The sequence below is a fragment of the Meriones unguiculatus genome, chromosome 2 (assembly GCF_030254825.1).
Source record: "Meriones unguiculatus strain TT.TT164.6M chromosome 2, Bangor_MerUng_6.1, whole genome shotgun sequence".
In the NCBI taxonomy this organism is placed as follows: domain Eukaryota; kingdom Metazoa; phylum Chordata; class Mammalia; order Rodentia; family Muridae; genus Meriones; species Meriones unguiculatus.
Window position 1 is genome coordinate 79,889,107 of NC_083350.1, and position 72,089 is coordinate 79,961,195.

Consider the following 72,089-nt stretch of genomic DNA (forward strand, 5'->3'; position numbering starts at 1 on the left):
TTATCCTTTGCTATCTATGGCAGGCAGGAAAGCAGGCCCTAGGTTCATGAGAGTGGGCAAACTGGCCATGTCTTTCATCAGTTACAATACTTGGGTGAGGGGGCTCTGTACCTCCCCTGGGAAGCAGGGTAGAGTTGGCCATGGTGGTGGGTATTGCTGATGATCTGCGCCTGAGGGCAGGAGAGCAGAAAAGCCAGTGGGCTGACCAGCTCGGATAACCCTCAGGACCAGATCCAGGGCTTTGAATTGACATACCACAACATCTATCCCATAGATAAACTGTAAGTGTGTATGAAGGAGCAAGTCCTACAGATCCAAATCTATAGAATCTTCATGACACAGGGCAACAACAGGATATCCAAGAAGAGCCCAGTGAGGTTTCAAAATTGATAGACAAGCAGAAACCAGAGGCTTCATACTAGATGAACTAGTCATTGTAATGAACATTTGCAAGCAGAGATATGTGGACAAAAAATGTACACTGTGAGACACACTGTGCCACACTACAGTTTCTATAACAATATTTTTTTCTCTGTTGTGGACAGTTTGCAGTGGAGGATGGGTATGAGGGGAGGGGAAGATGAGTAGGATTTTCATACATGATGTGAAATCCATAAAGATACAAGAAAAAAGTGAAAAAAAATTACAAAAGAAGTACTAAAAATTTTATTTTCAGGATCTTAAAACTTAGCACATGGGAATATGAATTAAAAATCTAGTAACAAATGCTAAATTTGACACATAAATGACTAACACACAAGAACATATTTAGAATTGTTGGCCACTGAAAAGCACCATGTCATACTCATATTCCCAGTGATAATATGACTATCATGCTTGGTTCCTTGAGATATATTTTTAAAATAACCTAGCTTACTATTCATTGTGAAGAAGGTCTGTAATTATATATTCATGGTAAAGTTTGTTCTTGTTAAATTATTAATTTTCCCTTCAATATGCATTGAGGCTAAACTTTATAATTATATCATTTCATAGCAAAGCTTCTAAATACTTGTGAAAATGTCTTTCTTCTAAGAATTCTGGTTAGAATAATAGTTATGCTTACTGCTACCAAATTTTATTTTGCTGTTTCATTTTGTATCTTTTTTTGAGATAATGACGTGCTTTCATCATTTTCCTTTTTTCTTTCCTCACTCCAAATCATCCTATATACAGACCTGCTTACTCTCTTTTAAATTCATGGCTTTTAAAAAATAATTATACCTTCCAACAGTATGCTCAGTCAACGCAGTATTACGTGTATGTATATATCTTTAAGGCTGACCTTATTCATATTGGTTAATGAATTAGTGTGTTCTTACCTGATGAAGACTGTATTTCCTTCTGTCATCCTTATTTAGTTGGCTGTATGTTACTTCTGAAGGACTGAGTCCTGCCAGACTTCCTTTTCCCCATCCATTTTAGTGAATCTATTGTTTTGCTGTTGTTGTTATTTGGATTCAAGTTTTTAAAGGCTTATATGTATGACAGTCCTCCTGTTTCAGTTGCCTGAGTGCTGAAATTCCAGACATGAAGCACTATACATGGCATTCTAATTATACTTCTTCCTTAAGTGCTACCATAGTCTCCCTAGAGAAAAATCCCTGTTTGTAAATCAGTGTTATAAAACCTACCCATGGCATATTAAGTACACAAAAGGAGTATGTTGTCTGCAAAGGCAGATGATAGACTGAGTATGGCATTATTGTGTTTCATCTACTTTGTTCTTTGAGGCTTTTCATTTGAAAGGGTGAACATGAAACTCTTGTCATATTCCATTTCATATTAATAGAAGAAAAGATTGATTTTTGGTCTATTATTTCTTGTATTTAAAATTCCTCATTATCCCAGTTTCTTTTTAAAAATACAATGTATGTCATGTGCCTTCTAGGGACTTCATACTCTCTTTGTGTAGAAAATACAGTTTTGATAGATTCGGGTTATAGCTGGCTTGTATGTTATTGGATTTGTTCACTGTAAGCCTTTATAAACTTGAAATTTGCACTTAAGAGTGCTGTATAAGTGTTACTTTTAATCTCCCATAATCTGGAACAAAAAGATTGACACTGCAAATTACCAGGGTTTGAAATGAATCATGTGATTCATTTTTGCTTTTTTTTTTTTCCTTCTGGAATAATCACAGCTGGGAATAAAATGCAGAAATATAACAGCAGCATGCTGGGCTTATGCTCCATTTCAGGGAGATACCTACCTTTACCAACCCTTGGAAAACAGCAAATGTACTCCTTGGGCTTCAAAACTGACTAAATTTGAAAGGTATAAAATGATAATGGTTACCCAGACAAAACCACCATTGTTGTTGTTGCTGTTTGTTTATTTGTTTGTTTTGTTTTGTGTTTAACTTTATTTTTCTGGAAGATTTCTGTCTTGTTTGTTCAACTGTTGGTTTAGTGATAAAGTCAGACCAAGTGTTAGTAGAAACATTCTGGAAACTTGCTTTTCTGATCATTGTACAGATAGTTTCCTGGTGTCACAAGCGTGTAAAAACAGGGCTGTTAATAGAAATAGCTCAGGAAATAGTAACAAAAATTGAGTAGTGTAATGGCACAAAAGTAAAAACTTCTGGACAGAAAGAACGCAACAGAATGAAAACACTGGAAAGAACTACAGAAAAATCTTTGACAGCTACACATATGAAAGAGCTATATATCTAGAAATTAAAATCTAAACAGCATAACAAAAATAAGTTCCATACTAAGACCTGCCATTTACTCAGACATCAACTTTTGGCTAGGTTTTATATATATATATATAACCTGGGAACAGGGTTGGCCAGGTTTAAAATGGCAGTTAAGAACTAGAGAAGGCCTCATATTCTATCAGAAAGTGAGTCACTGTATCCATAATATATAATATATATTATATATGTATATATATATTATATACACACACACATATATATATATATATATTTATATCCATGCTCCATCCCTATTGTAGCCTCCCCTCTCCTCTCTTACCAGTCTCACTCTCCCTTCCTCTTCTCCCTGTTCCACTCTCCCATTCCTCAGATAAGGGATTTCCTCCAGTTACCAACCAACACTAGCATATCACGTCATATCAGGACTAATGGCATCTTCTTTCCCTGTGGCCTGGCTAGGCTGCCCTGCCAGAGGAAAATGATCAAAAAGCAGGCAACAGAGCCCATGAAATAGACTGCCCTCTCTCACCTTTATAAGAGACTGATATAAAGATCACCCGAACATTTACTATGTATGTGTAGGGGTCCTAGGTTGAGTCTATACATGGCCCTTTTAGGTGCATTAAACTGAGCATGCCTCTCCCCCCGGGCCTAGGATAGTTGATTTTGTTGTTCTTCTTGTGAAGCTCCTGTCACCTCCTGGTTCTTTTATTCTTTCTCCCACTCTTCCACAAAACTTCCTGCACTCTGCCCAATGTTTAGCTGTGAGTCTCAGCATCTGTTTCAATCTGCTGCTGGGTGGAACCACTTAGAGGTCAGCTATGCTAGTCTCCTACATGAAAGCATAGCAAAATATTATTAATAGCATTGGCTATCTAATGCAGTGTTTGTCTCAGGTTGGCCCAGGTATTGGTTATACATTCCCTTAATCTCTGCTCTATCTTTATCCCTTATATCTTGTAGACAGGGTACATTTTGGGTACAAGGTTTTGTGGGTCAGTTGGTGTTGCCCTTCTTTCACTAATAGTTAGAGAGTGGCCTCTTCAGTCTCTGTGAACCCTGCTACTAGGAGTCTCAGCTAGAACCACCCCTATAGCCTCCCAAGAGCCTACCCTGTGGTAGGTCTCCAGCTTTTCACAGAGATGCCCCTACCCACAGTTTCTCTTCTCCGCAAGACCTCTGTCCTGTAGCCTCCACTCTCCTGCATCTGATCTCTATCCTCATTTCCCTCTGAGCTCCCTCTCCTGTATGTACTCAAGTATAAGCTGATATGAGCCATATACTATAGAATAACCATACTACAATTCATAGACCCAAAGAAGATAAGTCACAAGGAGATCCAAAGGGAGGATGCTTAAATCTCACCTAAAAGGGGAAATAGAATAGACAGCAGAAAGGATTGGAAGAGGGAACAGGGTTGGCCAGGTTTAAAATGGCAGTTAAGAACTAGAGAAGGCCTCATATTCTATCAGAAAGTGAGTCACTGTCTCCATAACTGTCCTGACACTATTGTGCCATTTAGCATTGCAGCATGGATGGCACAAGGCTCAGTAAGACCATCAGTGTCTCCCCCCCCCACACACACACTTTCTGGCAATACATAAACATGGAGGGAAAGTTTTCTGATCAACTGAGGTGGATTTCTGTAATCCACCTGTAATCAAAGTGGTGTCTTTAGCACTAGAAACTTTCCATTTTAGTCATACTGTCAAGCATCTTTCTAAATGTTTATGTTTATACCCATAGATTTGAGTTGCTTCAGCTTTTGTCAGAGAAGTGCTATTACAAGAAGATGACTATTAATGATGAGATTCATAAATGGCAGCATAGCCATCATGAATAATCATGAGTTCTTAACTGCATGACTGCTATGGCTTGAATGAGAAATGTTCCATTAAGCTTATAGATTTGAATGCTTGGTTCAGTCACCTGTTGGTGGTGCAGGTTGAAGTTAAATTACACTACTTCAATTTCTAGCTTGCTATGATTCTTGTTTGTAAGTAATAAGTGTCCAGTTTGATTTCTGATCATGGCTGCCATATTTTCCCTATCCTTATTGTTATCTAGCCTTCTGGAACTTTAAGCCAAAATAATCTTTATCTTAACTTGCTCAATTTCATTTCACAGCAACATAAAAGTAGGAAATGCAATGATACAATTATGTTAACGTTTTGTTTACCTAAGGATATATTGCAGAAGACTAAACAAAAAAGAATGCAAAGCTGGTGGATGAAACAAGTTGTGATGTAGACTACTGGAAATGGCATAGCTTCTGCACATATGAGCTCACACATAGCTACCTGCACAGTATCAATCTAGCCAAAACTCTAGTATGAGTGGGAGAAAGGACTACAAAGCCCCATCCCTAGTTAAGTACCAATTGACAGAGGATAGTTGCTGAGAAGGGAAAGATATTCTCTTATTTGGACATGGATGCTGGTAGTTTGTTCATAACTCAGTAAATGACCCCACACATATGCTTATAGAAACAGCACTGATTAGAATCAGAATCTTGTCCCTAACAAGAGGAGAATGGAGTCCATGAAGTTGTGATGAAGAAAGGGTAAGAAACATTGGTGGAAATTGTACAGAGGCAAAAAGAAAAAAAGTATGATTTAAATTCATTATAAAATGTATAAAATTTGCAAATACATAAAAATAAAGTGCCAAAGGTTCATCTTTGAAGACATACATTCAATTTACAATATACAGACTGAGTAGATTGCATTTATATACTTAGAAATATATATATTAATGAAAACAGAGGTCATAGATTTGAAGGAGGAAAAAAAAGGTGTATATTGAAGGATTTGAAGGTAGGCAAGGGGACAATAAAATGATGCAATTGTATTATAGTCTCAAAAAAATTAAAAATAGTAAGTAATAGAATCAACAAATTCGGAAGTTGTATTACAAATGATCAAGTGATCAAATGCAAATGTCCAGTAAGTACATAAAAAAGTTTCTTTCTTCAGCTTTCAGAAAAATTCAAATCAAAACTAAATTGTTACCCCATCTTACCCTAGTCAAAATGATTACTAACGGCAATATCAATGGACATGCTAATGTAAAATGGGGAATTTTTTCCAATTTTTAAAGAAATTATTATTATTATTTATTACAATTTATTCACTTTGGATCCTTGCTGTGGCCCCCTCCCTCATCTCCTCCCCAGCCCACGCTCTGTCCCCCTTTCTTCCCTATGCCCCTTTTCTAGTCCACTTATATCGGAGGTCTTGCATATTCAAAAGCCCTCATCCCCTACTATCTGACCCTAGCCTATCAGGTCTAATCAGGACTTTCTCTTTCTCTGTGGACTTACTAGGCCACTCTGCCAGGGGAGGTGATCAAAGGGCAGGCAGCTGAGCTCATGCCAAAGACTGCTCCTGCTCCACTTAAAAAGGGGGAAATTTTAAAAGGTATCATTGCTAGTCAAAGAGTTACAGGCTACTAATGACTTAAGGGCTGAGGCAACAAATTGGTTACATAATAATAAGTGGTCAGCATTGAAACCAGATGTACACAAACAACAAAAATAGACTTGGCAAAGGACCTCTGAAAGACTCTACCTCCTAGGATATCGGAGGAGATACTGAGACTCATAGCCAAACTTTGGGCAGAATGCTGGGATCCTTATGGAAGAAGATGTAGATAGAATGACCTGGAGGGGCAGGAACTCCAAAAGGAGAACAACAGAGCCCAATACCTGGGCCCAAGGGGACCAACAGAGACCGATACTCCGACTAAGGACCATGCCTGGAAAGAACCTATACCTCCTCTTCAAAGGAAGCCCATTGGCTGTTCATTTTCCAAGTGGGTGACCTAGTAAGGCTGTCTGTCTCTGGCATGAACTCATTGGCCAGCTCTTTCATCACCTCCCCCTGGGGGATACAGCCTTGACAGGCCACAGAGGAAGATGATACAGCCAGCCTTGATGAGACCTGATAAGCTAGGATCAGATAGATGGGGTGGAGGTCTTCCCTATCAGCGGACTAGGGAAAGGGCAGAGGGGGAGAAGAGGAAGGGTGGGTGGACCTAGGAGGAGACAAGGGAGGGGGCTGCAGCAGGGTTACAAAGTGAATAAATTATGATAAATAAATATATAAATAAAATTAAAAATTAGACCCACCAGGTTATATTTGTACATTTGTGCCTTATATTTTTGTCTCTGTCTGTTTCAGTCTTTGTCTCTCCCTGTCATTCTCTCTGTATTTTTCTCTGTCTTTCGCTCTCTCTCTAACACACCCACCCACCCACCCACACCCACACTCACACCAAAAATAATCAAAGAAGAAGAAAAAAGAGGTTACCAATTGGGGAGATGTGCATGAAAGGTGATGTTGGAATGAGAATGGAACTCATGGGCTCATATGTTTAAATGCTTGGTCCCTAGTGATGAATCTCTTTGGAAAGAATTAGGAGATACGGCCTTGTTGCAGTAGGTATGACCTTGTTGGAAGAGGTAAGTTACCAAGTGTAGGTCTTGCATATTCAAAAGCCCAAACCATTTTATTTGGCTTTCTTTTTATTTTTGCCTCCAAATGGTAAATAAGTTATAAGATGTCACTTACTGTTTCAATATCATGCCTGCCTCTCTACTGCTCTGTTCTCTGCTTTGATGGTCACGGACTCACTCTCTGAAACTGTATGCAAGCTCCTTATTAAATACTCCTTTTATTTATTCATTTTTGAGAATAAAATTAAAATATTATTATTATTCCCTCAGGTTCTTTTAGATTCTCTCCCCTTCCTTACCCACCCAACTTTATGTTTTCCTCTCAAACAAACAAACAAACAAAACCTCCAATACAGCAATAAAAACCCTGAAAAACCAAGGAAACAAAATAAAACCACACCCAAAAACAACCAAACAAAAACGACAAACTATAATCAGATAAAAGTACATACATATGCATGTGTGCACACACATGCACACACACACACACACACACATTCACATACACACACAAATAATAAAGAAAGGAAGAAAGATGGAAAGAAAGAAAGAAAGAAAGAAAGAAAGAAAGAAAGAAAGAAAGAAAGAAAGAGAAAGACAGAGGGAAAGCAAGCACGCTGTGGAGTTCAGTTATATGTTGTTCGACTGCTCCTAAAAGCAGGACTGTCTGCAGTCCAGTGGTTTATATATCCACTGTCACTCTATTGGAGACTATTGGAGGGAACTGATTTTTTCCCCCTCCTTGCAAGAAAAAATGACAATTCAGTTATTAACCTTTACACTAGTGTCTAGGTTTTCATTCATTCATTTCTTAGAAATATAACAAAATAAAATATAATAAGATAAAACAAACACTATCACAGCAAAGTTGGACAAACAAAAGAAAAGAGCAGAAGAGAAGGCAAATGAATCAGAGGCCTACTCATTTAGCTACTCAGGACCCTGCACGTGCTGCTATTGTCATTGTGATTTCAAAGGAGCTTTGCTTATGTTAATTTTAAGGATCTTCTTGTCCTTCCTCTCTTCTGGATCTTACCTGCTTTCTACCTCATCTTCTTGTAGGGGTTTTCCACAGTCGAGGTTGAGATATTTGATGCAGACATTCTGTGTAAGGCTGAGTATTTACTGGTCTCTCACTTAGGGCATAATGCCTGGCTATAGGTCTCTATATTTGCTTCAGGGTAGTTTCACTGATGATAGCTGAACTCACTGATGTGAGTGTAGTAGAATATCATTAAGGGGTCATTTTATCAATACTTTTTATCCTATTTTTAGACCAGTTTTATTTGGTTTTTATATTTTGTGCCTAACTTATTATGTAATCTCTGGATCTAGCACTTTAACAATGCTTGGTATAGGTTCCATCTTGTTGAGTGGGCCTTAAGTCAAATAAGTTATTGGTTGTTTACTCCTACAAGCTTTGTGACACTATTGCCCTAGCATATTTTTAAGGTAGTACACCACTGTCCATAAATGGTTTGTGTCTGGCTTGGTGTCTGTTTCTTTTTTGAGAGCTTGCAAAGTACATTCCTATACCAAAAACACTTTAATGTAGGGTGTGTTGGTCAAGGTGTCTCTTGATAGCAAAAAATAATGTAAGATAGTAGAGGCAGGAGGGAGGGGACAAGAGAAGGGTTAAAGGGAAGAAAGGGAAGGAGGAAGTGAAATAATCATATTTTGATTAAAATTAAATATACTATAATAATTACAAAAATAATTAAAATAAAAAAGCAGTAAAGGCTTGTGAACATGAAAAGAAAAGAAACTCTTACACAATAGTGGTGCAAATGAGTCCAAACACTATACAAAGCAGCATGACAGTTCTTTATATATTTAAAAGTAAAACTACATGATGGGGCAGAGGTGGTTAAATGACTATAATGACACTATTTTCCAGACACAGTAAAACAAATGAATGTGTGAACTCACAGTGACTATGACAGCATGCACAAAACCTGCCAATTATAGCCAAAAAAAAAAAAAAAAAATCCCTGTGTGGAGAGGAAAAATGGTGTCCCTGGTTGAGAAGTTATTGACACTTGGCTTCTCCTTGAAGATGATGAGTAAATGTTCTTCAGGGACATCCCCACTGAGAGATACCATCCAGTAAATTACTCTTTACTCATGTGTATATTGTCAGCTTTAAGTGGTGTCTGTGTGTTGAAAACTTAAAAATGAAATTTGAAGCGGATATGGTATTAGGGAACAAGAAATGTTAGAGGAAAAATGTTTGAAAATGGGAATAATTGGATGGGAGAATGGATATAACATAGTCAAAACAGAGTAGACACATTTGTGAAATTCTCAGTTAATAATGGAAGTAGGAAAACAGAGCATTGAACATCTAGTAAAGCTATCTTCCTCTTTCATATACAACCAAAGAAATAAAGTACATTAATAAAGAGAAACCCATATAACTATCATCACTGAATTACCTACCATTCAGAATAGTTTAGGCAAGGTATCAGACTAGTATAGATTTACAGATGAACATAGGCATCAAATAACGTGTAAGGTTAATTCTCAGTTAAAATTAGGCTAACGTCTTGTTAGTTGGTGTGTAATGGATGGTACCAGATGTCCTCTTGATAAGTAAAATGAGTCAGACAGAGGAAGCCAAGTACTGTATGTTCATCTCCCTCTCTTTGTCTCACACATACACACACACACGTCACATGTATACATCACATGTACACACACTCACAAACACATATACACATTCTCACACATACATGTGCACACACACAACATGAAAAAAAATTGTGTATGAAAGAACAAGAAAAAGAGTGACAACTAGAGACTAAAAAGGATGTTGGAAGTAGGAAGGTTCAATATGATCAAATCACCTTTTTGTCATAAATATGTACATAATATGAATTAATGAAAATTAAAATATAGTTAAATATAAAATCTCATATCAAAATTGAAGAGCAATATTTTTTAATTTTTTATTATTTACACTTTATTTATTTTGTATCCCCCCTGAAGCTCCCTCCCTCCTCCTCTCTATATCTCTCTCTTCCTCCCCCTTCTCCATGCATGCCCCTCCCCAAGTCCACTGATAGGGGAGGTCTTCTTTTCCTTCCTTCTGATCCTAGTCTATTAATATTATTTAAACAACAGATATACACATCCATACACACACACGTAGGTAAATAATAACTTGGTAGATCAAACATATGCACATACATACACCTACTTGTAGTTATAGAATAGTGTGGTAACACACTACACACACAAACACACAAACTCACATATACACCTACAGGGAGACATAAAATAACATAGCAGATGAAATACACAAACATATATACACATATAGGTAAGTATATACTAACTTGATACCACACACACACCTACACATACATGTATGTATAATGTGTAAACAGTGGCTATACTTAGCTCCTCTAAATAAAAAAACAATATACCTGAATAGCTAAATGACTTTTCAATGAAATTTTTATCGTCATGTATTTAAAATTTACCTTTGATAGAAACAATATACATAACAGAAAAAATATCTTACCAAGCCTAGAATTTGCAGAATATAGCAAACTCATTAATTTCTTAGATTCCTTCACTCTCATTTATAATATTTACATGTGCTATTATTTACATAATTATTTATATTTTCTTATATGTTTCATACAATAACAATAACAGAAATATAAGAAGTATGATGAAATACACAAGTAGATATTGATAAAATCTTACTGAAATATTTCCTAAGGGTTTGAAGTTAGGTAAGATGTTGTGCCATGATACAAGGGATCAAATTAAAACATTGTTCTTCAGTCATCAAGGAATAAACTATAGTATGTCCTGTATGCATGACAAACTATTCTGTTAGTGTCAGTTTGTGAAATTCAGGAGATGTGAACTTGAATATTTCTTTCTTTAAGTTAATGAAACATGGATGTAAATGTTGTTTTCAGTTCCTTTGATGAGTAGATGAGATAAGAGCCATATCCAAGGTTTACTACTATATGGCTTGGGTTTGAGTCCAGTACATTCCTCCAACTATCTCTAGGCCTACACCTGGAAGCTTCTAGCCTTCATTCAAGCTAATCTTCTGCATTGTCAACAAAAGCTTCATCTTCCAGCATCCCTCTACTAACCTAGGCCTAGAATATTTTCAGCCTCCAAGACCCACTGCTGAATAAGCATACCCTTCCCAGTTCTTTCTAAACTCTGGCTGGCTGGCTCAAACTCTTCTTCAAGCTGACTGATTCAAAGTCTTCTCTCAGCTTCTCACTGAATTGCTCTGGTTTGTAAATCTGCAGTGGGGATACAAAGTGAATAAACAGTGATAGATAAATATATAAAAATTATTAAATTTTTAAAAAGTGAAAAAAAAAAAACCCTGCCTCTCTGAGCTTTAGGAACTACACCTAACTTCATGCATTGAACTCCACTGAACTGCACCCGAATGTACTGCACTGCCTACAAAAACTCTACTGTATTCTTGTACTGTACTCTCCTCCACTCTCTGTATGATCTGTCCCTTTACTTCCTCTCTGCACTGTTTTTCTTTCCTACCTGTTTTTATGAGAGCTGGGCGTATCCTACCAACTTTCTCTTATTGGTCACTTTGCCTACCCCTCAATTAGATCATTGTTTGGGATTAAAGCTGTGTACTAAATTCCAGCCAGAGGGATTAAAGCTGTGTACTGAGAGTGTGTCTTTATATCAGCAGGATCACACAGATCTAAGTCTTGGATGTAATCCCTTTCTAGAGTAGCCAATTTGCTGATTAATATTTTCTTACACAAGGATTTTTTTTTTTTTTAAAGAACACATTTATACCCCAGTATTTGTAATTCGCCTACATAGATGCTGGTTGTTAGAGACTTGATCATATTAGCCAGAGGTTTTGGTAACAGTGCAATGTCCAAAGTTAGATAAACATGTGTCTCATGTCCACTGTCTTTGTTTTGTTCTTCATGATATGACCTATTACAGAAACACCGATTTCATCTGCTGAACTGGTAACTCACTGACGTCTTGCTCTGTCTTGTTCATTAGTGGCTTATAGAGTCCCTTTGCAAATATCTCAGTAGTAAGCTATTAGCACCAGGATGTGGTCTGCTGTTGTGTTCCCTATTATGTACTAAATCTGTCTGATCATAATATTTTTCTTTGGCCTTTTCTTTATCCTCTCCATCAATACTATATTTTTTTAAACATAGCTATCCTCCTTCCTTTTTATTCTTTATTTTCTTATTTTGACTGTTTTGTGTTTTTCTGTCCATTTTATTTTAATGTTCTATTTTTTTATGTATCTTCCTTAAACTTGACACATTTTCAATTGTACTTTTGTCATTATGTTGAAAAATGACCTCTCTATCACCTGGAAACATTATTGCCATAATAAGTAGGAAAGGTTGCATATTAAAAAAAAAGATTTTTGTACATCTTTAGTACAACCAAACATTCCAAAATTGAATAAATAGGCAGTAACTATCAGAATCTTGTTTTATATTTCAAAATGGTATGTAGCAACTTAGAGAAAAATACACATGTTGCTAAGGGATTTCTATTGCTTTTTGTTGCTAAGGGATTTCTATTGCTTTATTTTCTATTATCTTTAAGATTTTCTGAAAGCTGCATATTTTTTTTACAGAGACATTGAATTAAAAGAATTCCAGTACTGACTTCAAATAAAACGCAAGTTATCATTTTAGCTTAGAATATGATTAATTTTATTAACATATATTTAAATATAATCCAATATTTTTTTCCAATTCAAATATTATATTAAGAATCACAACAGTAAAAAGTGTGGACTCTTGTTTTTTGTTTTCTTTGTTTTGTTTTGGAGAAACCTGAGCACTTATTTTACTAAATGATTCAATTTATGTTACTTAATTTCATTGATTAAAAGAAGTTAGCATAGTCCAGTTTGAATGAGAAGTTAATATCAAAAATATGTTTGTTTTAATTGAAAAATATACAGTACTAGCTAGGTCATTTGAATTCCTAATCCCTAGATTATAATGTTATATGTGAGAGTGTGGAATGATTTGGATTCATGGACTAGCTGGAAGAAGTGGATCTTTAAGATACAGTCCTTGAAGATTTTAACATAACCCTGTGCCTGATTATCTCTCTGTATAATAGTTTATATGTATGTATGTCACTTTCTGCTTCTATAACTATGGTGATGCCAGCCACCATTCATACTCTACTATGACTTAATTTATATTACTTGAAGCTTTGAGACCAAGCAAATCTTTCTTAAGTTATTTCTCTTTAGGCATTTTTATAACAACAATGAGAAAAGTAAAAACAGAACAATAGTACCCAGAAGTGGAGTAATTTCCATCATAAAATGGAACTTGGTGCTTATAGACTTCTGGAATTTGTTTGGGGTTGGAAAGTAAATAATTTGAAACCATAGTGTTAAATAAAAACAGTCCTAGAGTATTGTAAGTAGAGTTTATCAGGTAATTCTCCTGTGAGTTTGGGAAACTAAACTGGTGATATATTTTGGACAGTAGAGTTATTAACTACCAGAAATCAGAGTCCTAATGTTCTTAGGGATTGGACTACAGGAAATTTATATTAGCATGAGACAATCTGTGACATTATGCTCAGTGAGTGTCCAAAAATTTAATGCAAGTGTTTAATAGAAGTAATCAACTGATGTGTTTGGCAGGAAATTTCAACACAACATTGATTCTAGGCTGTATGTGATTATTTTTCAATGTGTTAAGTCAAATTACAGGAATAGAAAAAAAAGAGTAGGAAAGAAATTTATGAATAATGTTTGATTTGAAAGAGAAAGAAGGAACTCAGAGTTGCAGAAAAATGAGGCTGATTTGGGTATAGATAAAACAGCTATAAGTGTTCAAATTAACAGTCACTTAAAAGAAACTAAGCCTCACACTGTAGCTAAAGGAACGCAACAGAAATCGGTGCTGCATCAATGTTTAGATTTCACTAAAGCCTATATGTCATAAATCTGAAACCATTTTTTAAATAATCATTCTTAGAGAGAGGCATGGGAGGAGATGAGGAAGAGAGGGTAGGATTGGGAGGGAAAGAGGGAAGGGGCTACAGCTGAGATACAAAGTGAATAAAAAAAATAATTTGACAGAATAGAAACTCAGCAAAAGTGTACAAGGATAGTGTTACTCTACTCTAATAGCGCTATTTAGAAGATGTTTTCCCAAAAGTCACTGGCTAAGAATTATGCAAATTTAGCTACAGCAAAAGAAAACAAGGCTAACATATATTTTATCTTCCAGATGAAGTAAAAAAAAAAAAAGTCAATAAATTTCTGTTTCCTTGAAAAGGTAGCTAACACACGCATATTTTAACAGTATATTTATTTGTGATCTTAGTTTCAATACTTAATAGAGTACTTGGACATATCTTCTACATTTTCCCATCAGACATTGCATACTACTAACCAAAATCATGTTACAATGTCAAGAAAAAGTTTTTCTGTGTTAAATCCTTATTAATTATTTAGAAATGACCTTGTAGTAAAATCCTCATCTTCACTCGTAATCATCAATATAACCTGGAATAATATAATATTATTATAATATATATATGTAATCTAGAATAATCAATTCTACTTTTATATAAACAACATAGACCAAATATTTTTAATAAGATGATACTCTTTGGATTAAATAAGTTAATTAATTTTGTCCACTAGGATTCTGAAGGGATATAATATTTATATATACCTATCATTTAGTCTTACTTTATGAGCTAATGAGTAATTTTCTATTGTGTATAAGCTTGGAAGAGTCAGCACTAGGTTGTGTGGCTTGCAACCAAAGTCCACAAGTTTGCCTATCTACATGTCTGTCTGTCTATCTATTTATCTTTCTTTTATCCATATAACTATCATGTATCTTTGTATATATCAACCAATAATTAATTCAATCATAGTTGTATCTATCTATCTATCGATCTATCTATCTATCTATCTATCTATCACAGGATACCAATTTTTAACCACACTCCAATAAAGTTGGGAAGGTAAAACATTCAGTTTTCCAAAACTGAATAGTAATTGTAACTGTAAAAATGAAAATTAGGAAAATAACTTATATTGGCAGTTAAATATTTTAATTTGCATTATCACATTATAACAGGGGTATAAAACTTGTAGGAATAATGTGAAACATATCAACTCTTAATACACTATCACTCATCATTTTTACTATTCAATATATTAACAAGTAAATATATAAATATATATCCAAAATATGTAAATAGCAATGATAAATGGTTATCACGCAGTCAGGCCAATATACATTCATCAAAATTAATTAATAAAATAATATACTCATATAAACATAGTTTAGTATGTTTATATTAACTCATGTTAATCATGCCTTTAATCCCAGCATCCAGGAGCTAGAGCCAGGCAGATATCTATGAGTTCAAGGGCATCCTGATCTACAGAGTTAGTTCCAGAGCAGCCAAGGCTACAACAGAGAAACTCTCTCAAAAAAGCCAAAATCAAAGGCAAATATAAAACAAAAACGAAAGAAAGGAAAACTAATATGTACTAGAGTCTTGATAAAATAGAGCAGTATGAAAAGACTTTACATTATTTCTTTAAATATTATCCAAAACTAATAACTTCAATTTAGGATGCTTCACATGAAAATTTTGATAATATTTGAAGACATTAGTATCTAGAAAGAGGCAGAAGAGATGCCCAAATTTCTGAAGAATTTATTTCTTGTACACTGGATGCCAGACATTCCAGAAGAATTTCTGCAATCATTTACTTTTTGTTTTCATACTTTATTGAATGTGTGACATGGCTGAATAAATTACATACTTAAAATAAGCACTAGGAGTACAAGGAGTACAGATACTAAATATTTCCTTTTAGGGCATATGTTTATATGTCAGTTAATTAAACAGTATTTTAAAATACTGTACCAATTATTGAAAATATTAAATATTTTCTCATGTTTGACCTTACTTTTACACTCACTGTTGCACTAAAGTAAAACCTTCTAATTAAAGCTGTATTTGTTTGTTAATGCAGAAAGGAAGGAATTAGTTCCATTAAAAGTAATGGAGTGAAACAGCATATGGAAGGTGCTGAACATTAGGTACTAACAAAAAACATTACTACTGCAATTAGTTACAGACTTATGAAATGGTGTTAAGATACGTAGAAATTGAGCAGCCAATGGGTTTCCTATGAACAGGGCATCTAGGTTCTCTCAATGCATGGTCCTTAGTTGGAGTATCTCTCTCTGCAGGCCCCTATGGTCCCAGGACTTTGGCTCTGTTGGTCTCCTTGTGGAGCTCCTGTCCCCTCCAGGTCTTTCTATCTCCTTCTTCTTCCATAAGGATTTCTTCACTCTGCACAACCAAGGACCACACATGGAGAGGATCTAAAACCTCTACTCAGATGTTGCTCTTAGGCAGCTCAGTGTCCAAGTGAGTTCCCTATTAATGGGTACAGGGGTTGTCTCTGACATAGACTCCATGGCCAGCTCTTTGATCTCCTCCTCCTGGGAGGTTCAACCTTGCCAGGCCACAGAGGAAGAGGCAGACAGTCCTAGAGAGACCTGATAGGCTAGGGTCAGATAGAAAGGGAGGAGGACCTCCCCTATCAGTGGACTAGGGGAAGGGTATAGGGAGGAGAAGAGGGAGGGAGGGTGAGACTGGGAAGGAGGAGAGTGAATAAAATCTAATTAATAATAAATAAATTTTAAAACAGACAACAGAAATGCCTGCATGAATTTGAAGTTTTCACAATTTTTTAAAACAATGTTGTTAGACTCTTGGAAAAGACATCACAGTATCTTTAAAAGTCTGCAACTTGAAAGTAAGAAGACTGCATTGTCTTCTTCTGTGGCCTGGTAATGCTGCACCCCCCTCAGGGGGAGGTAATTAAAGAGCAGGCCAATCAGTTCATGTCAGAGACAGTCCCTGTTCCTATTACAATGGAACCCACTTGGATACTGAACTGCCACGGACTACATCTATGCAGGGGTCTTAGGTTATCTCCATGCATAGTCCTTGGTTAGAGTATCAGTCTCAGGAAAGACCCTTGTGCTCAGAGGGTGGAGGAAGGGAGGGATTGGGACAGGAGGAAGGAGGGAACCACAGGGGTATACAAAGTGAATAAAGTGTAATTAATAAAGAATTAAAAAAAAGAAAACTCTAAAAAAAGAAAGTAGGAAGACAGCTATGGCTATCAAAATGGAATATTTTCAAGAACTGTACAGTATGGCTACTTACCAAAAATAAGATAATTTGTTTGAAATAAAAAAAAGTTTTTTGCATCCAATAAATAATTGAACTTTTCTAAAATAAAAATGACTTTAAATTGGATTCTATGATAAATAAAATGGCAGTAAGAGATATGTAGATGTGTTATCATACACTTGATCCAGATATCACATTGAATAATCACTTTACCTGTATAGCTTCACAACTGTCAAATAAAATAATTTTCATAAAAGAGTTTGATACTCACAGAATAGATAAACATGTGTAGTTATTTACTCTCTACATTGAAACATATTAATATGATCCATAGATATACCTTCCTTAAAAGGGGCTTTATTTCTATATGTTCAGTATATGAAATATAACACCAATTCCTATTAAAGTGTGTGTGTAACTCACACATAACACCTATACTCATAAAGTAACACATACACATGAACCAAATAATTAACCATATTGAAACTAATAAAAGAGAATAAAAAACATCCAATATAACAACGTCCTTGAAGTATTAGTAGTGTTGTGGTAGTTCACTTGATAGAGCACTGTTCTGCCATAAAATCTGCATTAACCTACAGCCAAAGTATAACAATACACAAAACAAGCATTCGAGAGTAAACATGTAATTATCTTGAATCTGTGTATAATGCCACACAGTATACTCTTAAGTGAATACCACAAGAAGAGCACCTTAGTGTCTTCAATAATGTTAACGTCTAGGTGACAGTATAGAGATTTTAATGGAGGTCTGTCTTTGCATCTGTTATAATCAACAGCCTGCGGAAATGAACCAAAAAAAGTGTTTTATGATTGCAGTTAACCTCAGCAAAGACAGAAGCTACAACAGCAGTGCTAACAGCTTCATTGATGCCAAGGGAATTGGTACACTGCCATTCCTTGCAAAACCTGACAGCTGTTAAGTCATCTACATTATAAAAGCTATTTGTTTTACTCTATCATTCTGGAAATTTAATTTGGCAGTTAATTTTCAAAGTTACCATTGAAATTTATAAATACACATAATATATAGTATATATTATGAGCAATAGTTTTGCATATGTTTATATTTGTACGCACCTGTAGCACTGAGATCAAGTATTTCTTAAGTAGGTAGCTGTCTGAGGTATAGGAGAAAGCAACGCCTTCACTTGTGTAATTGCCCAGGCGTAGCACTTGTGTGGTATTTGTGAAGGTATGGATTTGCTCCTCAGCATTGTTTTAAACATTTAATGTACAGTGATTTCTATATTCATTGTGTCTTGTGACAGTAGGTCTTGTTTTCTTGATTAGATTAAGAATAACTAGTATTTTAGTAAAGTATGCTTACGGAAATGTGTTTGAATGTGTTTTTAGAGAGTATTAGTTCATAGGGAAAGACCCTTAATATGTATTTCTAGGTAGCATAAAAAGAGGGTTGGAAAAAATAAAAAAGGAAACAAGGAGGCATCCATTGAGAGTAGGTATTTTATTCTTCTCTGCTTCCTAGAGATTATTAGGACTATTTTTCTCATTCATGCTGCCATATTTAGTTTTTGCCAAGTTGACACAAACATGAAAATATTTAGGAAGATGAATATCACCTGAGAAAATCCACCATCATATTTATCCCTGTGCACTTTTTTTTTGAGAAAATTAATTAACGCAGGAGGGCTCAGTCTACTATACATGATGTTTTTCTCATGTAGGTGGATCTGGGCTGTTATCAGAAAGGTATCTGAGCAAAACAGGAAAGTACTCCATAAGTGGTATTCCACTGTAGCATCTGCCTTAATTCCTATCTTAGTTTTCTTTGATATGAGAGACCAGAGAATTAAAAGTTTAAAGCACAAGCCTGAACAAAGGCGAGCCAGGTGGAGACATGTCCAGCCACCTGCACGGAAGAACTAGCCTTACTGTAATCTTTTCTGCCAACTAGAGATACAGTTGCTAGGAAACCAGCCCCTCTCCCCCAGGGCAGCCAAACAAGGGAAGCCAGACCATTAATGGTTTGGGAGCCTTCCCACAGACAATCAATTCAAAGTGCAGCATCCCCTTTTGTGTTTTGACCAATAGACACTTGCCAGGCAGGAATCCACCTGCTTTGGGCATGCTGGGAGGGACCAGACTCTTTAAATCAACCACCTAACCTGAGCACAAGGCTCTCTGCTCTCAACCACTTTGTCAGTGAGGGTGTGTGAGATTAGCCTATAGCTTGTAATAAAAAGATCCTCAGGTGTTTTGTAACAGACTAGACTTTGTGGTGGTTTGGGGGGGTCTTGCGAATCTGGCAAGATTTAACCTGTCAGCTAAAATAAACCTTTTCATCCAAAAATTGTTTTTGACAGGGTGTTTATTCACAACAGAACCCCAACTACAGCATGTGTCTTTGAAATAGAATGGACTGAATTTCTGAAAACATGAACAAAATAACTATGCCCTCCCTTGAATAATTTGTCTCAGATATTCAGTGTAAGGAAAAGATAGCCATAGACCAACCCTGCCAGAAAACTGGGTAGACTGCCCACAGAATTTCCCTCTCCCTCTGTTTTCTCAGACCCAATCCCCTGATGCTGCAATACAAGTTCAAGCCTTCTGTTCTTTCTGTTACATCTCTTGTAAATGAAACAGACCATCCCTGCCCAACGTTTCTTCTCTCAATAGTGACTATATCACATTCCTCAACTCCAGCAGGCTCCTTCTGCTAAAGCACCAGCCATACCTGCCAGAAAACTAGGTAGGCTGCTCTGAGGTCTTCTCCTCTCTCTCTGTTCCCCTTGACCAAATCCATTAGTCTTATTATTATTATTATTATTATTATAGTCTACAATAAAACACCAGTTTCACCCTTGCACACATTTCATGAGGATTCTACAAACCATTGACTCCTCTTGTCTCCCACCCCTATTTATTGCTTTGTCCTAGAACCCAACTTTAACAAGTAACCTCTGCTAACCCAAAGGTTGCTCCACCCAAAACAAAAAGTAGGTTGAAGACAGACTCTCATCTTTTCTACTTCTCCTGAGATCCAATCCCCCACCCCTGCCCCTTCATCCTGCTGCTCATCCTCAGCTCTGTAGCTGGAAACCTGCTGTTATCTCGCTTTTCTTTCTAACCATATCCCCATGGAATCACAAAGGCCTAACCTGCCAATATTCCTTCCCACAGCTCATCCCAATTAGCCACCCTTCAACACCAACACAACAGCTAAACAGGGCAGGAAATTAATCAGCACACATTCCATCACACTCTCTGATTATCCACAGAAGAAACTTGAAACAAGGAACAAGACACCAACCCAACAAAGACAATTTCAGAAATCAGCACCTAGACCTTTAGTCTTCCCAAACCCAGATGCTGATATGCCAGCAGAAAAACACAATCAACGAGGGGAAGGGTAAAGTCTCTACTGGAGCCTGGCTTTTATACCACAGCAGGCCCTGAGTGTTAAACTTAGCAGAAGCACAAGAAAAAGACTGTCAGACTATTTTTATGAATATTATAGAGGCCCTTATAAAATAAATAAATAAACCATTTTTAAAAAATACAGAAAAACACAGTTTAAGGAAACAGGTAAAGGGTTAGACCTGAAATTGGAAATCTAAACAATAAAAAGAAGCCAAACTGAGACAATTCTGGAAATTAAAATTTTAGAAAATAGAACAGGAATAACAACATATTAACCAATTGAATACAAAAAAAAAATGGAAGAAATAATCTCAGGCATTCAACATAAAATACAAGAAATGAATACATTTGTCATAGAAAATGTTTACACTAAAGACCTCCTGACACAAAACATCCAGAAAATCTGGGACACTGTGAAAAGACCACATTTAATAACAATAGTTATAAAGGAAGAAAAAGAAACCCAGCTCAAAGGTCCAGAAAACATTTTCAATGAATTGCTAGAAGAAATCTCTCGTACCCTAATGAAGATGACTATAAAACTACAAGAAGCACACAGAACACGAAATAGGTTGGAAAAAGAGAAAAGAGAGTCCCCTCAAAAAATAATAATAATAAACAAATATACAGAATGAAGAGAAATATTAAAATATAAATAATATAATATAATAAGAATATCATATAAATATAAATACGAATATAATATAAACATAAATATAAAAATATTTAAATGTTAAAAGCGACAATAGAAATAGACATATAAAGGCATAACATAACATATAAAGGCAGACCTATCAGAATTACACATGACTTGTCTATGGAGACTCTTAAAATTCAGAAAGGCCTAGAGAGATGCACTGCAGATTCTAAGAAACTACAAATTATATTGTATTTTACTGTAGCACAGTCCAAACTATAATACACAGAAAAACTTTCAACCACTATAGATAGATAAAATAAAGTGTTTTATAATAAACTCAAAATGAAGCAATATCATTCTACAAATCCCACCCTATAGAAAGAAATAGAAACTAAAGGAAACAAATGGAAAACTAAAACCTAAGGAGGTTAACTACACCCATAAAGACACACGAAATAAAGAATCTCACACTAGCAAAATAAAGACAGGTATGCACACACACACACACACACACACACACACACTACCACCACCACCACCTCTACCACCACCAACAAAATATCAGGAATCAACAATCATTGAAGAAGACACTGGAAGATGGGAAGATCTCCCATGTTCATGGATCAATATGATTAATATAGTAAAAATGGCCATCCTACCAAAAGCAATCTAGAGATACAATGTAATTCACATCAAAATACCAACACAATTCTTTACAGACCTTGAGAGAATAATCCTAAACTTCATACAGAAAAACAAAATATTCAGAATAGCTAAAAAATAGTCCTATACAATAAAAGAATTTTGGGAGGTATCTCCATCTCTGAGTATCAGCTGGACTACAAAACAATGATAATAAAAACTACATGGTATGAGCATAGAAATAAACTGGTTGATCAAAGGAAAAACCCTACAAAATAGAATTTAAACTTCTAATATCAATGCCCCAAACACAAAACTAGCCAAGTTTGTTAAAAAACAGTCTTTAAAAACAAATATTCATTTATGTATTTTAATTACTTTATTTTTTATTAAATATAATTTATTCATTTTGTATCCCAACTGTAGCCGCAGTTCTAGGTTATATCCATGTATGGTCCTTGGTTGGAGAATCAGTCTCAGAAAGGACCCATGTGTCCAGGAATATTTGGTCCTTGTGGCACTTTTGCTCTCTCCAGGTCTTACTAACTCCCCCTATTTTCATATGATTCCTTGTACTCTGCTCAAGGTTTGGTTATGTGTCTCAGCATCTGCTTTGATACAGCGCTATGTAGAGTCTTTCAGAGGCCCTCTATGTCCTGTCTTGTTTCTTGTTTTCTCCTACTTCCAATGTCCATCCCACTTGTCTTTCTAAGTGAGTGTTGATGATCTTACTCCCAAACCTCCTTCTTGTGTAGCTTCTTTAGGTGTACAGATTTTAGTATGTTTATCCTATTTTATAGGTCTAATGTCCTCTTTTAAGTGAGTATATACCATGTGAGTCTTTCTGCTTCTGGGATACCTCACTCAGGATGATCTTTTCTAGATCCCACCATTTGCCTGAAAATTTCATGATTTCCTTGTTTTTTTTATTGCTGAGTAGTATTCCATTGTGTAAAAGTACCACAATTTCTGTATCCATTCCTTCACTGAGGGACATCTGGGTTGTTTCCAGGTTCTGGCTATTATGAATGAAGCTGCTACAAACATGGTTGAGCAAATGTCCTTGTTGTGCATTTGAGCATCTTTTGGATATATGCCTAGGAGTGGTATAGCTGGATCTTAAGAAAGCGCTATTTGTAATTGTCTGAGAAAATGCAAGATTGATTTCCAGAGCTGTTGTACAAGTTTACATTCCTACCAGCAATAGAGGAGGGTTCCCCTTTCTCCACAACCTCTCCAGCATGTGTTGTCACTTGAGTTTTTATCTTAGCCATTTTGATAGGCATAAGGGTCATTTTGATTTTCATCTCCCTGATGGCTAAGGATGTTGAGCATTTCTTTAAGTGTTTCTCTGCCATTTTATATTCCTACAGAGAATTCTGTTTAGCTCTGTACCCCATATTTTAATTGGATTGCAAATTTTTGCTTTTTAACTTCTTTAGTTCTTTGTATATTCTGGATATCAGCCCTATGTCAGATATTGGGTTGGTGAAGATCTTTTCCCAGTCTGTAGGATATTGATTTGTTCTGATGACAGTGTCTTTCGCTTTACAGAACCTTTTCAGTTTCATGAGGTCCCCTTTATTGATTGTTGCTCTTAGAACCTGTGCTGATGGTATTCTATTCAGGAAGTTGTTTCCTGTGCCAATGAGTTCTATACTCTTCCCCACTTTTTCTTCTAACAGGTTTAGTGTGTATGGTTTTATGTTCAGGTCTTTGATCCATTAGGATTTTAGATTTGTGCAGGGTAATAAACATGAATCTCTTTTCATTTTTGTGCATGTAGATATCCATTTGGACCATCACCATTTGTTGAAGATGCTTTTTCCATTGAATGTTTTTTGGCTTCTTTTTAAAAAATCAAGTATCCATATGTGTATGGGTTTATTTCTGGACCTTCTATTCAGTTCCATTGATCCACCATTCTGTTTCTATGCCAATACCATGCTGTTTTTATTACTATTGCTGTATGCTACAGCAATTTAATTTTTTTTTAATTACAGTTTATTCACTTCGTATCCTAGCTGTTGCTCCCTCCCCCAACCCGTCCCAATCTCACCCCCCTTTCTTCTTCTCCTATGCCAATCCCCCAGTACAATGATAAGGGAGGACCTCCTCTCCTTCCATCTGACCCTAGTCTCCTTCCATCTGATCCTAGTCTATCAGATCTCACCAGGAGATGCTGCATTGTTTTCCTCTGTGGCCTGGTAAGGATGCTCCCCCCTCAGATATAAGTGATCAAAGAGCCAAGCCCTGAGTTCATGGCAGGGACAGTCCCTGTTCCCATTACTGGGGAACCCTGTTGGACACTGAGCTGCCATGAGCTTCATTTGTGCAGGGGTTCTAGGTTATCTCCACACATGGTCATTGTTTAGAGTATCACTCTCAGAAAAGATCCTTGTGCCCCGATTTTTTGGTTTTGTTGCTCTCCTTGTGGAGTTCCTGTCCCCTCCAGGTCTTTCTATCTCCTTCTTCTTTGATAAGATTCCCAGCACTCTGACAAAGTTCAGCTATCAGTCTCAGCATCTGCTTTGATACCCTTCTGGGTAGAGTCTTTCAGAGGCTCTCTGTGGTAACCTCCTGTCCTGTTCTTTGTTTTCTCCCTCTTCCTATGTCTGTCCTGTTTGCCTTTCTGAATGAGGAGTTATCATTTCACCCAGGGTCTTCCTTCTTGCTTAGCTTTTTTAGGTAAACAGATTTTGTTATGATTATCCTATGTTATAGGTTTAGTATCTATTTATAGTGAGTATTTACCCTGTGTGTCTTTCTGCTTCTGAGATACCTCACTCAGGATGATATTTTCTAGATCTCACCATTTGTCTGCAAATTTCATGATTTCCTTGTTTTTAATTGCTGAGTTGTATTCTATTTTGTTAATGTACCACAATTTCTTTTTAGGAAAATCAATGGAACTAGAAGAAATCATCCTATGTGTGGTAACCCAGACTCTAAAAGATAAATTTGATATCTTATATATGGTTATCATCCATCAAATAAAATGATAACCAAGCTGTAATACATAGACCCAGAGATGTTAAACATTGAGCAGGGGACTAAAGGGAATGCATGAATCTCCCTGAAAGGAAAAATAGTATAGGTTTTTGCATGAAATGGAATGGGGGAGGGGTGTTGGGCAGGAACTCAAGAATCAGGTGGGAACTTGTTGAACATCCTGCTTGAATTAATGATATATGTTTTACTTAAACAAAACCACAATAGCTTGTTATGTTCCCTTCTTCTGGAACAATATGGAACTGGAAAGTCCCAAATGCTTGTATCTTAGCCAATAAATTTAAAATGCTTTGTCTAACTATGTAGATATAAGGCACTCAGAAAAAATTTGATTATGTTTAACTAATAATGCTACCTTCTTCTTTCTTCTCTTTCCTGGTAACCTGGTTGTTACCTGGTTACAGTTTTTCTTACAAAAACCTGTCTTAGAAAGAGACCACCATCACTGTCTGGTTCCTGAATCCAGGCTGTGTCCCTGATTGGTCACTTTTTGCTCAGCATTCAATAAATATCTATCAGTCTGAGTCTGGTATTCTAGTGGTCAGTTTGTGGTTATTCCTGAACCATAACACCTACTACGGTAGAAGCTTATTATAATGTGTGAAGGTAATTTTGGTGAAGTCTCTAAATAATGAGACTGAAGCACTCTATTGGCAAATTCTTGTCAATAAATAAAGCTTCCAGTACAGGGGATGAGACTCATGCAGTTGAACAGATTCGGTGATATACAGCCAGACATTAGGCAGAGAGAGAGTCTACATGGGATATCTCCATCAAATCCCTTACTTAGGGGCTCAAGAACCCAGCAAAAGAGGAGGCAGAGAGAGTGAAAGAACCAGAGGAGCTGGAGTACAGCAGGAGAACAAGGTCCTCTGAATAAACTAAACAGTGTGTGTAAGTTCACAGACTGAAGCAGTAAACAGAGGGCATGTGTGGGTCTTCAGCAGGTTCTCTGCATATAAAATATTGATATTAGGTAAGTATTTTTATGACACTCCTGCCTTTGAGAATAAGTGGATCTTTGACTTTATGCCTGTTTTTGGGACTCTTCGTGTTGGGCTGATCTGTCCTACTTTGATATAGTTTTTGCTTCATCTTATTTCATTTTATTTTGTCATGTTTGACTGTTATCTCCTGCAAACCTCTTCTTTTCTAATAAGAAACAGAAAGGGAGTGAATCCTGAAAGGAAAGGAGGTGGAAAGGAACTGGGAAAAGTAGAGAGAGGCAGAGTATAATTAGGGTATATTGTATGGCATTGTACATAAGTAAATGATTTACTTTGGATTCTACAGATAAGGTTTGATCAGAATCTCAGAGGAGGACTTGAACTTGGACTTCTAAGCATGTTGAAATTGTTAATATTACAGGGAGTTTTGGCAATGAATAGGATGAATTTTTATTATGATTATAAGATTATGAGATGTGAATCATTTATGGCAACTTGTGATGAATTTTCATGGCAAATCTTGATTTTCAACATCATTGTTATTACTAGTATTATTATTTTAAAATTTATCTACTTTGTATTCAGGCTGTAGACACCTCCCTCATCTCCTCCCAGTTCTACCTGATCTCCCTATTCCCTTCCATCCCCAAGTCCACTGAAGGAGGAAGTTCTCCTCCCCTACTGTCTGACCCTAGCCTATCAGGTCTCATCAGGACTGCTTGCATCCTCTTCCTCTGTGGGCTGGCAAGTTTGCCCTACCAGGGGGAAGTGATCAAAGGGCAAAGAGCAGGCAACCAAGTTCATGTCAAAGACTGCCTCTGTTTCCCTTACTAGGGATCCCACATGGAGAATGAGCAGCTTATGTGCTACAACTGAACAGGGGCTTTAGGTCCACTCCATGCATGGTCCTTGTTTGATGGAATACTACTTAGCTATTATAAACAAGGAAATTATGAAATTTGCAGGCAAATGGATGAAATTAGAAAAGATCATTTTGTAACCCAGAACCAGAAAAGACACTCATTATATCTATATATCTATCTTTATCTATCTATCTTTCTTTCTTTCTATCTATCTATCTATCTATCTATCTATCTATCTATCTATCTATCTATATGAGTGTGTGTGTGTGTGTGTGTAATCATTTTTAGACACTGGATTTAAAAAACAAACCAAGTAATACAAATTTAAGTGAAAACCTGAAATTATTTACAACACTGGACTCAACTTCAATGAAAAAAGGATCAAATAAAGTAAGAAAGGCTAAGAGAAAGAAAGGCTTTCTATATGTAGTATATTTAATTTATATATATTTTATTATATATATATTCTTACTTTATATATATTTATGTATATATAGTATGTATTACATTATATATATTCCTATACATATTGCATTCTAATATACATATAGTATGTATTCAATTTTATAAAAAAATTTGTTTATTTACTTATTTGTTTATTTATTTATTTTTTATGTATTTTGGTTTTTAGAGACATGGTTTCATGTTTAGCCTAGGCTGTACTAGAACTTGCTCTATAGACAAGATGGCCTCAAACTCATAGAGATCCACCTATCTCTGTCTCCTCAGTGCTGGGGTCAAAGGCATGTGATACCACTGCCCAGATCAAAGAACGATTTTAATTATTGAGAAAATAACAAAAATCTTATATAAGAAATTTGAGATTATACCATTATACTTGAAAAATGAGAAGAACAAGCTGAAAATAATATGAAACATTATAAAGGGAATATTGGATAAATGATGACAAAATTGATGAAAAATTATATGTACTCTTTCAAATGAAGGTTAATTAGGAATTAGATAAAAATATTTTAGAAATTTTCCAGTTGATATTTAGCATACCAATAAAAATATTAAAGTAGTTATTACAACTAAGTAATAGCATTCTCATAGAAGCAGATATTTACATTCATTTGCAAATTCTACAAATGAATGTAGAATATTAGAATACACATATATGCAGACTGAATTCAGTTATTATGCTAGTCACAAATATTCATAAAGACACTTAAAAATCATGTGTCTTTCAACACAGATTTCAGAACATTTGCAGAAGTATGATCCAGTCATGAAAAATAATACCTGAAAAACTTAATAGTAGATTTTTTATTTCTTACTGGGAGTAATTTCATTTTTTATTGAGATAATTGTGTGGAATATGACCCCGATAGACAGCACTACAAGTTAAAAATAATTCTAGCCTAAATTCTAATAAGAATGATAAATTTTAGGGGGGTTAAAATAACAACATTAACATGAAAAGGGGTAGAAAATAATACATAAAAGAGTGGACAAGAATGCATGTGATTGAAAACAATCTATGAATGAAGTTGTGTGAGAAGATTTCTGAGAACCTGTGAGAAAATTTCAAGTAAATAAGATAAATACTACTAAATTCTGTTCCTCCGTGAAATGAACTTGTTCTTGGAGTATGATTCTCTTAGGTGTGGTTAATGAGAGTAAATTTGCATCAGATTATCCATTAAATTACTTTTATTGATAGGGGGATCCAAGATGGCAGTGCCATGAAAAGCAGGACAGCATTTTGGGTACAGTGACCAAAAGACTGAACTCTGGGCCCTAAACAACAATGATTGTGTTTCCCAGGTGAGAGGAAACTCCACGGTGTGGAAATCAGTAGGGTCCACTCTCAGGTCATCCAGCCAGAACCCAGAAGAGATCTCAGGTTGCGCAGGCACTCTGTCACCAGACCAGAGCCACATGCCTGTGTGTCCTAATCACCTTCCCAGGCTGAACAGTGGGCACAAAAACAGCGGAGACTCGGAGTTCCAGTCACAAGAAAAACCACAGGGAAGAAAGGAAACGCGATTGTCCTCAGGTCACCCAATGGTCAAACATTTTGTAGAAAAGGTCCCACAGAATGGCGTGAGCTTGTCACCAGCCTTGAAAGGGTTTCTAGCCACAAACACAGAGACTTGCTGCACTTTCAACTCTCCCTCACAGACAGAACTGTTTGACCCAGGGAATCAGAGACTGGATTTCCCTGTCGGGAGAAAACCCCACAGGAAAGGAAGCAAACAGGGACTGACTCAAGGTCACCCAATATATTCCTGGAAAAGGTCCCTCAGACCAGCGGGTGAGGCCACTAGCCCAGCCCTGCTGTGCACCAACTATCCATCACAGACAAAACTGTGCACCCCAGGGCACCAGACACTGGGAATCCCTGTTGGGAGAAAACCCCACAGGGAGGAAGACAGCTGAGCACACTCAGCCGACCTCTCCCCTCCCACCAGCACACACAGAAAAGTTCCCATTCCCTGGAAAAGGTCTTAGGTTCCTGCCCAGTCACCAACTTGGAGCCACCACCTGCCAGTGCCTGCAGCTCTACGTGCCAACCCAAACACCACAGACTGGGCCTTACTGTTGGGAGAAAACCCAACACCTGGCCCTACCTCAGGACATGTAACTCCTGAAAATCTGTCAATTCTGGCTATCCACAGGCTCCTGACTTTAGCCTCCAGCTGCATGCATGGGAGCAGAGCTCACCTGCCACTGACTACTGCAGGGGTACTGGGGCACAGAGCCCCAACCTCAGACCTACAGAAGCCTGGGATCCCCAATATTCCCAGATACTGCTCCCAGGGGCCACAGGTGTCCCAAATTAAACTGATCAAACCATGTGGCACCCAGGTTACAGCAGCAGCTCACTGAATTCACAGCAAGAAACCCAGAAGCAGAGAAGCTATCTCCAGGATTTCTCCGGCTGAAAGGAGAGCCTTCTTGACTAACAAGGACAAAAATCACCATTAGGATCTATAAGCCCAAGGTGAGCTGTGGCAATTTCTGAAAAACAATGGCCATTCAGTGACCATACCCAAAAAGCAGAGGAGGCTTCCTTCAGGAACAATCATCTTCCTGGCAAAAGGATTCTCTCCATCACAGGATTCCAGGAACCACAAGAAACTAGCACCCAACACCTAAGAGCCCAATGGGTAGAGGCCAGCGTAAAGGCTCAACCAACAAAAGAGAGAGCAATATGACATCTCCAGAACCCAGTTATCTAGGGGCAAAAAGCCCGGAATCCCCGGCATAATTGAAATTCAGAAAGATGACCTATCATCTATGCTTATAAAGAGGATAATAGAGAAAACAAATAAATGTGTAAAGAACTAGAGGAAGATAAAGTCAAACAGATTATGGCCATCCGTGAGAAACAGACGAAGATAAAGACAAACAGATTATGGCCATTGGTAAAGAAATACAGGAAGTTGCAGCCAAACAGTTTGTGGCCTTTAGAGAGGAAATACTTAAATCACTGAAAGAAATAAAAGAAACAGAAGACTCTTCAAACAAACAGGTGAATGAATTGAAGGAAAAACAGGAAAATACAGTCAGAGACGAGTGAAGGAAGTCAACAAAACGGCTCAAGATCTGAAGATAAAATTTGAAAAATTAAAGAAAACACAAATGGAGGAAATTGTGGAGAGAAAGAACTTAGGGAAGAAAACAGGAACTACAGAGGTAAGAATAACCAATAGACTACAAGAGATGGAAGAAAGAATCTCAGGTGTGGAAGACACAATGGAAGAAATCAATGTATCTGTCAAAGAAAATGTTAAATCTAAAAACTTCCTGACACAGACCGTCAAGAAATTCAAGGAAACATTAAAAAACAAAGCTTAAGAATAATAGGAATAGAAGAAAAAGAAGATTCTCTCCTTCAAGGCCCAGAAAATATTTTCAAAAAAATCATTGAAGAAAATTTCCCCAACTTAAAGGAGAGGCCTATAAGAATACAAAAGGCCTACAGAACACCCAATAAATTAGACCAGAAAAGAAAACCCTCCTGCCACATAATAATCAAAACAGTAAGTATACGGAACAAAGAAAAAATACTAAAAGCTGCGAGGGGAAAAAAAGCCAAGTAACATATAATGGCAAACCCATCAGAATCACACCTGACTTCTCAATAGAGACTATGAAAGCCAGCAGCCTTATCTGGCCACAGAGGAAGACAATGCAGCCACTCCTGATGAGATCTGATAGACTAGGATCAGAAGGAATGAGAGGAAGATCTCCCCTATCAGTGGCCTTGAGGAGGAGCATGAATGGAGAAGGGGGAGGGAAATTTGGATTTGTAGGGGAGGAGGGAGTGGCTTAAGGAGGGATACAAAGTGAATAAACTGTAATTAATAAAAATTTAAAAAATTAAAATTTACTTTTATTATTCAAAAATGTTTTCAAGGGTTGCGCTCTTGACTGTATATAGCCTAAAATCATATGACCCTTGCTAATTTGACATTGCTTAACTCTCAGCATACTCTCAAATATAAATTGTCTTATACATAAAAAATTGGGTGTTGTGTAACACTTTAGCCAGCCACATTCTAGGCTCCAGTATAGGCTGATTCCACCAACTAGAGAAGTAATATAAATCATTACATAAAATCACATTAATAGTTAAGTGCAAATGAGCTGTGACAAAATATCAAGCAAGTAAGTTTATAAGAGACCAGGTTATATGCTATTAAAAGAAATTGTCGGGGGAGCCAAGATGGCGGCGCCAGTAGAGCACCCCGTTTGAGAAGCAGGACAGCACTCGCCGTGCAGAGACCAGGAGACTGAACTCTGGGCCCTGAAACTACATCAATCCTGTTTCCCAGGTGAGGGGAGGCTCCCACGGTGTGGGAATCGGTCGGATCCACTCACAGCTACCCAGCCAGAACCCGGAAGAAATCCCGGGTAACGCGGGCTTTGTGTCTCCGGGCTGGAGCCGCAAGCGTCCTTGTCCCAATCACTTTCCCAGGCTGATCCGTGAGCACAAGGGTGCCTGAGGCTGGAAGTCCCAGTCCCAGGGGGACCCGACTGGGAAGCAAAGTTGCCAGACTGATCACGGGTCACCCAGTCTTTCCTCTAGGACGGCGGGTACCCACTGCCAACACAACTGAGCTCCTGCCACACAGAGAGCTACGTGCTCAGCTCAGCGGTACAGACAAGCTGCATGCCCCAGTACAACAGGGACTGGGAACCCCTGTCCAGAGAGGACCCCACAGGGAAGGAAGAAACTGTGCTGCTGGGGTCACCTAGGGAAAGTCTAGCAACCTGCAGATCGCAGACTGGTGAGTACGCCCAGCCGTCACAGATCTGGGCACAAACAGGGAGCACAGAGTGATCAGAAACTCAGCTCCCGCAGACTAGCAGGCGGGAGCACGCTCCACCAGCCCAGAGGCCTGCATTGTACCAAATACACCTTACAGGCAGAACTGTGTGCCCCAAGACACCAGAGCAGTACTCACCCACCACAGATTACCTCTTGGGTTCTGGGGCACAGAGCCCCAACCTCAGACCTACAAAACACTGGGAACCCTGAAATCAACCCCCCAGATACTGCTCCAAGGGGCAACCAGTTATCCCCAACAAAACCGACCAAACCACGAGACACACAGGTTACAGCAGTTGATCACTAAATTTACAGCAAGAAACCCAGAAGGAGGGCAGCTGTCTCCAGGACTTCTCCCAGCGAGAGGAGAGCCCTCTCGACTAATCAGGACCACAGTTACTACCCAGGTCTCTATGCCTGAGGTGAGCTGTAGCTACTCCTGAAGAACACCGGACATCCAGTGACTATACCCAAAAAGCTGGAAAGGCTTCCTTCAGGAAAAACCATCATCCTGCCAAAGGGATTCTCTCCACTACAAGAGTCCAGGAACAACCAGAAACTAAATTCAAACAACTAAGATAGCCCAATGAGTAGAGGACAGCGTAAAAGTTTAAACAACAAAAGCCAGAGCAATATGGCATCTCCAGAACCCAGTTATCCAGGGGCAAATAGCCCTAGACACCCCAGCATAAATGAAATTCAAGGAGATGACCTAACATCTATGCTCATGAAGAAGATAACAGAGGAAACAAATAAAATACGAAAAGAATTAGACAAGGAGATTATGGCCATCTGTGAAGAAATATGGGAAGCTGCAGCCAAACAGTCTGTGGCCTTTAGAGAGGAAACGCTTAAATCACTGAATGAAATAAAAGAAACAGTGGATTGTTCAAACAAACAGCTGAAGGAATTGATGGAAAAACATGAAAATACAGTCAGACAAGGGAAGGAAACCAACAAAATAGCTCAAGACCTGAAGATAGAATTGGAAAAATTAAAAAAAAAAAACCACAAATGGAAGAAATTGTGGAGAGAAAGAACTTAGGGAAGAAAGCAGGAACTATAGAGGTTAGCATAACCAATAAGCTACAAGAAATGGAAGAAAGAATCTCAGGTGTGGAAGATACAATGGAAGAAATAGATGTATCTGTCAAAGAAAATGTTAAATCTAAAAAATTCCTGACACAGACTGTCCAAGAAATTCAAGACAACATAAAAAGACAAAACCGAAGAATAATAGGAATAGAGGAAAAACAAGATTCCCTGCACCAAGGCCCAGAAAATATTTTCAACAAAATCATTGAAGAAAATTTCCCCAACTTAAAGGAGAGACCAATAAGAATACAAGAGGCCTATAGAACACCCAATAAATTAGACCAGAAAAGAAAATCCTCCCGCCACATAATAATCAAAACCGTAAGTATACAGAACAAAGAAAAAATACTAAAAGCTGCAAGAGAAAAAGGCCAAGTAACATATAATGGCAAACCCATTAGAATCACACCTGACTTTTCAACAGAGACTATGAAAGCCAGAAGGGCCTGGACGGATATCATGCAGACTCTAAGAGAACACAGATGTCAGCCCAGGCTACTATACCCTGCAAAACTCTCAGTCCTCATAGATGGAGAAAACAAGATATTCAATGACAAAAACAAATTTCAACAATACCTACAAACAAATCCAGCATTACAGAAGACACTGGAAGGGAAAATACAACCCAAGAAAGCTAGCTACATTCAAGAAAACACAGAAAATAAATAACCCACAACAGTAAAACAAAAAGCAACCAAGCACACAACCATATGACCACAGCCAACATCAAATTCAAAGGATCTAACAGCCACTGGTCATTAATCTCTCTCAATATCAATGGACTTAATTCTCCAATAAAAAGACACAGACTAACAGAATGGATGCGTAAACAAAACCCAGCAACCTATTGTATACAAGAAACACACCTAAGTCACAAAGATAGACATTACCTGAGGGTAAAGGGATGGAAGACGGCTTTTCAAGCAAATGGATGCAAGAAGCAAGCAGGAGTAGCCATTCTAATATCTGATAAAATAGTCTTTCAACCAAAATTAATCAAAAGAGATGGGGAAGGACACTTCATACTCATCAAGGGAAAATTCCACCAGGAAGACATCACATCCTGAACATCTATGCCCCAAATACAAGGGCACCCACATTTGTGAAAGAAACATTGATAAAATTTAAAGCACACATAGATCCCCACACACTAATACTGGGAGACTTCAACACCCCACTCTCAACGAAGGACAGGTCAACTAAACAGAAATTAAACAAAGAAACAATATCTCTAACAGAGGTCATGAATCAAATAGACCTAACAGACATTTACAGAACCTTACACCCAAACACAAAAGAATTTACCTTCTTCTCAGCACCTCATGGAACCGTCTCCAAAATAGACCACATAGTTGGTCAAAAAGCAAGCCTCAACAGATAAAAGAAGATTGAAATAATCCCTTGTATCCTGTCTGATCACCATGGAATAAAGCTGGACCTCAGTAACAACAAAAATAGCAAAAAGCCTACACATACATGGAAATCGAACAACTTGCTACTAAATGACAGCTGGGTCAGGGAAGAAATAAAGAAAGAAATGAAAATCTTCCTAGAATTCAATGAAAATGAAGACACAACATACCCAAACTTGTGGGACACAATGAAAGCAGTGCTAAGAGGAAAGTTCATAGCACTAAGTGCCTTCAGGAAGAACTTTGAGACAGCGCATTCAAGCAACTTAATGGCTCACTTAAAAACCCTAGAAAAAGAAGAAGCAGACACACCAAGAAGGAGCAGACGGCTGGAAATAATCAAACTCAGGGCTGAAATCAATCAATTAGAAACAAATAAAACAATTCAAAAAAGTCAATGAAACCAAGAGCTGGTTCTTGAGAAAATCAACAAGATAGACAAACCCTTAGCCAAGCTAACTAAAAGGCAGCAAGACACCATCCAAATCAACAAAATCAGAAATGAAAAGGGGGACATAACTACAGACACTGAGGAAATCCAAGCAATCATTAGGACTTACTTCAAAAGTCTATATGCCACAAAATTTGAAAATTTAAATGAAATGGACAATTTTCTTGATCGATTCCACTTAGCAAAGCTAAATCAGGACCAGGTAAATCAATTAAATAGTCCTATATCCCCGAGGAAATAGAAGCAGTCATTGAAAGTCTCCCATCCAAAAAAGCCCAGGACCTGATGGTTTCAGCACAGAATTCTACCAAACATTCAAAAAAGAGCTAACTCTCTTCAAACTATTCCACAAAATCAAAACAGAAGCAACATTACCAAACTCATTCTATGAAGCCATAGTCACCTTGGTACCTAAACCTCACAAAGACCCAACAAAAAAAGAGAACTTCAGGCCAATCTCCCTTATGAACATTGATGCAAAAATACTCAACAAAATACTCACAAACCGAATACAAGAACACATCAAAGATATCGTCCACCATGACCAAGTAGGCTTCATCCCAGGTATGCAGGGGTGGTTCAATATACAGAAATCCATCACTGTGATCCACCATATTAACAAACTGAAAGACAAAAAACACATGATAATCTCCCTAGATACCGAAAAAGCATTTGACAAAATCCAACATCCATTCATGTTTAAAGTATTGGACAGATCAGGGATACAAGGCACATATCTAAACATAGTAAAGGCAATATACAGCAAACCTATAGCCAACATCAAACTGAAAGGAGAGAAACATAAAGCAATCCCACTGAAATCAGGGACAAGACAAGGCTGCCCACTCTCTCCATATCTCTTTAACATAGTTCTGGAAGTCCTTGCTAGAGCAATAAGACAGTTGAAGGAGATCAAGGGGATACAATTTGGAAAGGAAGAAGTCAAATTATCACTATTTGCAGATGATATGATAGTATATGTGAGTGACCCCAAAAACTCTACCAGGGAACTCCTACAGCTGATAAACACCTTCAGCAAAGTGGCCGGATACAAAATTAACTCAAAAAAATCAGTAGCCCTCCTGTATACAAAAGACAAAAGGGCTGAGAAAGAAATTAGGGAAACCACACCCTTCACAATAGCCAGAGATGACATAAGGTACCTCGGAGTAACCCTAACCAAGGAAGTCAAAGACTTGTATGAAAAAAATTTCAAGTCTCTGAAGAAAGAATGAGAAGAAGATATGAGAAGATGGAAAGATCTCCCATGTTCATGGCTTGGCAAGATTAACATAGTAAAAATGGCCATTTTACCAAAAGCAATCTACAGATTCAATGCAATTCCCATCAAATTACCAACACAATTCTTTACAGAACTGGAAAGAAAAATTCTCAACTTCATATGAAATAAAAAGAAACCCAGAATTGCTAAAACAATTCTCTACAATAAAAGATCATCTGGAGGTATCTCCATCCCTGATCTTAAGTTGTACTATAGAGCAAAAGTTTTAAAAAGTGCATGGTACTGGCATAATAACAGAATAGTGGATCACTGGAACCGAACAGAGGACCCAGAAATACACCCACACACTTATGGACACCTGATCTTTGACAAAGGTGCCAAAACCATACAATGGAAAAAAGATAGCATCTTCAACAAATGGTGCTGGTCCAACTGGATGTCTACATGTAGAAAAATGAAAATAGATCCATACTTATCACCCTGCACAAAACTGAAGTCCAAGTGGATCAAAGAACTCAACATAAAACCTGGCACATTAAACCGGCTTGAAAAAAAAGTGGGGAATACCCTAGAACTCATTGGTACAGGAGAAAACTTCCTGAACAGAACACCAAGAGCACAGGCTCTAAGAGCAACAATCAATAAATGGGACCTCATGAAACTGAAAAGCTTCTGTAAAGCAAAGGACACCGTCATCAAAATAAAACGACTGCCTACAGATTGGGAAAGAATCTTCACCAACCCTTTATCTGACAGAGGACTCATATCCAGTATATATAAAGAACTAAAGAAGCTGAAAAGCAGCAAACCAAGTAATCCACTTAAAAAATGGGGAACAGAGCTAAAGAGAGAATTCTCTGTAGAGGAATACCGAATGACAGAGAAGCACTTAAAGAAATGCTCGACCTCACTAGCCATTAGGGAAATGCAAATCAAAACAACCCTGAGATTTCACCTTACACCCATGAGAATGGCCAAGATCAAGAGCTCGGGTGACAACACATGCTGGAGAGGTTGTGGAGAAAGGGGAACCCTTCTCCACTGCTGGTGGGAATGTAAGACTTGTACAACCACTCTGGAAATCAAACTGGCGCTTTCTCAGACAACTAGGAATAGTGCTTCCCCATGATCCAGCCATACCACTCCTAGGCATATATCCAAAAGAGGCTCAAGTACACAAAAAGGACATTTGCTCAACCATGTTTGTAGCAGCTTTATTTGTAATAGCCAGCAGCTGGAAACAACCCAGATGCCCCTCAACTGAAGAATGGATGCAGAAATTGTGGTACATCTACACAATGGAATATTACTTAGCAATGAAAAATAAGGAAATCATGAAATTTGCAGGTAAATGGTGGGATCTGGAAAGGATCATCCTGAGTGAGTTGTCCCATAAGCAAAAAGACACACATGGTATATACTAACTCATATAGACATACAGCATAGTACAAACCCACTATAACCTGTGCATCTAAAGAAACTAAGGAAGAGAGAGGACCCTAACTAAAATGTCCAATCCCCATCCAGAAAGCCAAAGAGGATGGACATCAGAAGAAGAAGAAACCAGGAAACAACCTAGGAATCTACCACAGAGGGCCTCTGAAACCCTCTGCCCTACAGACTATCAAAGCAGATGCTGAGCCTGATGGGCAACTGTTGGGCAGAGTGCATGGAATTTTATGTAAGAACTTGGAAATAGTAAGAGCTGGAGAGGACAGAGTCTCCACAAGGAGAGCAACAGAACAAGAAAATTTGAACACAGGGAACCTCCCAGAGACTCATACTCCAACCAAGGTCTATTCTTGGAGATAACCCAGAACCACAGCACAGATGTAGCCCGGGGCAGTTCAGAGTCTAATTGGGTTACATAGTCATGGGAAGAGGGACTGCCTCTGACATAATCTGATTGGCCTGCTCTTTGATCACCTCCCCCTGGTGGGGGAGCAGCCTTACCAGGCCATAGTAGAGGACAATGCAGCCACTTTTGATGTGAACTGATGGACTAAGATCAGAAAGGAGAGGAGAACCTCCCCTATCAGTGGACTTGGGGAGTGTCATGCATGCAGAGGGAGGAGGGAGGGTGGGATTAGGAGGGGAGGAGGGAGGGGCTTATAGGGGGATGCAGAATGAATAAAGTGTAATTGAGGAAAAATTTTAAAAAAAGGGAAAAAAATAATTTAAGAACCTTAAATGACTTTCAAAAGTGGAGGAAAACATGGAGTTAGTCAATTTACATGGAGCATGTCTCGCCCCTGGGGGAAATGGTCTCCTGTACCTACTCAGACCTCGGACACCACCACTGCTAGTTCTAGAACTGATGCAGGATGTTCCAACGAGGGGGTTAAGGCTTCTCATAATATTTCCTATAAGCCCACACCTGTTTGTTTATATCCCCCATTTTTATTCATTATTAGCCAGATAGAGCCAAGTAATTGTGGTGATGATACTTGCTTTTTTGCCCAATGCTGGAATGCTAGTGAATTTAGGTATGCCCTGGTCACTCGCATGCCTCACTGGGTGCCTGTGCCCGTTGATGCCCCTCACGCTATGACTCTCTTCAGACAGAAAAGGAATCTTGGAACTACAGCCGCCATTGTTACTACCATCTCATTGGCGGCTGTTGGAGCTACCACCGTGGCATTAGCCATGAGTCATACTGTGCAGACTGCTCAGAGCATGAATAATCTTTTAGCCAATGTAGCTCATGCCTTAGATGTACAAAAAGGAATTAATGCTCAACTAAAAGGAGGCTTGATGGTGTTCAATCAGAGGATTGACCTCGTGCAGGAGCAATTTGATACCCTATGGCAAATCGCTCAACCTGGCTGTCAATGAAAGTATGCTGGACTTTGTGTCACTAGCATACAACATGAGAATTTTTCCTGTGCTGCAAATCTGTCTAAACAATTGTCTAGCTATATTTTAGGTAATTGGACTAGAGAATTCGATACTACGATGGAGCAGCTGAGAGTGGCCATTATCTCAGTAAATTCTACCAGAGTGGACGCAGGACTAGCCACAGGATTATCACCATGGATTGCTGCAGCCATGAATCATCTGAAGGAATGGGCAGGCATGGGAGCGTTAGCAGGCCTTCTGGTGTTGGCCTCCTTGGTGTGCCTGTGGTGTATATGCAAGATTAGAGTCTCACAACAGCGTAATGCAGCCATGATCATTCAGGCCTTAACAGCCATTGAAGCAGGACAGTCTCCCCAAGCATGGTTGGCTACCATAAAAAGCTAAAATGTTACGCTCAGGATGCGAGGCTAAGCACTGCACTCAAGGTCAGCCCCTTTCGACCCAGAGAAGAGCATGTCTGATTGCATGCCGGTTGATGCCCCAGGTCCCGCCTCTGAGAAAAAGGTATCAGACGGGTCTGATGCTATTTGGGTGGATGACACCTAAATGAACATCGGTACAAAGTCCCAATTTATTTCTAATATCAGAGATCAGACCTCTACTCTTGCCTGATGCGTCTAAAACAAAAAGGGGGAACTGTAGAAAGCTGCGTAATGCCGCACCTTAAAGAAGGAGCTGGTTTCCGCCTTCCACCTTCCCGATGGTGAGTGCTCTCTGTCACGAACAACTCCACATTTAGCTAAGGCCGAGGATCTGGCTTGCTTCCATGTATGTGGACCTATTTGCATTGCCCACGTGGCACGCTGGAGTTGGCTACCCAGAGGCTATTTAAGCTGTGGGCTGGCTTTCCCCAGGGTCAGCTGATTGTTCAAGGTCCCTGAATAAACTGCATTGAAAAAAAAAAAACAAAAACTCAAATTCGGACTAACAAGTATTACAGATTACAAATGTGGGATACAAAGATAAAATGGATTTAAAAAAATTTATTGCGTAAGAAAAGCAAAGAAAAACAGAAGAGCAGAGGATAAGGCAATAGGGTGGATGAATATTTTATAAAATGATATACATATATGTGACACTGTCATGCTGGACCCATTTTTTATGTAACAAATACATAGTAAACTCCATAAATTTTCACTTAATGCATTAAAATATGAAATAAATTCACTCAGCCTTTTAGGAGGCAAGCGACTAAGCTTCCCCGCACTGTGCAGGCCTCTGGGTATTCACAACAAGGGTGTGACCTGTTTTCTATCACCTGTTTCCTGCAAAGGAACTTGGTATTAACTAATCAGTGAGAGAAAAATAAATTTTTGTGCCATATTGTTTTTTCTCTTTAATGTATTACTTTTGTTCTTTTTAAGAGTATTAGAAAGTCCCAAATGTTACTTCACTTATTTTAGAGTACTACCAGTAAAGAATTTACTTGCTTGCTCCCATGTATGTGGACCTACCTGCATTGCCCACGTGGCACGCTGGGGTTGGCTACCCAGAGGGTATATAAGCTGTAGGCTGGCTTTCCCCAGGGTCCGATGATTGTTCAAGGTTCCTGAATAAACTGCATTGAAAAAAAAAAAAAGAAAGAAATTGTCTCTGACATTAACTTACTGACCATCTCTTTGATCATCTTCCACTGGGGGCGTGCAGCCTTACCAGGCCACAGAGGAAGATGAATCAACCAGCCTTGATGAGACCTGATAAGCTAGGGTCAGATAAATAGAAGGGAAAAAGGACCTCCTCTGTTAGGGGACTAGGAAAAGGGCATAGGGGTGAAGAGGAGGAAGGGAAGGATGGGAAGGAGAGGAGGGAGGAGGCTGTAGCAGGTAAACAAAATGAATAAACTGTAATAAATAATGTATAAATAAAATTAAATTTAAAAAAGAAATGGTCTATCAATATCAAAGTAGCCCTCATTTCACTATTATGAAAACACTGATATTTTTTTAATTTAAACTGTCTACATACTAATCATAAGTACAAAGGAGTATTAGTGTGAATGATGGTATTCCATAAGTAGAAAATAGTAAATTAAGAACCTCTTCCTACCTACCCAAATTTAAGTTCTTTTTCAAAAACAAAACAAAACAAATACAGCAAACGCCCAAGAAAACAAAGTAATACATGATCTAAAAAGAGAGTAAACAACAACTGCCGAATACAAGTGCATGCACATGTGTGCGCACGCTCGCACAGACACACACACCATTACATGTTGTTCTACTACTCCTAAACATGAGGCTTGCCCTGCGGTGTTGGATACACCTACTGTCGTTACATTGAGGAAACCTGGTTCTGTTTCTCTAGGCAGGCAGAAGTGATAATATTTTCCCTGGTGTCTAGATTTTCATTCATTCATTCATTCATTCATTCATTCATTCATATTTGTATTCAATATTACAAAATATAATATAAAACAAAACCTATCATATCAAGTTGGGGAAAAAAAACAGGGAGAAAGAGAGTCCAAGGAAAGGCACAAGAGTAAGAGACCCACTTGTTCACACATGCGAGAATCCCATAAAAACAGTAGACTGAAGCTATGCTAGAAGCACAGAGGACCTGATATAGATATGTGCACTGTTATGTATGCTGCCTCGGTTTCTGCGAGTTCAAATGAACTTTGCTCACTTGATTTAGAGGGCCTTATTCTCCTGACTTCCTCTGGATCTTACGCTCTTTCTTCCTCCTCTTCCACAGGATAACCTGAGCTATGAGGGCAGGGATTTGATGGAGACATCCAATGTAGTGTTGACTGTTCCAAGGCCTCACATTTGCAGTGTAATGGTAATGTCTGGTTATGGTTTTCTATATCTAATGAGAACCCATTTCTAATACATAAATTCACAGGAATGATATTAAAGCATGAAAAACTTGTTTTAGTATAACCTTATCTAATATGAAATATGTTGTTGTATAATTCTAATGATTTCATATTTCCTAATACATTTTACAAATAAATACTACAAAACAGTTTCTATGAAAATATAATATAGAGTCTCAGTTTGTTCAATACCAAAAATTTGATTTGATAAATAATATCTAATGAAAAATTTGTTTTCAACAATATTTGAATGATATATATCAACTGATGATATAGTTAATAGATTAAATAACATAATAAGAACCACAGACAGGTAATGAGGTGTGCTTCAAATCAGAAATTTCTTAAATTTTAAAAGTAGTATATCTACAACTGTAGAGAGCTTAGTCTATTTGAAAAAGTCATTTGTTTTGTTGGTGTTTAACTTCTTGAGTTCTTTACATAATCTAGATATTAGCCCTCTGTCAGATACAGGAATGGTGAAGAACTTTTCCTAGTCTCTAGGCTGTTTGTTCTGATGACATTGTCCTTTGCTTTACAGAAGCTTTGCAGTTGCATGAAGTCCAGTTTATTGATTGTTGATCTTAGAGCCTGTGTTATTGGTGTTCTTTTCAGGAAGTTCATCCTGAGTGAAGTAACCCAGAAGCAGAAAGACTCATATGGTGTATAATCACTTATAAGTGGATATTAGCCATATAATATAGGATAAACTTAAAATATACAGTCCTAAAAAAGCTAAGCAGCAAGGAAGATCCTAGGGAAGAGGCTGAAACCTCACTCAGAAGGGCAAACTGGGTAGACATTGGAAGTAGGAGAAAACAAGGAACAGGACAGTAGACTTCCATAGGGGACCTCTGAAAGACTCTGCTCACCAGGGTATGGAAACAGATACTGAGACTCATAGCCAAACTTTGGGCAGAGTGCAGGGAAACATTATGTAAGAAGAAGGAGATAGAAAGACATGGAGGGGACAGGAACTGCATAAGGAGACCAATGGAGAAAAAAAAAAAAAAACCTGGGCCCAGGGGGGCCTGGAGAGACTGATACTCCAACCAAGACCCATAAGACCCATGCATGGAGAGGACTTGGATTCCTGCTCAATTTCCCTAATATGGGGGCCAGGGGCTCTTTGACCAACTTTCTTTGCAAGGTGCAGCCTTGCCAGGCCACAGAAGAAGATGATGCAGCCAGCCCTATTGAGACTTGTTAGGCTAGGGTCAGATAGATGGGGAGGAGATCTTCCCTTATTAGTGGACAAAGGAAGGGGTATAGGGGAGGAAGAGGGACAGTTGGTGGGACTGGGAGAAAATGAAGGGTGCTACAGCTGGTACACAAAATGAATAAATTGTAATAAACAAACAAACAAATAAATAAATATTAAAAAAGAAAAAGTCATTTGGAGTTTTTAAACTGTGATTATATCTATAAAATTAGATAAATGTTTATATTTTATCCACAGTTATCCGAAATTTTAAATGAATTATTAGTAATGATATGTTATATTATACATTATTCCCTTCTTATTTTTCTGTGACATATATATATATGAACTCATGCATATATATATATATATATATATATATATATGAACTCATGCATATATATATATATTATACATACATATTTCAATTTTCTTACTTTGGAGAGGTTCATATATTTTAGTAATGAAATTTTCTTACTTCACCACCTAGTCTCCCCTGCCCCAACCTTTCTATCACTGTCATTCTTTGGGCAGATCATTTCTCTGGTTGCAAGTAGTCAGGAGAAAATTAATCCCTTCAGTACTTAGAAACCTAATGTGGAAATTGTTCTAATATTCATTTTGCACTTTATGGTCTTGTAAGAATTTCATAAACACAAAGTAAGTCTAAGTGTTTAAATTATAACTTTAATTGAATTTTAAGCCAAACCTATATTTTCATTCCTTACTCATCCATTCAAGTGTAAAAAGCCCAGTTGAACTGCTGACTTCTATACTCATACATACTCTATAATGCAAATGTTTTATGTAACCTCTTCCGCATTTATTGTTCATTGATAGGTTTTATTACCTTGTCACTTAGTAACAAAACAATGTTGGTTTTTTTTGTTGTTGTTGTTTGATTTTCAAAACAGGGTTTCTCTGTGTAACTTTGGCTGTCCTAGATCTGCTTTGTAGATCAGGCTGGAACTTGCAGAGATCTGCTCCATCTGCCTCCTGAATGCTGGGATTACAGGCATGTGCCCAGCAACACTCTTAAATTTGATGATCAACAAAGAATCTTCACACCTTTCCTAGTTCCTGTTCTGTATGTTCACTCTATAGATAGAATTCCTCCGATTTCTAGTTTTGTGAGTGTCTATCTCTATGTGTACCCATAGATAAGTGTGTGTGCATTTGGGGATGAAGGACAAAGGGCTGTAGGGGAGGGAAGAGAGAGGAAAGAAGAGAGAGAGAGAAAGAGAGAGAAAGAATTACATCATTAATCTGGGTTATTCTATTTTTTAATATTATTGTTTATTATTATTAGTTACATTTTATTAATTCTGTATCCCAGCTGTATCCCACTCCCTTATTCCCTCCCAATCCCACCCTCCCTCCCTCAGCTTCTCCCTGCCCCTTTCCAAGTCCACGGATTGGGGAGGACCTCCTCCCCTTTCGTCTGGCCCTGTTTTATCAGGTATCTTCAGGACTGGCTGCAAAGTCCTCCTCTGTGGCCTAACAGGACTGCTCCTCCCTTGGGGGATGGGGAGGTCAAAGAGCCTGCCGAGTTCCTGTCAGAGATAGTTTCTGTTCCCCTTACTATAGGAAACCAATTGGTTATTGAGCTACCACGAGTTTCGTCTGAGCAAAGGTTCTAGGTTATATCCATACATGGTCCTTGGTTGGAGAAACAGTTTCAGAAAAAAACCCTGTGCCCAGATATATTTGGTCCTTGTAGGGCTCCTATCCTTTCCATGTCATACTAACTCCCCTTCTCCTGAAGGTTTGGTTATGAGTCTTAATTATGTGTTACTGTGACTACACTTGTAGACAGCATACAAAAAAATAGCTCATTTATTCATAAATGGAAGATTCAAAATTATGTATAAGTGTCTTTGAATAAAATTGTAATCTCCTATCCCAGGCTAGCCTCTAACCAGTTTTCCTCAACTGGCTGAGCGGTAATAAGATTGGTGACATGTGTCATTGTACTCAGACTGTAAAAAAGAATTTTCATACTCAAAACATAAACATACTTTCTATGTTAATAGAATCTCAACAACTGGTGTGAAGATAAACACAAATAATCTTATGTCATACATATTTTAATAAATGATACTGAGAGATTTGGTAAGAAAGAGGAATTAGGCCTGGTGGTGCAAGCTACTTGGGAGGCTGAGGAATTAGGATAATTGTACAGCTACCTTGTACTTCAGAGTGAGGTCAACCTTAGCAAGACTTTCCTCAAATAAGAAGTTAAATAAGAAATAACAGCAGAACACAAGAAAAAGACTCAGAAGAAGATAAATCAAAGTACTCCCTTTGTCCAAATCCAGGTCTGTTCATAGTTAGATTATCATGCCCCAGAATTTCTATAGTATTGACTATATTTTACACCTTTTATTTCTTATTAGAAGTTAAATAAATTAATAAAATTCAATGTACAAATAGTAGTTAAAAATAATTTTTATTGAATAGTATTCCATAAGGTTAATGTACCACAATTTCTGTATCCGTTCCTTGGTTGAGGGACATATAGGTTGTTTCCAGATTCTGGCTATTAAGAATAAAGCTGCTATGAACATGGTTGAGCAAATGTTCTTGTTGTACAGTTGAGCATATATTGTATGTATGCCCAGGAGTGGTATAGATTGATCTTGAGTTAGCACTATTCCTAATTTTCTGAGAAATCATGAGATTTGCTGGCAAATGTATGGAACTAGAAAAAATCATCCTGAGTGAGGTAACCTAGAAGCATAAAGACACACATGGTATACAATAACTTATAATTGGATATTAAACATATAATATAGGATAATCAGACTAAAATCTATAGTTCTAAAGAAACTAAACTACAAAGAGGACCCTACGGAAAGTGTTCAATCCTCACTCAGAAGGGCAAACGGGATAGACATCGGAAGTGGGAGAAGACAGGGAACAGGACAGGAGCCTACCACAAAGGGCCTCTGAAAGACTCTACACAACAGGGTATTAAGGCAGATTCTGAGACTCATAGATAAACTTTGGGCAGAGTGCATGGAATCTTATGTAAGAAAAGAGAGACAGAATGACCTGGAGGGGAGAGGAACTCCACAAGGAGACCAACACAGCCAAAATACCTGGGCCAAGGGGGACCTGCAGAGACTGATACTACAAAAAAGGACCATGCATGGAGAGGTTCTAGAACCCCTGCACAGATGTAGCCCAGGGCAGCTCAGCCTCCAAGTAGGGTCCCTATTAAGGGGATAAGGTGCTGTCTCTGACATGAACTCAGTGGCCAGCTCTTTGATCACCTCTCCCTGGGAGGTGCAGCCTTGCCAGCACACAGAAGAAGATGATGCATTCAGTCCTGATGAGAGCTGGTAGGTTATGCTCAGATAGAAGGGTAGGAGGACCTCTCCTATCAGTGGACTGTGGGAGGGGCATAGAGGAAGAAGAGGGAGGTAGGGTGGGACTGGGAAGAGACAAGGGAGGGGTCTACAAGCTGGGATATAGAGTGAATAAATTGCAATAAATAATAAAATTTTAAAAATATTTTTTAGCTTGTTTTTGAGACAGGTTTTTCCCTGCTAACCTGAGCATGAATCCATTTCTTATAGAGAATGGACATGAGTAGTCAGTCCTGCCAGTACTTTTCAAGTGGTAGGAATCCAGGGCTACTCAATTAACACACTACTCATGGAACTAGAACGCTTTCTACGATGAGATTAACAACTCAGACTTGTAATAAAAGCTCACTGAGCTTAATGTGTTTCTATGCTGTTTTTTAAGGTAAGCTTCTGTGAAGTCCAAATGAAATGAAAAATTAAATATTGATAATTTCGTAAGCAACATGATATCTTATTAAAATGTATTGTCCTCTTTGTTTACTTTTGTTGCTTTTGTCTTAAATGTACAGTTCTACAAGATTATGGGTAATGTAAGCAATAATTAATGTCTGAACTCTTGAAGATTTCCCCTAACCTTTTGACTGAGTAAGTCTCCCCATCCTGCTTGGTTAATAGCAATGTAGTAATCTAATAAAAACACAAAAGAAGCGCCTCTTAGAGGTTTAAAATAAAATAGAGTCAAGCATAATGGTGGAATGCACCTAATAACTGAGCATATTGCTACCTGCACTCTTCCCTATGTGGTCATTGATCGTAGCACAATTGATAAGATTAATCAGGGTGAAAACAATTACTCTAGGGATTTTACTTTATCTGCCCTTGATCCTTCTCTTTTATTACTCAGTTGGTTGATATCTGTCTGTGTTGAAGACAGAAGTAAAAAGCGCTCAGGCTTTGAGAGTTCATATAAAACCCTTAACAACAAGTGTGAGATTGGTGCTTTAACAGAAATTGAACTCTTGGTATTGTGGACTATAATCAAAAATATTTATCTACAAAAACAGCATGAACACTTTGGCTGTAACTTACAGGTCATTGACTTCTTCATTTTGGTGGATCCATGAGAAAAGTGGCTGTTAACAGAAAAGCCAACATGACTGGCTGAGTCAGTGTGAGAACTGAGCAGTGCCCCAAGGTCTCTAGAACCTGAGCACACAGCTTATAAATATTTACATCCCAACTAATAGAGGAGCACAAGGATTGAACAAACACAAAAGTAAAATTTTATATTTACATTTTATACATTTATATTTATATATTTATAGTCCTCTATGCCAAAAGTTCAATTTTACTTAAGCCACCAAAGTCACATTTATTGCCTTATTTTTTTAAAGTTTTTATAGGAATTCTTAAAGCTTGAGCTATTTTTGTTTCTGTCCTCAATAAACAGATAAATCAATGAACTGAGAAATAAAAAAATAAAGCTCAAAGGCAGATATGAGAAAATTTGTCAAGTAATAGTTTTTCAAGCTGATTAATCTTATTAATTACATTGTGATCAATGATCACAAAGAGACAACTTCAATCAGAAATGTGCTAAAATATTTTGCCAATATAAAATATTTTGCACTTTATGACCAGATCTTGCACTCTGCCCAAAGTTTGGCAGGGTGCAGGGAGTCATATGGAAAAAGGGGGAGTTAGTAAGACCTGGAAAGGACAGGAACTCTGCAGGGACCAAATATATCTGGACACAGGGGTCTTTTCTGAGACTGATTCTCCAACCAAGGACCATGCATGGATATAACCTAGAACCCCTGCTAAGAAGTAGCCCATGGCAGCTCAGTATCCAAGTGGGTACCTTAGTAAGGGGAACAGGGACTGTCTCTGACATGAACTCAGTGGCTAGTTCTTTGACCTCTCCACCCTCCTTGGGAGGAGCAGCTTAGCTAAGCTACAGAGGAAGACATTGCAGCCAGTCCTGATGAGACCTGATAAGCTAGGGTCAGATGGAAGGGAGGAGGACCTCCCCATCAGTAGACTTAGAAAGGGGCATGGAGGAGATGATGGAGGGAGGGTAGGACTGGGATGGAACAATGAAGGGGGCTACAGCTGGGATAAAAAGTAAATAAACTGTAATTAATATAAAAAATAAAAAATTAAAAAAGACTAGATATTAGTCTTGTATTAAACAAAATGAAGTTGCATATGGTTAGTAAATTATCTGACTTTAATTCATAGCCATAATGTATTATCAAAGGGCAACAAAAATTATTCTGAATCTTTGTATAAGTAAAAGACCAAAGAATAAAGTTTGCTTTGTATTTTGAATAAATTGCTGTAATATATTAGCTTCCGACTAATAATCAGAAATTCACTAAATATATATATGTATACAGTAAACCTCATATATACATTATATTTTGTGTAAAGTATAATGTACATTTAAATTTCTAAGATATGAAATATCCAATTAATTAAACCAGTGTTTACATATTGATAGTTTGTCTAACTACACAAAATAAGAATTGGTGCTGAAGAAACAAATATCATTAACTTAAAACAAAATCTATATAAATATAACATGCATACAATGTCAAGGAATTTATACATCATTTGTAACATAATTTGCTGTTTATTTCAGTGCTAGACAATGACTAAAAGAAACTTATCTAGAAAAGTTTATTTGATTTACCTGAAAGTCAAGCGGGAAACTGAAGTCCTGAACTGAAGTGGAGACCATGGAGTAATACTATTCACAGTATGCTAGCTATGCATGTCTTGTTCAACAAGCTTTCTTTTTTAATTAATTAATTTTTTAAATAATTACAATTTATTCATTAGTTCCCCAGTTTCAGCCGCCTTTCTCTTCTCCTCCCAGTCCCTCCCTCTTCTCCTCCCATGCCCTTACCCCCAGTCTGATAGGGGAGTTCCTCCTCCCCTTCCATCTGAACCTAGTCTATCAGATCTCATCAGGACTGGCTACATTGTCTTCCTCTGTAGCTTGGTAAGGCTGCTCCCCCCTCGGGGTATTGGTGATCAAAGAGCCAGCCATTGAGTTCATGTCAGAGACAGCCTCTGTTCCCCTTACTAGGAAACCCACTTGAAGACTGAACTGCCATGGGCTACATCTGAGCAAGGGTTCTAGTTTATATCCATGCATAAGTTCCTGGTTGGAGCATCAGTCTCAGAAAAGAACCAGGTGCCCAGATTTTCTTTGGGTTCTGTTGCCCTCCTTGTGGAGTTCCTGTCCCCTCCAGGTCTACCTATCTCCCCCTTCTTTATAAACTTCTCTGCACTCTCCCTAAATTTTGGTTGTGAGCCTTAGCATCTGCTTTGATACCCTGCTTGATAGAGTCTTTCAAAGCCCCTCTGTGGTAGGCTCCTGTCCTGTTTCCTGTTTTCTCCCTCTTCTGGTGTCCGTCCTGTTTGCCTTTCTAAGTGAGGATTGATCATCTTACCCAGGGTCCTCTTTCTTGCTTGGATTCTTTAGGTGAACAGATTTCAGTATGATTATCCTATATTAAATGTCTAGTAACTACTTATAAGTGAGTATTTACCATGTGTGTCTTTCTGCTTCTGAGATACCTCACTCAGGATGATCTTTTCTAGATCTCACCATTTGTCTTCAAATTTCATGATTTCCTTGTTTTTAATTGCTGAGTAGTATTCCATTGTTTAAATGTACCACAATTTCTGCATCCATTCCTCCACTGAGGGACATCTTATACAACTCAAAACCACCTACCCAGGGGATGCACCAAGCACGTGTGCAGTACTCTGAAACATCAATCATGAACCAAAAATATATCTATAGAATCAGATTCAGCTACAGGCTGTCTGACAGACACTTTCTTTTTTTTTTTTTTAATGTAGTTGAAAAAGTTTTATTTAGTGGAAGAAACATCAACTTTGAAACCATATTTTTGTCCTCGTTATAAGGCCATAGGAAGCTAAATAATGCTGAACATCAGTGTTCATGAATATAAATTGATACTAAGTCATAGTTTTTCATAAATATTAGTTATGTTTTATTCTTTAAAATTTTTATTTCTTAACTGAAATGTTTTGGTTCAGAGATACCTTAACATGTATACACACATATGCTAATATACATACATGCATTCATTTAAACATGTATACACACATACAACAGTTAATGAACTTAAATTATTATATATGATTGTGTGAGAGAGATTGTGACACATAGAAAGCTCCAAGCATGGCTATACAGACCTGCATTCCTACCTACTTGTGAAGCTTAAGTATGATAAGGACCTCAAGTTCAAAGCCAAATTTTGTAAGGAACCAAGTGATAGACACTTTCTTAATTATTGTTTCTTATTTCAAGGTGACCCTAGCTTGTGCCTTGCGAGAAAACTAACCAATTCAATTTATTTAATTATATTACTCGATTGAGTAAATAAATAATTTAAATTTCTAAGTATATTTTTCCAGAAATCTTTTAAAAAGTATGACCCAGATTGTTCTTGCTATTTCACAGGAAGATCACATACATACTCTTTTCTTCCTGCTTACAGTTTACAGAGAACATCTAAATGTATAAAACTTTTATAGTTCTTAAATATTGCTAAGATGAAATTACCAAAACTATATTTTATGTGGGTTTAAATCTTTTTCCTTCTCTCTGACCAAATAAGCACTTTGGAAATCATTAGCCTCCTATAGAGCTTGGGAAAAAAACAATGAACCACATCAAAGAGAACATGACTTGCTACTTACTAGAAATTAAATAACTATGAGGCTTGTGAGTGGCCAGAGGGTCTTATTTCTGGAAAAATTCAATCTTTGATGAATACTTTTAGGAAATATCAAAGCTATGATAAGCATAAATACAAATAGACTCTTAAGCATATCATGCTTTCCTAGTATGCATAGCCATTTCATTTAGAAACCATTCCAATTTTGGAAAAGTTTCATATTTCCTAACCTCAAAAGAGGCAGGGCTTATACTGTGACAACCACTGATTCCATATATCATATGTTTTTCTTTCAAATTACAGAATATGTATATATGAAATATGTATAATCTTAATTATATTTTCATGTGATAAATCATTAGTAAGTAAATTATTTAATAAAAAATTCCTGTACAACAATATATAAATACAAAAGTATAGAAATTTAAGTGTTTAATAGAAAGGCATAGGAGTTCTTAGCTTCCGACTGAAGAAACAATAAATCTTGAAGTCTATAAAATTATAAATAGGGCAAAAGGAGAGAATGGTATACTATTTTTGTTTGAAAGAAGAAGTGCATAACTACGCAATTAACAGATATTAACATTGAAAGAATAACATTACTTTTGAAAAAATCAGCATTAAATGGCATCAGTTGTGAAGCGATGCTAATATGATCATAAAATTATTCTCCTTTAGCATGCTACAGCTAATGTCATTTTTCTAAATTTAAAAGTTGAAGTAAATAGTTCACTACATTTCCGAATTCAATTAAGTGGCAGAATTTAGTTTGGTTTCAGAATATAAATTTATAACACTGCATCAGACTAACATTGCCATGTTGGGTTTAAGGAACTTGTGTACATCATTACAAATTTAATATTAGAACTGGCTTATATTTTCAGATGTTGTGGAAAGGTCCTGTTAATACAAGTGACTCCTTCCTTCCATTCTAATAAAGATTTTATTGTTCCTTCCAAATGGTCATATGTTTAAGCCTAACCCCCAATATAATGATATTTGGAGATGAAGCTTTTAGGAAGAAATCTAGAAGGGGTAAATTTATGAGTATAGGGCCTCATGATGAGTTTTCCTCCGAAAAATTTAAAAGGATTTTTTCTCCCAAGCCCAAGCTCCAGGAACAATGACTCATGAGACTCAAACTATTATTTACAAATACCTAGGTCATATAGCTAGGCTATTCTGACTAGCTCATAACCTATTTATGCTATTTTTTATTCTGCCACATAGCTGGTTATCAAGGTTCAGAAACCATGCTTTTGTCCTCTTTACATCTTGCTGGCGGAATCTCCCATGTCTGGTTCTCTCCCAGTTTCCTCTCTGCCTACTGTGTGTCCCACAACTTATTTCCTGCCTAAGCCATCAGATTTATCATTGACATGTGCTGCATTCATAACAACAAAGAGGTTCCTTGTAAATAAGATTTTGCAGAGGCCATGTCTCCCTCTCCTCCATGCCCAAACAAGTAGAAACTATGAGTGTGAGCCCACTATAAACAGGTCAGAGACCTTTACCAAAGACTGAGTAAATTGGTGACTTGAATGTGGACTTTATTGTGCACTGTGCACCTAGGGAAAATAAAATAATTGATTAAAAAGTACGTATGTAAGCCATTCACTTTTTAGTATTTTGTTATGAGAGTGTGATGCTCTAGATTGATCTTAGTGTAGATGGTGTAACTTAGGAAAGATCCTGACTTTATATTTATATCTTGAATATTATCTTTAGCAGATTTTTAAAATGAAACACTGATAACTTGTTCATAGAAAGTATAGTTGCAAAACAAATATGCCATTATGTCATTGCATACCATGAGAAGTTGTAGGAAAGGTATGAGAATTTTTAAATAATGGATTGGACAGCTGCTAAATTTTGGATCACCAGTTACTTTATGGTTATATACCATGTAGCTCAATTGCATTAAAAGTTCAGTCACATATCAACGACTAGTGAAAACATATTGCTGTTTTCTGGGTATTCTTAAAAATTTAAACAACATATTACAATGAATAACATCCTGACTTTAAAAAAAAGATTACGACAACATAAATGACTGAAAACCAGCAATCATATCAACTGTCAAAATCCAAATCTAAATCCAGTGTTTTCCATTAAAGTTAATGAAATATGCTTATGTACATACATTCAGGTATACATACACAATTTTTCTGAATTCATGCATATATATATATATATATATATATATATATATATATATATATATACAGAAAGATAGGGAATTCAGAAAAAAACAGGGAAGATAATTTACAAAGACATGCCCAAAACCTTCACCTTGTCTATTGATAGTTAATGATTTTCATTATTTCAAACATATACTGTGAGAGTTTATGGCAGCTTAGTTTATCTCAACACTGCTACCAAATCCCCTTCCTCAGATGCATAGCTACTGACCCCAGCACTAAGTTATAGAGAATGTTTGAGAGGAAAGTACAAGATCTAACTAAAGAGGAAAATAAGTGAAGAGGTTAAGTTTTGTTATCATCACAGTGTGGTGACTACATAATGTTGTAAAATTATTTTCCACACATTAGCCATAAGACTAGTGTGTGGGCATTCCTGGCAAAGGGCCATTAGGATTCATGGTATGGGACAGCTTCTGCTGACATGTCTACAGAAGTAGTCAGGTGGAAAGTACGTGGCCTGACATTGTAGAGTCTGTCCAGAGAAGAAAAACCAATGACAGGCTTAGAGATCATGTGGAGAAACCATTTTGGTCCCCCAAAGCTATATAACCTGCTCTTTTTTCCTGAATAAATGGGTCTTCAGCCACTTGCCCTTGGTTTGCATTCACCAGATTCCCAAAGTTGGTGTGGTGACTCCCTGCCTCTTGCCCCCTCATCCTGACCCTCTCCTGCCCTTACCCATGAGGTGGGCACCATTTGATTAAACGAAAAATTTATTTACGATGTATTGTGAAAATTGTTGTAGTGTACAAGTAAATATATATTAAGAGTGATGTCAGAACATACATTCATACTGGATTATTTTTCCCAATTTATAAACAACTATATTTTATAAAGTATTGTCAAAGCTAAATAATGCAACACTACAGTGAATCTACTTATTTCTTAAACACTGAGAAACTCATAGAAACTATGATGTGTCATGTGATTATTGATAAATGAGAATAAATTTCAAATGTATAAAAATATTGTCATTTCTTCGTTGAAATTTAAAATATGTATGGCTAAATATTTTGGTTAACTAATCTGTGGCTCCATATTTATTTTCTGAACTCTGTTACTAACAATCTTGAATTGTCAAAACTACACAGGTTCATATAATAAAAAATTTCTTTAGAAATACTTTACTTGTATATTTTAATATTTCTATTACACATTGTTTCATTTTAACATCATGTTCACTTCTACTTTAATTGGTTTTTATACATTTAATGGGAAGAAACTGAATGAAAGAAAAACACATGATCATCTCCTTAGATGCTGAAAAAGCATTTGACAAAATCCAAAACCCTTTCATGTTTAAAGATTTGAAGAGATAAGGGATAAAGGCACATACGTAAATATAGTAAAGGCTATATACACCAAGCCTATAACCAACATCAAACCAAAGGAGAGAAACTTAAATCAATCCCACAGAAATCAGGGACAAAGCAAGGCTTCCCATCACTCTATAACTCTTTAACATAGTACTGGAAGTCCTAGCTAGAGCAATAAGACAACTAAAGGGAATAAATGGGAAACAAATCAAAAAGAGAGAAGTCAAAATATCACTGTTCAAAGAAGATATGAAACTATACATGAGTGACCTCAAAAATTCTACCAGAGAACTCCTACAGCTGACAAAAAACCTTCAGCAAGATGGTTGAATTCAAAATTAACTCAAACAACCAGTAGCCCTCTTTTATAGAAAAGACAAATGAGCTGAGAAAGAAAAAAAACACCCTTCATGATAGCCACAAATAACATAAAGTATCTTGATCTAATTCTAAGCAAGAAAGTCAAAGACTTGTATGAAAAAAAAAATTCAAACCTCTGAAGAAAGAAACTGAAAAACATACCACAACATGAAAAGTTCTCCCATGCTCATGGCTAGGCAGGATTAATATAGTAAAAATGGCCATCCTATCAAAAGCAATCTACAGATTCAATGCAATTACCATCACAAAATCAAAACACTTCATTACAGAACCCGAAAGAACAATTCTCAACTTCATATGGAAAAACAAAAAATCCAGAATAACTAAAAGTGTTCAGTAGAATAAAATAAATTCTGAAAGTATCTTCATCCCCGATCTCAAGTTGTACTATAGAGCAACAGTAATAAAAACAGCATGGTACTGGCATAGAAACAGAATGGTCGATTAGTGGAATTGAAGACCCATAAATAAACCCACACACCTACAGACACAGGATTTTTGTCAAAGAAGCCAAAACCATACAAAACATCTTCAACAAATTGTGCTGATCTAACTGGATGTCTACATGTAGAAAAGTGCAAATGGATCTGTACACATTAAATTCTCCACAGAATTAAAGTCCAGGTAAATCGAAGACCTCAAAATAAAACCAGGCACACTAAATTTGTTAAAAGAAAAACTGGGGAAGATCTTTGAATGAATTGGCACCAGAGAAAACTTCCTGGACAGAATACCTAGAGCTCAGGTTCTAAGATCACCATAAATAAATGGAACTTGATGAAACTGAAACTCTTTTGTAAAGCAAAGGACATGATCAACAGAACAAAATACAACCTATAAACTGGAAAAATATCTTCACCAACCCTATATCTAACAGAGGGCTAATATCCAGAATATATGTAAAAAACTCAAAAAGGGGAATACCAACAAACCAAATAATCCAATTTAAAAAGAGGGTACAAAGCTAAACAGAGAACTGTGGTACATTTACACAGTGGAATACTACTCAGCTATTAAAAATAAGAAAATTATGAAATTTGTAGTCAAATGGATGGAACTAAAAAAGATCATCCTGAGTGAAGTATCCCAGAAGCAGAAAGATATGCATGGTATATACTCACTTATAAGTGGATATTAGTTATATTATATAGGATAAACCTACTAAAATCTACAGACCTAAAGAAGCTAAACTATAAGGAGGATGCCAGGGAAGATGCTTAATTCTCATTCAGAAGGGAAAACAAGAGAGACACCAGAAATGTTAGAAGACAGGGAACAGGATTAGAGCCTACCCAAGATGTAATCTAAAAAACTCCACCCAGCAGGGTAAGGAAGCAGATGCAGAGAATCACATACAAACTTTGGACACAGCACAGGGAGTCTTATGGAAGAGGTAGATATAAAATGACCTGGAGGGGACAGGAGCCACACAAGTAGATTAACAAAGCCAAAAAAAGCAGGGTCCAGGGAATACTGGAGAGACTGATGCATCCACAAAAGACTATGCATAGAGAGGACATAGACCTCCTGCTCAGATGTAGCCCATAGATAGCTCAGTCTCCATGTGGGTTCCCTCAGAGGAGACATTCTCTGACCTAAACTTGGTTGCTTGCCCTTTGATCATTTCTCCATTGGGGGGTGACCTAGCATGCCCAGAAAAGAAAATGATCCAGGCAGTACTGATGGGACCTGATAGGCTAGGGGCAGACACAGTGGCTCACAGTGGACTAGGAAAGAGGAATAGTGAAGGAAGAGGGAGGGAGGGTGAGGCTGGGAGAAGATGAAGGCAGGGGCTACAACTGGGAAGCAAAGCAAATAAATAATTAAATTAATAATAATAATTATGATGAAAAAGTGGGAAAAAAGCTAAAACATTATTGCTTGAAAGTTAGATAAAGTATTGGAAGATACTGGAAGTATTTTTGGCATGGTTACCCTATCAGTAATATTTTTCTAGCAAGTTTGAGAAAGAAGTAGTAACACTTTTCATCTCCTCAGATTTTCATTCTTCATTTTCGCTTATCAGACCAAATACCACATCCCACCACCATTTTATACCCCATATAAAATGGGGCTTTCTTGCTATACATCAATATTCTCTTTCCCTGTGTGTCTGTCTCTTTCTGTTTCTCTCTCTCTCACACATCCCTTTCTCTATATGTGTCTCCATTTCTCATGTTTTCTGTCTCTCTTTTTTGCCATTGTTAATTCTGTAATTTTTTTCTGTCATCAACTATTTAGATGTATAGCTATTGTCACTATTTTTCCTTCTCACTGTATTATTTAATTCTACCTGAAAAGTGAGGTATGGGTGGATGCCACATGATCTGCCAGCCTCTTTTCTTTGTTGTGTTGTTAAAATACTTTAATTTTTTATTTTTTATTTTAATTTTTATTAATTACACTTTGTATGCCCCCATAAAACCCTCCCTCTTCTCCTCCTAATCCTGCTTTCCTTCCCCCTTCTCCACACATGCCCCTCCCCAAGTCCACTGATAAGGGAGGTCTTCCTCTCATTCCTTCTGATCCTAGTCTATCAGATCTCATCAGGAGTGGCTGCATTGTCTTCCTCTGTGGCCTGGTAAGGCTGATCCCCTCTCAGGGAGAGGTGATCAAAGAGCAGGCCAATCAGTTCATGTCAAAGGCAGTCCCTGTTCCCATTACTTTGGAACCCACTTGGACACTGAACTGCCATGGGCTACATCTGTGCAGGGGTTCTACATTATCTTTGTGCATGGTACTTGGCTGGAGTATGAGTCTCTGGAAAGACCCCTGTGTTCGGAATTTTTGGTTCTGTTGCTCTCCTTGTGGAGCTCCTGTCCTCTCCATATCTTACTATTTCCCACTTCTTTCATAATATTCCATGCACTCTGCCCAGCAGTTGGCCGTAAAGTCTCAGTATCTGCTTTAATAGTCTGCAGAGCAGAGCCTTTCAGAGGCCCTCTTTGGCAGGTTCCTAGGTTGTTTCCTGTTTTCTTCTTCTTCTGATGTCCATCCTCTTTGTCTTTCTGGATGGGGACTGAGCATTTTAGCCACAGTCTTCCCTCTTGATTAGTTTCTTTAGGTGTACAGACTTTAGTAGGTTTATCCTATATTATATGTCTATATTAGTGAGTATATACTGTGTGTGTCTTTCTGCTTCTGGAATAGGTCACTCAGGATGATCTTTTTCAGTTCCCACCATTTACCTGCAAATTTCATGATTTCCTTATTTTTATTGCTGAGTAATATTCCATTGTGTAGATGTACCAGGATTTCTGTATCCATTCTTCATTTGAGGGGCATCTGGGCTGTTTCCAGCTTCTGGCTATTACAAGTAAAGCTGCTACAAACATGGTTGAGCAAATGTCCTTTTTGTGTACTTGAGCCTCTTTTGGATATATGCCTAGGAGTACTATAGCTGGATCTTGAGGAAGCGCTATTCCTAGTTGTCTGAAAAAGCACCAGATTGATTTCCAGAGTGGTTGTACAAGTTTACATTCCCACCAGCAGTGGAGGATGGTTCCTTTTTTCTCCACAACCTCTCCAGCATGTGTTGTTGCTTGAGTTTACCAAAAGCAATCTAATAATTCAATGCAATTCCCATCAAATTACCAACACAATTCCTTACAGACCTTGAAAGAAAAATTCTCAACTTCATATGGAATAACAAGAAACCCAGAATTGCTAAAACAATCCTCGACAATAAAAGATCTTCTGGAAGTATATCTTTTCCTGATCTTAAGCTGTACTATAGAGCAACAGTAGCAAAAACTACATGGTTCTGGCATAGAAACAGAATGGTGGATCAATGGAACCAAACAGAAGACCCAGAAATAAGCCCACACACTTATGGACACCTGGTTTTTTACAAAGATGCTAAAACCATACAATTGAAAAAAGATAGCATCTTCTACCAATGGTGCTGGTCTAACTGGATGTCTACATGTAGAAAAATGCAAATAGATCCATACTTATCACCCTGCACAAAAGTAAAGTCCAAGTGGATCAAAGACCTCAACATAAAACCTGACACATTAAATCAGTTAGAACAAAGAGTGGGGAAGTCCCTAGAACTCATTGGTACAGGAGACGACTTTCTGAATAGAACACCAACAGCACAGGCTCTAAGAGCAAAAATCAATAAATGGGACCTCATGAAACTGAAAATCTTCTGTAAAGCAAAGGACACTGTCATCAAAACAAAAAGAATGCCTACAGATTGGTAAAGAATTTTTACCAACCCTCTCTCTGATAGAGGGCTAATATCCAGTATATATAAAGAACTAAAAAAGCTGAAAAGCAACAAACCAAGTAATCCACTTAAAAAATGGTTGACAGAGCTAAACAGAGAATTCTCAATAGAGGAATGTCAAATGGCAGAGAAACACTTAAAGAAATGCTCAGTGTCATTAGCCATTAGAGAAATGCAAATCAAAACTACCCTGAGATTTCACCTTACACCCATCAGAATGGCCAAGATCAAAAACTCAAGTGACAAAACTTTAAAGTTTTAATTTAAGTTAAATAATATAGCAAAACAATATTTTTAAAAGGTTAGAGTTGTTTTTACTTCTAAAAAGCAAAACTACAACTGATTTTTTTTTTGCAGAAAATGGATACTTTATTGTTCTTTTTGTGACCCTTTATGATGGCATGGAGTGCAAAAGTATCACATAAATTTATAACAGTTCACTGGGGCATTCCCCATTGAATTCAAATGATGTCAAGAATGTTGCTCTATTATTGAGTCTTTCATCATAATCATTAGCCACATCACATTTTAATTGCATGATATGAAATGTCATTGAGAAGTGATTGCAAAGAAAGTGTGACCTTCTGCGTCTTGTTTGAGTGTTTAAAACATTAGCTGTGACTGTCATAGTTACTATGTATTCAGGCTTATTAATCATATATTCTAAGCAGATGAATAAAACAGTGATTTAGATATAAAATGAAGTTCTTAGAATATTAAATGTATGTGTATCCGTAGAATGCATTACATTAATTTTTCTATACTAAATGTATGTATCATGTATTTTTCTATATTAAATTTGGTTGAGTATATTTAAAATTTAACAAAAGTTATACCTTTTCTTTTCCCCTTGTTTTCATTAATTTTTTTCATCCCAACTGTAGTTTCTCCTCTCAATCCCTCACTCCCCATCCTACCTGTCTCCCATCCAAAACTCCTGTTTTCCTTCAAAAAAGGGGCAGCCCTCCCAGGGATATCAACCAAGCATTGCATAGCAAATTGTAGTAAGACCATTCATCTCCCCTCTTATTAAGGCTGAACAAGGAAACCCAGTATGAGGAAAGGGGTCCCAAAAGCAGGCAAGAGAGTCAGAGACAGCCCTGCTTCCACTTTTGTGAGTCCCAAAGGAAGGACAAGCTACACAAATGTAACATATATACAAAGTACCTCCTTTCATCCCATGCAAGCTCCCTTGTTGGTGGTAAAATCTCTGTGGGTCCATATGATCCCAGATTTTTGTAGGATTTTTGATCGCATTGTGAACCCCAAAATTGTGGACGGTAAAACACTATTTCTCCTGTTTGGTGTGAATGAGCCCATAACAGACCTTTAATCCAACAACTTTCTTTTTATTATAAACAGGTAATTATGGTGTGGTTAAACCAGTTCCAGGATAGACCTTTAACCCAAGAGCTTTCTGTTCACAGAATTTAATAAAGTTAACCCTATGTCAAGAAGCAGAGCAAGAAACCAGCTGACAGGGATTAGATAGAAGGAGGACTTTGAGTTGAGGGTTACTTAGGACAGCCTGGAGAAGTAGAAAGAGCTTTTTAGCTTAAGCTCCGACTTTAGCTTCAGCTTCAGCAACTCAACTCCCTGACTTTTGGGGCCTTGAGCTAGCAAGCCTTTGGCCTTTGATTTTTTTGGCCTTTTTCTCCTGGACAGTCAGTTGAGCTAGTGAGCCTTTTGGGTTTTTCCATCTGGACCTTAGCTAAGGAAGGTCAGCTTGCTTTCTGTGCCTCTCTGAGCTAGCAGGTTTTCACCCCAGCACCTGGCTCCTGTGTCTTTATTGGTAAAATAGAACAGTCGGTATTTTCATGTTCTTTTCTGACAACACAGGTTAGTTGATTCTATGGGTTTTCTTGTGGTGTCCCTGACCCCTGTGTCTGCTACAATCCTTTATTTGACTCTTCCACAGGATTTCCCAAATCCAAACCTCACCAAATGTTTGGATGTGGATCTCTGTATCTGTTTCCACCAGTTGCTGCATGAGGCCTCTTTAATGACAATTGGACCAATCAATGAGTATAAAAGAATATCATCAGAAATCACTACATTGGCTTTTTTTTTTTTTTTTTTTTTTTACCAATTATGTTTTATTTTATCCTACGTCTCTTGGCTATCTAGTCTCTGAGTCTTGGTCCTCCTGGCTGGCTTCCTCTCCTGGCAAGGGTCTCAAGTTGTCCCAATCATTGGTTGGCCTCTTTAACAATTTATTCCCCAACTTTACCCCAGCCCATCCTGTAAACAAGACAAATAGTAGGTCACAAGTTTTGTGGCTGGGTTGGTGTCCCTTTCCCTTCACTGGAAGTCCTGCCTGGTTACAGAACGCGGCCAGTTAAAGTTTCTTCTCATTGATTAGAGTGTTCAGTCTCTTGCTAGAACTTTATGTACTTTTATTGATTAGCTTTTAAAAGAATTGACACCCTTGTGTTGTTCTTTGCTTTAGTAGAATTGTTTTGTGTTTCTCTCCACCTAATTTGATGTTGGCCATAGGCTTGCTGAATATTGCCTTTAATATAGTTAGGTATGTCTTTTACAATCACTGATTTCCCCAAGACTTTTATAATAAAGGAATTTTGGATTTTGTCAAAGTCATTTTCTTTTATTCTTTTTAAAAATTTATTTATATTTTTATTCATTACAATTTATTTACTTTGTATCTCAGCTGTAGCCCCATCCCTCCTCCCCTGCTGATCCCACCCTTCTTTCCTCTTCACCTCTCACATCCCTTCCCCAGTCCACTAATAGGGGAGGTCCTCCTCCCCTTCCATCTGACCCTGGCCTATCAGGTCTCATCAGGACTGGCTGCATTGTCTTCCTCTGTGACCTGATAAGGCTGCTCCCTCCTCAGATGGAGGTGATCAAAGAGCCAGCCACTGAGTTCATGTCAGAGACAGTCCCTGTTCCTATTACTGGGGAATCCACTTGGACACTGAGCTGCCATGGGCTACTTCTGATCAGGGGTTCTAGGTTATTTCCAAGTGTGGTCTTTTGTTGGAGTATAAGTCTCAGGAAAGATCCCTATGCCCAGATTATTTGGTTCTGTTGCTCTACTTGTAGAGCTCCTGTCCCTCCAGATCTTTCATCTCTCCCTTCTTTAAGATTCCATGCACTCTGCCTGAATTTTGGCTATGATTCTCAGCATTGGCTTTGATACCCTGCTGGATAGAGTCTTTCGGAAGTACTCTGTGATAGGCTCCTGTCCTGTTCCCTGTTTTCTCCCTCTTCCAATGTCTACTTTGTTTGCCTTTCTGAAAGAGGATTGATCATCTTACCCACGGTCCTCCTTCTTGCCTAGCTTCTTTAGGTGTACTTTAACTTATATTATATGTCTAACATCCACTTATAAGTAAGTATATACCATATGTGTCTTTCTGTTTCTGGGATACCTCACTCAGGATGATATTAAGCAAAGTCTTTTTCAACAGGTAATGAAATGATGATAGGATTATTTTTCTTTCAGTTTGTTTTTATGGTTGCTTACAGATTTTCATAAGTTATACCAATCCTGCATCTCTGGAGTGAAGCCTATTTGATCATGTTGGGAGAGATTTTTGATGCATTTTTAGATTTGGTTTGTGAATATTTTATTGAGTTCAGGAGGATAATTGCTCTATTTTTCTCTTTCTGTGTTGAGTAGTTGTGTGATTTTTTTATCAGGGTGACTAGCCTGATGAATATGGTGAATTTTGCAATGTTCCTTCTGTTCCTATTTAGTGGAATAATTTGAAGAGTGTTGGTATTAGGCCTTATTTGAAAGTCTGGTAGTATTACCCACTAAAAGTGTCTGGCCCTGGGCTTTTTTGTTTGGGAAATTTTTAATGACTGCTTCTATTTCCTTAAGGGTTACAAGTATATTTAAAATATTTATCTGATCTTGATTTAACCTTGGAAAATGATATCTATTGAGAAATGTATATATATATATAATATGTATATTATATATATATATAATATATATTGTTGAAGTATAACTTAACTATCCTTTGAATTTTCTTGGTTTCTTATTTATGTCTCCCTTTTAGCTTTTAGTTTTAGATTTTGTTAATTTAGATGTTATCTATCTATCTATCTATCTATCTATCTATCTATCTATCTATCTATCTCTTAGATAGTTGGGATAAGGATTTACCTATCTTGTTGGTTTTCACAAAGAACCAACTTTTGGTTTCTATTTTATTTGTGTCAGCCCTCAGTTTGATTGCTTCTCTTTGGTGTCTTTGCTTATTTTTCTAGGGCTTTCGGGTATGCTGTTAAATTCCTAGTATAAAATCTACCTAATTTTTTTTATGAAGACATTTTGTGCTCAGAACTTTCCTCTTAACACTGCTTTCATTGTGCCCCTTACATTTGGGTATCTTGTCATTCAGCAGAAAGTTGTTCAGTTTCCATGAGTTTACAAGCTTTCTATTGTTTCTGTTCTTGAAAATACAGCTTTAATCCTTAGTGGTCTGATAAGATACAGGGAATTATTTCAATTTTTTTGTATCTGCTTAGGCTTGCTTTGTAACCGAGTACGTGGTGAATATTGGAAAAGGGTTTGTGAGGTTCTGAGAAGAAGGTAGATTCTTTTGTGTTTAGAAGAATCATAACATCTGCTAGATCCATCATTTTGCTATTTAGTTTCTCTCTGTATGATTTGTCCATTGATGAAAGTGGGTTGTTGAAGACTGCTACTATTATTGTGTGGGGTTCAATGCGTGATTTAATCTTTAGTAATTTTTTTTTTTTTTTGCAAAAAACAAAACAAACAAAAAACAAAAACAAGTGCCCTTGTGTTTGTGGCATAGAGTTTAGAATTGGGACAACTTGGTGGATTTTACCTTTAATGAATATAAAGTGTCCGTCCATATCTTTGGTTTAATTTTGGTTGGAAGTCTATTTTATTATATATTAGAATGGATACCAGCTTGCTTCTTGGTGCTTGCTTCCAATTGTTTGGAAATTATTCTTCTAGCCCTTTACTATAATGCCTATCTTTGATGTGTGTTTCTTGTATGAAACAGAAGGTAATGCTGGTTTTTTTTTTTGTTTGTTTGTTTTTGTGGGTTTTTTTTGGGGCGGTTGTATACTCTGTTAGTCTGTGTCTTTTTATTGGGTAATTGATTCAACTGATATTGAGAAATATTAATTAACACTGATTATTAATTCCTGTTATTTTCCTACTTTTGGTGTTGGTTTTGGTGTTTTTGTTGGTGGTGAGGGTTTTGGTGGTGATAGTGTTGGAGGTGGTGATGGTATGTGTGTATGTTACCAGTCTTTTTGTTTTGCTGGTGTGTAGTTATTTACATTCTATGTTATCTTGGGTATAGTTAACTCCCCTGGCTTGCAGTTTTCCTTCTAATACATTCTTTAGGGCTGGATTTGTGGATAGGTACTGTTTAAATTTTATTATTTCATGGAATTTCTTGTTTTTTCCATCTATGGTGATTGAAAACTTTAATAAGCATAGCACTCTAGACTGTATCTGTTGTTTCTTAGAGTCTGCAAGACATCTGTCCATGCACTTCTGGCTTTTGGAGTCTACATTTAAAACTAGGATGTAATTCTAATAGGGCTGCTATTAAATGTTACTTGGCCCTTTTCTTTTGAGATGTTTAGTATGTTGGTTTGTTTTGTATACTTAGTGTTTGATTACTATTTGGCAGGGACCTTTCTTTCCTGGTCCAATCTGTTTTGTGTACTGTAAGCTTCTTGTACTTTTATAGGTATCTTCTTCATAGGTTGAATTTTTTTCTTCTATGATTTTGTTGAAAAAAATATTTTCTGGGTCTTGGAGTTAGGAATCTTCTCCTTTTTCTATCTCTACTATTCTTAGGTTTGGTCTTTTCAGAGTATTCCAGATTTCCTGAAAGTTTTATCAGGAACTTTACAGATACAACTTTTTTTTTTTTGATCATTGCATCAATTTCTTCTGTTGTATTTTCTATGCCTGAGATTTGCTCTCCCATCTCTTATATTCTCTTCATGATTTAAAGTCATTTTCTTGTCTTTCTTCTGTGTTGGAATATCCAAGACTTGGTGTAGTAGGATATCTGGTACTGGTAGTGCCATATTGCCATGGCTGTTGTTGATTGTCTTCTTATGTTGACCTCTAATGATCTGGAATTAAAGTAATTATAGGTTGAGGGGTTGATTTCTGAGTTTATCTTTGTTACATGAATGCTTTTTGTATGTTTTTTTCCCCTTGCTATCTCTTTCCTTCCTGGTCTTCTGGCCTGAGTGGCTTGTGGTTTTTGTGACCAACAACTCCTCAGGTCCTATAGGTTATCACCTCTGTTGATTTTATCATCTATGTGACCTCTGGGGTTTTGGGTTCCCTTGTTGACTCTGGGCTTATGAGCTTCTAAAAACTGGCATGGCCTCTGGGTTTCTGGATACCAGCTTGATATTTGGAGTTCCTTGGACCAGCTTGGCCTCTTTGAGAGCAAATGACTTCTGGGAGCTGTAGACTGGGATGTGGAACTGATGGGAGGGGAGCTGTTGGGAATAACTGGGTGGTCTCTAAGGAGTGGTAGTAGGCTGTGGGCAATGTATCATTTTGGGTTGCTAGTGTTGGTGTGATCCTCAGTAGAACAGAAGTCGTCTGCTGTAGTTGTTGGGCTAAGGTATGGATCCCAGTGAAGAGGAAGAGATTCATCTTTTTATCCAACTCTCATTAAATTAGTTTAATTTTTCTCTAGTACCCAAGCATGATGGTGCTGGCCGGCAATGCCTGAAAGTGGCAGACTAAGACAGGGATCTGGCTGTAAATTAGAAATCAACCTGTGCTACAATCTGAATTCTAGCCAGGATAGAGTTTGTTTCAGATACAAAAAGAAAACTAAAATTCTACTAAGCATTCAAAACGTAGTGTAACCAACAGCAACAATGAATGATTTAATAAATGAAGTTTATTCTATGAAAATGTAGTATGTTTTCCTACATTACTATCCAGCCTTTACAATGTTCTCTGGTTTTTTAAGTACAGGTTGACAGACCAATTATTGTTTTATCATGGCCTCTTTTACCCCCTCTGATTAACTGTTCCTAAATTGCATACCACACATGTGAAATTGACTTCCTAGCAATAGGTTTTGCTCTTCCTTTCCATGTTCTCTAGCAAAGTTTACATTATACATATTTTTCTTTCAAAATAAAGGAAAAATTTTACCATGAAATTTTAGCTGAGCTGAGTGAGGACATAGAGTAAATCTGAAGCACACAAACATACTAGAGCATGTTAGGGTTTTGTTTGGTTTTATTTTATGTTCATATTATTGGGATAAAATGCCAGAGAAGGAACTTGGGGGTCTAAGAATTAATTCTGGCTCACGGTTTTAAGGTATCAGAATGAGAAAAAAAATGGCATCAAGGACATGAAATACTGGTCAGAGTGTACCTATTATCTGGAGTTGAGAGATGCTCAGCTTGTTCTCTCTTTCAGGGGAAAAACACGCTAGCCCAGGATGTGGTACTGTTCAGGTTCATGATGTATATTCATACAGTCAGAGCATGTGTACTCTCTTCCATTGACTTCATCTACATAATACCTCTCACAGGCATGCCCAGAGGATAGGTTCTAGGTATATCTTGCCAAATTGACAGCTGATGTTATTTATAAAAGAAAAAGGGAGGGTAGAAGAAAGCATGGATGGAAGGAAGGGAGGCGGGGGTAAGTTAGAGAGAAAAGGATAAAGGAAGAGAGGGAGCAAGGGAGAGAGGGAGAGAAGGAACAAGGTAGAGGGAGAGAGAGAGATGTTTCTCTGTATCTTATGAAATATCAGTAACCTCCTTGACTCACCTTTATAGATACATGTTTAATGATGTCGAAATATATTTCCATTCTTAGAAGTTACAGAGCTCAATGTAGGAGTACGACACTTCATTCAAATATTTCAGTTTGTGTTCCTCCTGTGCTCTGTATTTACTGGGATCATACTGATATTTTCCCAAAGGCCAAGGCTCTCACTTAACTGCTATTCACACCTAAAGAGCGTTTGTCTTATTCTGTCATCTTACAGCTACTGACATGCATGTTAACACAGCTGTGAGTAGCACTGCCTCAAGAAAACACACAAATCATTTCCAGTAAAAGGAGACTATGTCTTTGCTAGAATTGCCACTTGAATCACTTGTCTATGTGAATTGCTGACAGGATTATTTTTCATTTGCTCCCCTGGGAAAATAACTCTTCTACATCGTGAATGTCCTCTGAAGTCAGTAGTAAACATAAAGAGGGTGCCAAAAGAAATTACATTCTAATCTTTTATAGTGTGCTTAATAGTGTATTCTGAAACAGCTCTGTAAAAAGATTTGTAGGAAGGTGAATGACACAAAAACCGATTCTAAAATGCCAAGGGAGAAGTACATCAATCAATTCTTTGGTGACAAATATTTTTAAAGTACAAAGTAATGTTTTTAGTAGAAAGCAGCATAATGAATTTTTTAAAAAATCTAATATTTTTACATTCATGACACTCGACAATGAATTCAGAGGATGGATTGTCTGCATAGTTTATTAGCATGATATTTTTACAATTGAATGTTATTCTATTTTCTTTATTAAAATGTTTTGAAATTTGTGTTAACTGTCCATTACTCTTTTGCTGTCCATCTCAATTTATTGGAAATGGGCTTAACACACTGGAAAGTGTTTCTGGCCAATATATAGGATTGATGGGTACATTTGTTAATTAAGCAATGTGACCAATTTTAAATGAACCAGAAGAAAGAAACTACAAGAAGAACACACTTTTGTTTTTAAGTTTGCTCATACCCAGAAAGGTCAGTGTTACAAGCAGAGGGTCCTTGATATTAGGTGACAGACATGAAACAACAGTGACAAGAGAGGAGAGAAGGGCTCATGCTTAAGTGAGCCAATATCAACTACTTTTCTCTCTGAATACACTTGAAATGAGGAAATCTATATTTGAGGTATATGTGGGATTTAAGGATATGAGCTTGAGGCTTATTCATTTCCTTGGACCTACTTAATAGAATCCCAGTGAAATTAAATGAAAGACAAATAAGGGAAAACTTAGAATTTATCAAAGAAATTGTTGCATTTTCCTTCGCATAGAGAGCAGAGCTATTAGCTTTACAGGCAGTCTAATGAAAGTTTAATGGAGACTTGAGACACTGACAGCTCCAAGGACTCAAGAAACAAGAATGAGTTTCAGCCATAAAAGAAACACAATCCTCTAGGTTACTATTTAGTTACTATATATTGTAGTATATTTTTGTATTTAAATATCCAAATTATGTCTGGAAATAACACCATTCTATTTCTGTGCTTGAACTTCTCCATAGAATCACATGAAAATATGCAATATAAACATGCTTAATAATACATCTCAGAAAATCATCTAAATATTCCCATTGAATATCTGAGTGAATCACACTCAGATGAGAAGTGTTTATCACTTCTTTTTGCAGAATTCTATGTAAGGTAATGCTTACACAGTCTATTCAAATTATCTCTATTTCCCTTTGAACAGAAGGGTGTGTATGTATAAATTAAATTTTGATGTATTTGTAGATTTTAGACTTGCTGTATATCCTATAAATTCTATTATTTGTTTGTAAAAAAATAAAGTAAGATGTATTAAAGAAACTAAAATTAGATATGCAGACTATTTAGGATATATTACATATGTTATAGCTATATATATACATATGTGTATATGTAAGGTCATACATCACATATACATGTCTCTTTCACAAAAACTGAGTAAAAACACTGAAGATAAATCAGTAAAGAAAGTACAAGCACCAGAGAAACATGAGAAACACATTGAAATTAGCAGTACTTTTCAGGAGGCACCTCAGGCCTCAGCTTCAGGCAAAATGGGGAACAGATTAAGAGGTTCCATTAATGAGACTGGAAAAAGCTTGCCAGATTTTAAAAATATCTTGTTTATTTATTTATTTGTTTATTTATTTATCTGTGTGATTATTTATTTTTTATAGTTAATCACTTTATAGCCTAACTCCACAGCCCTCTCCCTCCTCTCCTTTGAGTCTCACTCTCTCACACACACCCATTCCCTATCTCTCCTTCCCCTTCAGCTAAGAGAAGTGGAGGTCTCCCATGGGTTCCAACCCACCTTGCCACATCAAGTCACATCAGGACGAGGCACATCCTCTACCACTGAGGCCAGACAAGGCAGCCAAGCTAGGAAGGCAAAGGCAGGCAATACAATCAGAGACAGGCTCTACTCCAATTGTTAGGGAACCCACATTAAAAACAAGCTTTACATCTGCTACATATGTGTAGAGGGTCTAGGTCCAGCCCATGCATGATTTTGGTGGGTCAGTCTCTGTGAGCCCCATGGGCCAAGGTTAGTTCATTCTGTAGGTCTTCTTATGGTGTCTTTGACCCCTCTGGCTCCTCAGTCCTTCCTCCCAATCTTCCACAGGACTCTCTGAGTTTTGCCTATGTTTAGCTGTGAGTCTTTGTAACTCTTTGCATCAGCTGCTAGATAAAGCATCTCAAAAAGCAATCATGCTAGGCTCCTGTCTGCAAGTATAGCAGAGTATCATTAATGGTGTTAGGAGTTGGATCTCAAATTAGGCTAGTCATGGCTTGGCCATTCCCTCAATCTCTGCTCTATCTTTATCCCTACACTTCTTGTAGGCAGGATAAATTTTGGGTTGAAGTTTTATCATTTGGTTGGTGTCCCCATCTCATCACTGGAAGTCCCATCTGACTACAGATGGATGCCTAACACCAATTTAGAAAACACAAAGGTGTAAACCACAATTTTATTCATTTATTTTATTATATATATTTTTAAATTTCATTCAGAAGTATTGTACTTAAATCCTTTTGAGCCATCCTTCACTCCAACAAACCCTATGTACCATATCTTCTTCTCAAATACATTACACACAAAAATACCACCTTCTGAGTCCATATGTTAATGACTGACTGCTTCAGATTTGTTAACCTATCATGGGATTATAGCTGGAAATGAATTATTGTCTCTCTAGCAAAATTAATTGCTTGTAGCTCTTTATCTAGGAGTAGGGCTCTTTCCCATTAGCTTCCAGCTGGTGCTGTTATTGTGCAGGCCTTGTATAGTTGGTAATATTTTGAGATATGTGGCTTTTCCACATATATAGCCAACTTATAGCTAATGATGTTTGGTCATAGGATTTGGAAGAAATCAACATAGAATTATCTTGGAAAGCTCCTTCCTAGTGACAAGATTTCATGACATCTGGAACAACTATCCAAGCAGCAAAAGGGGGAAATTGATAGTCTTACTCAGCATTAAAGCCAAAACAGGTAACAATGTCTTGCACTATAAGATTTTCCAAAGATTGCCATCATGGCACTTACATTTGGCAAAAACTAACATCCATACAATTGCACTTAAGGTTTATTTCATGAGAAGAAATTCATGCTAGTTACTGTAAACCTTGCCAGCTCTTTGAGTCTCTTCCAATCTTCTACTTCCTCTTCTGTAGGATTCCCTGAGTCATAGTGGGAGGGGGTGAAGTGGGATTAATGGAGATAGCTCATCTAGGATGAAGTGCTGGAAGGTCTCTCTTTCTCTCTTTCTCCCCCTTGTCCAGCTGTGTGTTTCTGTATTTATAACAATCTACTGTAGGAGAAAGCTTCTCTAATTTTAGCTATGGGAAACACTGATAGCACAATGCTATTAGGAGCTATTTTATTGTTACTTTGCTTGAACAGAACAATAGATTTGGCTTTCCTCTAGGTCTCTGGGCTGTAGCTCACTGAAGGCTAGGTTTTTTACCAAAAATCTAAAATGGATCTTAACTACACTCACCTGCTGCTGCATCTCTCCAATGCTCCTGGCCCCTTCCTCACTGTATCTCCCTTCTAACTTCAACTCCTTTTACATTATTGAATATGACCTACTGAGTCCAATTATTGCTGCCAATATGCTCAACAGCTTTGGGTTTCTACATTGGGACATTGGTATCCACACAACCAATGTCTACCACAAACACACACACAAAAGTGACTCTCATTATCCTTGCAGCCATCAATTGTCAGTAACTGTTCAGTCGTGAGTGTGACCTAGAGAGCCCCTTTCCACTACATGTTGGAATCTTTAGCTAGCTTTTTCTTCTACAGTTAATTATGAGTGTCAGGCCAGCCAAGAATGGAAAATAAAAATTTGTAAAATATACAGAATGAAATATCATTCATATGTAAAGAAAAATAAATTTTAAGGTAAATGGAATTACTAAAAAAAATTATATTGAATGAGGTATTCCAGACACAGAAATGCAAATATTCTGTTTTGTCCCATCTGTGCTTTTTAGTGCCAAATCCTAAGATATGAATATACTACATGATGTAACTTCAAAACCAGGAAAGTACAAAGGGACCATAGGTGGGGTGTTGGGAGAGTTGTGGAAGATATAGGTGATATAAAGTGGGATATGGAATAATGGAGAGAGAACTCCAAATGGGTGAAGAGAAGGAGGTTGATGTCAATACAGAAAAAGGATGAAGAAGGATCAAGTAACATCAAGGTTGTTTGATAATACCTCAAGGTATCATACATTGTGTACTTATCAAAAATATGCAGAATACATATAAATATGTATAGACACAAATACAAACATATAAATTATAAATGCATTATATATTATATGCATTATGTATATATATTATGAATTATATATAATTATTTGTTACATACAGAAATATATAATATATATTTAACTTTCTTTTAGATATATAAAAATTCTCTGCAAACT